Source organism: Brassica napus, chromosome A1 (genome assembly GCF_020379485.1).
Source record: "Brassica napus cultivar Da-Ae chromosome A1, Da-Ae, whole genome shotgun sequence".
In the NCBI taxonomy this organism is placed as follows: domain Eukaryota; kingdom Viridiplantae; phylum Streptophyta; class Magnoliopsida; order Brassicales; family Brassicaceae; genus Brassica; species Brassica napus.
In genome coordinates this window covers 19,446,565-19,518,653 of record NC_063434.1, presented here as the reverse complement: position 1 = coordinate 19,518,653, position 72,089 = coordinate 19,446,565, and the positions used below count along the sequence as shown (strand labels likewise).

The 72,089-nt window shown below is 32.6% G+C and overlaps 6 protein-coding genes, 1 non-coding gene and 1 pseudogene across 7 annotated transcripts; 5 read left to right on the top strand and 3 right to left on the bottom strand.

Annotated features, from left to right (window-relative positions):
- The first annotated feature begins 19,525 nt into the window (after nt 1–19,525).
- BNAA01G22110D lies at nt 19,526–20,937 on the top strand. The gene is made up of 3 exons (XM_013891821.3): nt 19,526–20,183; nt 20,275–20,405; nt 20,592–20,937. The coding sequence occupies exons 1-3, from the start codon at nt 19,709–19,711 to the stop codon at nt 20,694–20,696; spliced, it is 711 nt and encodes a 236-aa protein (XP_013747275.2). The 5' UTR covers nt 19,526–19,708; the 3' UTR covers nt 20,697–20,937.
- A 6,778-nt stretch (nt 20,938–27,715) lies between these two features.
- On the top strand, nt 27,716–30,404 carry LOC125576075 (annotated as a pseudogene).
- Nucleotides 30,405–31,154: 750 nt separating this feature from the next.
- Nucleotides 31,155–31,370, bottom strand: LOC125579406. Its single transcript, XR_007317431.1, has one exon. It is a non-coding gene; the product is annotated as a small nucleolar RNA U3 (small nucleolar RNA).
- A 2,823-nt stretch (nt 31,371–34,193) lies between these two features.
- LOC125575877 lies at nt 34,194–35,174 on the bottom strand. The gene is made up of 2 exons (XM_048735059.1): nt 34,662–35,174; nt 34,194–34,589 (listed from the first exon to the last, which is right to left on the bottom strand). Exons 1-2 carry the CDS (start codon nt 35,172–35,174, stop codon nt 34,194–34,196), a joined length of 909 nt encoding a protein of 302 aa, XP_048591016.1.
- A 3,466-nt stretch (nt 35,175–38,640) lies between these two features.
- On the top strand, nt 38,641–41,411 carry LOC106450173 (DEAD-box ATP-dependent RNA helicase 22). The gene is made up of 8 exons (XM_013891830.3): nt 38,641–39,083; nt 39,351–39,635; nt 39,714–39,827; nt 39,906–40,369; nt 40,468–40,765; nt 40,840–40,992; nt 41,105–41,156; nt 41,247–41,411. Exons 1-8 carry the CDS (start codon nt 38,772–38,774, stop codon nt 41,294–41,296), a joined length of 1,728 nt encoding a protein of 575 aa, XP_013747284.2. The 5' UTR covers nt 38,641–38,771; the 3' UTR covers nt 41,297–41,411.
- Nucleotides 41,412–47,099: 5,688 nt separating this feature from the next.
- On the top strand, nt 47,100–49,290 carry LOC106377521 (MATH domain and coiled-coil domain-containing protein At2g42470). The gene is made up of 5 exons (XM_013817774.3): nt 47,100–47,371; nt 47,579–47,686; nt 48,002–48,162; nt 48,264–48,469; nt 48,548–49,290. Exons 2-5 carry the CDS (start codon nt 47,583–47,585, stop codon nt 49,145–49,147), a joined length of 1,071 nt encoding a protein of 356 aa, XP_013673228.2. The 5' UTR covers nt 47,100–47,371; nt 47,579–47,582; the 3' UTR covers nt 49,148–49,290.
- A 12,717-nt stretch (nt 49,291–62,007) lies between these two features.
- On the top strand, nt 62,008–64,873 carry LOC106450185 (formin-like protein 7). The gene is made up of 2 exons (XM_013891840.3): nt 62,008–63,265; nt 63,352–64,873. The coding sequence occupies exons 1-2, from the start codon at nt 62,154–62,156 to the stop codon at nt 64,634–64,636; spliced, it is 2,397 nt and encodes a 798-aa protein (XP_013747294.2). The 5' UTR covers nt 62,008–62,153; the 3' UTR covers nt 64,637–64,873.
- A 28-nt stretch (nt 64,874–64,901) lies between these two features.
- On the bottom strand, nt 64,902–67,787 carry LOC106450194 (pyruvate dehydrogenase E1 component subunit alpha-1, mitochondrial). The gene is made up of 8 exons (XM_013891850.3): nt 66,928–67,787; nt 66,782–66,861; nt 66,176–66,253; nt 65,725–65,820; nt 65,561–65,632; nt 65,431–65,484; nt 65,296–65,361; nt 64,902–65,201 (listed from the first exon to the last, which is right to left on the bottom strand). The coding sequence occupies exons 1-8, from the start codon at nt 67,604–67,606 to the stop codon at nt 65,157–65,159; spliced, it is 1,170 nt and encodes a 389-aa protein (XP_013747304.1). The 5' UTR covers nt 67,607–67,787; the 3' UTR covers nt 64,902–65,156.
- Between the last annotated feature and the right edge of the window lie 4,302 nt (nt 67,788–72,089).

Here is a 72,089-nt window from a genome sequence, read left to right as displayed (position 1 = left end):
TTAAAATGAAGAAGATGAAAAAGTTCGAGAGAAAAAAAGAAGAAGATAAAAGATGAAACTCATAAAAGATATATGAAAGTAGATCAAGAAGATACGAGAGAGATGAAAGTGGGTTCTACTATTTACAATATAGTTCTGTTTTAACTTGAAAAATCCAACTATATGTGATGAAGTTAGAGAAAAGTGTGTCGGTAGCATAAACTGTCTTATTGTGTTATAAATAACTTAAAACTGCCTTCGAGTGTAATTCTGTTAGAATAAACTGCCTTGGTAGAAGAAAGTGTCTTATTTTGTTAAAAAAAACTCAAAACTGCCTTACACTGTAATTATTTCAAGATTTAATCATAACTCTTCGTAACAAACAAGAAAAATAAAGTGGGTCCCATATATCTTTCTTCTTCGTTTTTCTCTTATTGAGTTCTTTACTTCTTTTTTTTTTGTAAAATAAATCATGTTTTTCCAGAATCTTTTTAAAAGAGCATATGTATTTAATCAATATTTTTATGATTCAATCTATCTTTTGAGATATGTCAAGCTATATCTCTGATGGTAGTATAATTGTGATGTATGTTAACAACGTAATCAATTAAAGCTTCAACCATGGCATTTGCGTTTTCTCGCATATTTGTACTATGTTCTTGCTTCAAAACTGCAGACCGCCCTCAACCAAGCTCGATCTCCAGGCTGCCGTGTTCATCTTCCTCGTGGTGTCACACGACGATTGAATCCGGTCCGTCACATTCTCACTTTGCCTCAGCCATCTTTGTTGTGTCTCAGCTCTTTTTTTTCGTTGTGTCGTGACCTTCGTTCCTCTTTATTGCATCCTCCAACTGGCACAAAAAGCTTAAGAGCATCAATGGCTAAATTTGGTGTTTTTGCATGTCCAACCCTTCAACTTTTGTCCTATTTGAGTTTTGATCTAAATTTTATTTATACGTGCAAATTTCTCCTTACTTTTACTACCAAAATTGTAAATCTGCATTTCCTCCTATGATATGCAAATAAATACACAAATATAATATATTCACCTAAAATGTAATTTAAAATGACTAAAATGAACAAAAACAAAATATTTAAAATTACTAAAATCATAAAATATTGTAGGTCTTGAATTACTTACTTTTCACAGGAATCCCAAATAAATTGCTCATGTTTATAAAAAGTTACATAAACGATTTCAGTTTCTATTAGACAATATGACCGTTCTAATATTCAAACCACTAAATGTATGTTAAAACCTAGTTGGTGTACAAATGAACAGTGTACATGTAACTGTTTATAAAATAGTGTACATGTGAACAATGAATATATGTGTACACATTGATGATTCTGACATACATCTTTTTTGTAGTCATCTAATGAATCAAGCTTCTACGACTTTTGAAATTCACGATAATATTAACAAAATATTGATAATTTTAGCACAATGTATACATTGTTTGCACAATGTACATTTGGATTCTTTTCTTCGTCCCATGTACACATGTACACTGATATTATGTACACATCAACTTAGTCACCCAATGTATTCGTGTACACATCAACTTAACTACCCAATATACTCGTGTACACGACCATGATATAGACAATCTAATGTTATATAGCACTTAATTATTTATTAGTAAAATGCTAACAAGTTCAAATTCAACTATTTAAATAACTATACTGCTATCACCATGTTTTATATGTTCACAAAGCAAATCACATTTTCAATACAAAAAGTTTAACTTAGAAATAAAGAGTCATTTCTACTTTTTCACATTACATACTAAAAACATTCAATACCATCTTCAAATGTCATACACATTACACTACAACAAAATAAATATAGACACCAATTTTTTTTGTCTTTAAACCTCTAGTAAATGTCCAAGCCGGTTCCAATTAAAGGCACAGCCTATTTCATCTGCTCAAAGTGTGTATGTGTACATTTACATATGTTCTTTAACGACAAGACTTAACGTGTACAATATACATATTATATTTTTCTCATATTTACACGTACACATATGTTTGAGATGCATTTTAGATGTCTAACATATTGTAAAGTTATGTACATTTGTTAGTGTTATGTGTACATTAAAGATTGGTGACGTACATGTGTACAACAAATATGGTAGTGTACATGTGTACAACAAAAAGGTTATTTCTGCATTATTTTTGCAATTTGCAAAGTTAAAAGCCAAATAGAAACTTCCATAAGTTCAAGGACTCATTCGTGTAATCATGGTAGGTTTGGTCGGTACAATTAAAAAGTGAAAAGTCAATTTGAAAGGGATACATTTGCAAATCAGAAAGTTTTGGGGAAAAAATGTATATACTCAAAAATCAAGGGAACAAATGTGAAATAAAACCAAAAGTGGCCATTGTTGCTCATTGACTTTCGCGATGAACGAGAGCTGCGCCGGAGAAGCTCGTAGCGGAACGACTATTCTTGGAGCTCCGAGAAGGTGATCTGATGGTGATGATAAAAGAAGATCCACTGTATCCGATGTATCTATGCTTCATCACATATCTGGGAATCAAAAATAGAGAAATCAGATAAGTTTGCATTGATTTTTTAGATTTGTAGATCTACAATAAAAAAAGTGTGTTAGTGATAAAGAAAATAAAAGAGAAGATGAAATTATGATGATAAAAAGGAATGTTTTGCAGGAAGAACTCTGATTTACAAAGTAAAAAAAAAAGAAGAGGCCAAATAAATTTATTCAAAAAGAAAAAGAAAAAACGAGATGATAATCAGATAGAGAGAGGAGAGAGATAATGCAAGTTGTTAAGTGTGGAACCATTTTAGTCACATGATTTAACTTAGTTAACAACTTTTTGGTTTTAGTTACAAAAAACTACTTTTGTAGCTGAAACTGTCTTATGTTGTAATAAAAACATAGAAATTGCCTTTGAGTGTTAATAACTCTTAGAAAAATAAGATTAGTTAGCAATTGTTTGGATGAGTTATTAACACTTAAAGGCAGTTTTCAAGTTTTTATTACACCATAGAGCAGTTTGTGCTACTAAGGTAGTTTTTGGTGGCTAATTACATCATTAACCCTAACTATAAGGAAACCTAGTTGCTGATTTAGTTATCTTCTACCATTTTTTCTGTGTTTGAATTTCAAAAGATTAAATGAACCAGATCTATTTTTTTAAACCATAACAATTAAATTTATTTTGACTTATAGGCAAATATGTTATATGTAGGTAACAGAGCATCTGAAAAAACGCGACGGACCTCTAATCGCGAGTTCCATTCCGCCGTGGTCGTCGTGCTTGGGAGAAGAATTGTGGCGGCTAGAATCACCATGGTTTCAGTCGCGGAGCACCAGACACTCCGGAGAGAAACGTGATGGAGAAGCCGGAGAGCTCCATTGTCCGTAACCTCAAACCGTGAGCAAAATTTTGGCAGAGTTCTACCATAATACGCTTCAAGGTCAAGTTGTCTCCTTCTCGTCGTGGTCTCCATGCTCGGGATGTGGGCGCCAGAATCGTCATGACTTCAGTTGCAGATCAAAGAAAAAGCTTGATAGGAGCAACAATGGTTAACTTTTGATTATTTGCAACTATGGTCCTTCCATTCTTTCTTATTCTCCAATTTATCTCAAAATTTTAATCAGTTCAAGTTTCTTCATGAATTTGCCCAGAAACTTTAAAATGTGCAATATAGACCATGGTTATGCAATTATGTAGAAATAATTACACTGTAAGGCAGTTTTCAGTTTTTTATAACAAAATAAGACACTTTCTTCTACCAAGGCAGTTTATTCTAACAGCTTTCTTTTGTCTAGACTAACTAGTTCTATTTTCTAACTACTCGATGACTAACTACAAGATTTAATCATAACTCTTCGTAACAAACAAGAAAAATAAAGTGGGTCCCATATATCTTTCTTCTTCGTTTTTCTCTTATTGAGTTCTTTACTTCTTCTTTTTTTTGTAAAATAAATCATGTTTTTCCAGAATCTTTTTAAAAGAGAATATGTATTTAATCAATATCTTTATGATTCAATCTATCTTTTGAGATATGTCAAGCTATATCTCTGATGGTAGTATAATTGTGATGTATGTTAACAACGTAATCAATTAAAGCTTCAACCATGGCATTTGCGTTTTCTCGCATCTTTGTACTATGTTCTTGCTTCAAAACTGCAGACCGCCCTCAACCAAGCTCGATCTCCAGGCTGCCGTGTTCATCTTGCTCGTGGTGTCACACGACGATTGAATCCGGTCCGTCACATTCTCACTTTGCCTCAGCCATCTTTGTTGTGTCTCAGCTCTTTTTTTTTCGTTGTGCCGTGACCTTCGTTCCTCTTTATTGCATCCTAATATCTAAAAAGTGAGATATGAGAGAGGAAAGATGTAGAAGGTGGGTTTCATGGTGGAAGAGGGGGGAGGGTTTCACGGCGGAAGAGGATATATTTGAAGAAAAAAATCTATTTTTTAAGAAAATAAAGTCTGTTGAATCCGAACTATTGGATCACAAAAATAGATCAATGGTTGAAGTGACATCTCACCTAAAATCAAGTATTTAGTAAAAAACAAATGGTCAACTAAAAACAAACTAAGTTCGTATGCAAGTGGGCTTACTTAGCAAAATGTGTGTGGGTAGCAACAAGTGACCTACAATGTAAATACAAACTCAAAAACTGACCCACAATGTAAATCTTTCTTAATATATCTATAATAATAAGAATAAAAAAATACAAAAAAGTTGGAGTTGAGGATTGGTAATTGTAGAATACACATTGTATTGCGTCATCAAACTATGAACATGTAGTTCAGTCGACTTGCATCAATCGGTTGAAGAGTCCAAAATTTACTAAAAGTTGTATGTGTTGCTTAAAATAAAACTAAAAGTTGTATGTTAAGAATTTTCATTCTGACATTGTGTAGGAAAACTGTGTGAATACCAAATGAAATATTCATTATATTTCAAATTAATAAATCTTTCAGTTTTTAACACATCTTAACTTTGAGTATAAATATATTATTTTCTGATTAGTAATTCCAATAAATTTAAAACCATTAATGTTATAATAAAGTTGATAATTTTCTTAAAGTTTATAGTTTAGTATTATACTATTATGTCGTAAAATACATAAGGATTTCAAATTTATTTATTTCAAGAGAACGTTTAAAAAAAAAAAAGGAGACTGCATTATATACCCTAATTTTTTTTATGGTCGACTCTCTCTCCTTTCTCTCTTAAGAACCATTGAGAGAGAGAGAGAGAATCGCGGTGGTTCCCTTGTCATTTCTCCTTCCTGGCTAGCGGGCATCGAATCTGGTATACGGTGGTCTCTTTTACGTTGTGTAGCCGGCTTTTGAATCTGGTGGTTCGCGCTCTCCTAGGCGGAACCATCCGGCTTAGGTATCCGGCGGTGTAGTTTTGGCGACGGCGATGGCTTACCCCTGGGGTTTTCCCGGTTCATCTGATCTTCGTCGGTCGTCATCTTTAGCTACATCGTCGATTGATCTTCTCTCCAGACGGATAATCGGAACTCGTTTGGATGATTGATCTCGATTGGAGTTCGTTTTTATGAAGCGAAGATTATTGGGCATGGTTGTTGGATTTGACATGTTTAGTTTCTCAGATTATTCTTGGGTATGCGTTGTCGCTGCTGAATTCCCAAAACTTCCAATACAGTCGTTGGAAGTGGGTTTTTGGTGGTCGTGGTCGAAGTTCCCAGTAGACTCTGGTGGTCAAGTGCTTTGCTTGGTATGGTGGAGACTTTTTAAGTCAGAAAAGACGGTGAAGGCTCGTATTTCTGTTGTGGCTCCGGTGTGGTATAGTGGATCCGGTGAATCGTCGGTTAGTTTTCCGATGTTAATTCTCGAGGTGGTGAAAGCGGTGGAGGCATTTGTGATGTGTGGTTCCTCGTAGACTGAGGTTCAACACGTGTTTCATCCACGCTGATCTTTTGACGCATGGTATCGTTTTGACGTCTCTCTTTGGTTATCTCTTGTTGGACTTTTAAGTTTTGGGTTGCCATTTTGGTTTGGGCTTTTGTGTATGTTTTTTTTATGTTTGGTTTTTGTATGGTCTCTTCGGACTTCAGCCTCTTAATAAAAAATCAGATGGAAAAAATACCTAATTTTTTAAAAATCAACTTCATACCCATAACAACCAAAGAGATATGACATGTTATCACTTATCAATTAATAGGATTCAGACAAAAATACCCACTTGATATATGGAAGTAAAGTGTGCTGGAAAAAATACCCAGCTTGATCTGACTCTTCTTTCGTTTTTTTATTGGTTTTGTTTTATACTATGTTAATAAAATTATTCAACACATCCCAAATTATTTACCTTGTATCTTTTTTACACAATTTTTTAGAAAAAGCGATATTGCTGAAAAAATATTTACATGTTTTCATATACACCCAACTTGCTTTTTTAATCAGATATATATCACTAAAAATATATGATCTATTTTCTTAAAAAAAATTTATTTAGTTATATATCTTTTTATATAGAATAAATCATCTTCATACAATATAAATAGGTATTTCAAATTTATAATATATTACACATCCATATAGTATACTTCAGTTGTATTTTCAAAAAGGACAATATAGTTTTTTTCTTTGTCAACAACAATACATATTCAATTAAGACTATGCTAATCAAACTGGAGATTCAGTGTCCATGTTAACGATGAACAATGGTTGAATCCAAGCACTCCATGCCAGAATATCCGCTCTTGTGTTATGTGTTTTTGCTACATGTAGGAGATCTGAGTAATTTAAACTCTCTTTATATAATGCAAAATCAGGTAATTCTTCAGGTTCTGAATATCTTCACCACTTTAGAACAATCTGTTTCAAAATTTACATGGAACTTCCGTAAGTTCTTCATACATTACATAGCCCAAATAAGAGCCTCTAATTCCGAGTGAAGGGGTGATAAGCTAGCTCTCGTATTCTTTGCTCCATTAAACCATCAAAATTTTTCAAAGTACTATACCAACCTTGTCATAAATCTTGTCCTTCTCTTTCCACGATCCATCTGTGAAGCACCAGCGACCCGATATATGAGGTAACGTTTCTATATGCACCTCTCTATTTTGAATAGTGTGTTGGGTCGTTGGGTCGTTGTGTCTTGTGCCTCGAGCCATAGGATCGATTATGTTTCTGACAATTCAATTGTATCCCAAAGGTCGATGTCTATGTTATTGAAGACTTTGTTGTTTCGCCATTTCCAGATATACCATAAATCCATGGATACTGATGGTTATCCCATGGTTGCACTCTCCAAAACATGTAGTCCATATTAGCATAAACCGATTGTGCATGAAAACTTTTTGGGTTCGATGGGATCTTTGAGATAGCCCACGTTTGGACTGCTGGTGGACACTCAAAGAAAATATGAATATTTGATTCCTCCTCCGCTCCAGAGCGTGCACACTGGGTGTCGCCTTGTAAACCTCTGGCCTTAAGATTTTTTTTCTCTCCAGAGATGCATCCTGATACTGCCATAAGAAATGCTTAATTTTTGGTGAGCATCGTATTTTCCATGAGAAAGAATTCAATGGGGTAATGTGTGGACCATATAGCGGGATATCTAATAATCATTCATTGTGGCTAGTGATTTTGACTCCATGTAATCTACACCTTAGTATGTGCATGAATACAAAATACTTGTTTTTCACAATTTTGAATTATGGGCCAAATCACCTGCGAGCTAGTCTAGATATCTTCTCCAAACCTCTGAATACAGAGTTAAAAGAGTTGCTATCTACTGGATTTGAAGCATATGATGTCTCTTTGAATCAAAATTTTAATCTTAAAGTATATGGCATGCTATTAGGATGGACGACCCATGGTAAGTTTTCTTGTCCAATTTGCATGGAAGATACAAAGGCTTTTTATCTGCCTAATGGAAGGAAGACATTTTGGTTTGATTGTCATAAAATATTTCTTTCCCATGGCCATCCATTGAGGACGAAAAAGGACTTTTTGAATGAAAACACACACAATGAATGATTTTCCACCTGAATCTTTGACTGTTGAGTAAGTTTGTTCCTTGCGGTTAGATGGTGTCAATTGACAAAAAACATCTATGTGTGGTGAAAATGGTCATGACAAGAAGAAACATGGCTATCGGAAGTACCATAACTGGCACAAGGAAATCATATTTTGGGAGCTGTCGTAATGGAGGGACCTCATTCTTCGACACAATCTTGATGTGATGCATATTGAGAAGAAATATTTTGATAACATCATAAATACTCTTATGAGTGTGAAGAGTAAATCAAAAGATACAATCAAGTCAAGATTGGATATAGCACTTTTATGTGGTCAGGAACACTTACACGTTAATAGTGATGGTCAAGATCCTATTTCTCCCTACACATGGACGAGAATACAAGAACACGTTTATTGGAATCTGTGAAACATGTGGTATATTTCCCATATGGTTATACTTCAGACTTAGCTAGTTGTGATGAAATAGAGAAGGACACGTTTTCAGGCATGAAGAGTCATGACTACCATGTGTTTCTGGAGAGGCTACTTCCATTTATATATGCAGAACACCTAGACTAGAACGTCCATCTTGCGTTATAAGGTACTAATTAGTTATAGTTTTATGAAAGTTTACAACTCGTGTGTTTATAACTTGCATTAGTAACGATAAGCAGTTAAAATATATATTGTAGGGGTTGGTTTAGTTTTTCATGACCTTTGTTCGAGAACTTTGCAAAAAGTCGAGTCAAAATACTTAAACAGAACATAAATTTTATAATCTACATTTTGAAAAAGATTTTTCCACCATCATATTTTGACGTGATAAAGCATTTGCATATACATCTCCCCTACGAAGCTGAACTAGGAGGCTCTGTGCAATATAAGTGATGTATCTTTTTGAAAGAAAATTCAAAAAGTTGAAAGCAAATGCAAAGAACAAAGGATATGCGGCAGGATCGATAGTTGAATCATATATCAATGACGATATAGCTTATTACTCAGAACACTATTTTTCTGACCATATACAAACGAAATCAAGGTAAATGTTACAATTATTCATATGTTCACTTTTTCATGTGTAAACACATGTTTTCTTCTGAAAATTTGGATTTGTTTTCATCACTTGGACAATGTTAACAAGATTTGATGAAGGTGAAGTCTTTGTATATCATGTCGAAGGAATACATAATATATTTGCAGATAGTCCAAGTTGGAAAATGAAAGAAATTTGGCTATCTGAAAAAGATTATCAATACGCATATGCATATATTTTACGAAATTGTGATTATTTTCACAAGAAAGAGAAGGAGAATGAGAATTGAGAAACTCATAACTTCTTGCTTTACAACATAGCCCATCGACGTTGGATCTCAGTGAAGAAGGGTGGTGCGGAGATGCAGAGGAAGAAGATGCAATGACATGAAGAAGCGGAGGTGGTGGCGGATATGATAAAGGAAGAAGAATACGGTGGAGGTGGTGCCCGAAACGGTGGAGGTGGTGTCAGAGACGGCGATGTATGATATATATATATATATTTGTGTAATTTATTTTATAAATAATCAATACAAAATGTAATTTTTGTTTGTATTTTATGTACTTCATAAAAAATTGTTTGTATTTGTAAAGTAGCCACTAACAAAATTGTGGCTAAATCATATGTGGACACATATATAAAAGTGAAAGAACCGTGGTTAAATTATCTAACAGTAGCAAAATGGTAGCTAACTACGACTAGCCACGATTTTCTCGAGTTACGATGATACAGCTACAGATTTTAGCCATAGAATTTTGTAGCTATTTTTTCTATAGCCATGAATTTCTTCTATATAGCCATGAAAATTATTTGGTGATTATAACATATATTTTTGCTAGTGGAAACAGAAGAGATATATATATTCCAGTTCTACTTGATTAGACAGAAGTTAGAAAAGGTCTCAATTTTTTTCAGTGATCAGATCAGTTTTTTGCCCATTAGTAAATTTGATCAGTTATGGATTGGGATGTGCATTTAAATCGATGTAGTGAACAAACTTGAATATGAAGTTACAATACATTTAATAAGTCGAGAAACCAAAAAACTACCAACACGTTCACATGGCGCGCACATACACAGAGTCTGACCGTTGTATCAAGACCATGTGTTCACACATGTTAACAAACTAAAGTCTTAAGTGTAAATATTAGCTAAATTCTCGGAATTTCAATTTGTTAATTTGTTTGATTATATATATTACTTAATTTTTACAAACAAGTCCAAGATGCTCTGAAAAAAAATAGCAGGTTTGTTTGTGTTTAACGAAAGCAAAAGATTATTATAATCTGTCATGTTGGGTGGATGAAGAACCAAAAAACATAATTTGCGATCCAAAAATCTTGATTCCTTGCGTGTTGGTCGCCGTACAAACGTCAACGTGATTAGGCCTCCGTATATAGGCGAATCTGGATTTTAACTTTAGTTATTACTTTTTTTCTTTTTACAATTAAGTTTGTACAAAATCAATGGATGATGGATATATTAGGGTAGGGTCGCGGGGATGTATCCACGAAGTATCATCCTTTTAATTTAATTTTTGTATTTTAAATATGATTTAAAGGACACTGGATAGCTGATCATGAGTCAGGTTATTGTGGCCAGTAACAACATTTATTTATTTTAAAATATGATTATTAATCTTTGTCATAAGGATGTATCCTTAGGATATTCGAATCTTCAGTCCTACTTATGACAGGAATTGATTACCTCACGTGAGTATTTGCAACTGTAACTTCGAATGTACGTATAAGTATAATCTTAGGAATATCAAGATCTAAAAGTTTGAGATTGCAAATGAAGTTGCAAATAAAGAATCTTCCAGCTCACAAGTTGCTTTTGAATATTTCCGATATTGATTATCGACAAACCTCACAATGACTTGTGAATATTTTAGAAATGGATAATTGTATTTCTCACAGCATATTACCAGAAAGTTTTCTTTAAATGATATTTTTATAATCATCAGATAAATATTTTGACCTCTTACTTTTGTTCAGTGGTTACATGGTTTCATTTGGGTTTTTAATTCTCATTCTAGTGATTTTTCTGAAAGTTTCATTACTTATATCTTTTTAGTTTTAATTTAAAATTACAACAGTACTTTAAAAATAGTACCATAACATCTATACTATTAAAATAGAATTCATGACTTCTTTCATGTGTGATATTTTAAATGGATCATCCTAAAAAATTGCTTATATTTTTTTGTTGTATTTTCATAATAAAATCCTAAAAAAATATATTTAATTACCTTTTTATTCCATCAAAATATTATTGGATATGCCTAATTTCTAAAATTTAATATTCCATCAATATATAATTATATTTTCATATGACCATTTATAATCTCATTAATAATAATAACATTTAATTATTCTAGAGTTTATACCTGTATATGATCTAATTAATAATAATAATAATAATAATAAAATTTATAATGCAAATACAATTGTGTTAGGATTTTTAATATTTGATTCAATTTTATTATCTGCAAGGTAAAATTCTAAAATTCTTATCGTTATATATTTTCAATTTAAACAATTGATTAATTATAACATGTAAACTATAAAATTATTATTAATTATATTATACATGTATCGATTTTTATATAGGTATTGTGCTAACAAACATGTATTGATAAATATATAATATTTTAAAATACAATACTATAGATTCTGCCATATATTGTTTTTATAATAAATCGCTTAATATATGTATACTGCAGTGATGAACTTTTCATGCGTGATTTTTTAATTTGGACAATTCTTTTAAATTTTATCATTTTTTTTAAATAAATACATTATAATACTTTATCTTTTTACTTAAGTACAAATAAATATTTTTTAATATTTTCTAACTAAAGAAAAACCCAAAAGTAATAGATAAAAATAAATATTTAATTTCTCTTAATATGTGTGAATAACCTTAAACATCATATATTTGTATCAAGAGGGAGTATAAACTAAAATATTTAAGTATAAAAATAAATAAATAAAACCGCACAACCTAGTTTAATTTTAAAATATATATCACAGAATTTCGTGTCAATAGAGACGAATATTTTGTGTACTTTATAGATTTATCAATCTTTTCTACTAATTTTCATGCTTAATTAGACTATCTCCATCCCTACTCCACAATTTACTCTAAAAATAGAGTTGGAAATGGAGTATGAACAAAAAATAAAAGTTTACTCCATAAATAGAGTGATTTTTTTTTTGTTTGTTCATACTCTATTTTTCACACTATTTTTAGAGTAAATTATGTAGTATGGATGAAGATGCCCTTACTAGACGACATCTAATCTGGTATCTAATCAAATTTTGAAATCTTACTTAATTATAAAGCCTATCCCTAGTATATATCTTCCATCCGTAGTCATCATTTTTTTTAGCAAGTAGTCATCATTAAAGTGGTGTAATATATATAACCTCAAATCCCTTTATTATTAAAAAAAGAGCACTTTTAGAGACTAACCTTATGTTCATGTGTTATTAACAAGAATGTTATTACAGTATTTGTCATTATTCATTAATTATAGCTTAACATAATGTTTTAGTCATGTTAATTGGTTACATGTGTTGATATGGGAGGTAATATCAAATCTGGTAGTTTGGCGACCTTTTTGTTAACGTGTTTTATTCATAAAAATCATCAACACAGTTATTTATGGTTTCATCAATATATCAAACTGATGGGAAAATCATCATCGAGTAAAACCGGTTTATATAAAATGGTATAATCGAAATATATCAAAACGATCTTAAATAGTATTGTTTTATTTTCAAAACGATGTCTTTAAAAATAAATGGATATTTATATACCGGTTTATAAAATGGTATAATCGATATCACAATATATCAAAACGGTTTATTCAAAACCGTTTTATATCATTGTAAAATGTTATGCTTTATATCATCAAACGATCAATTCCTTTGCACATTAACTATGTTTTGTCAATGCCATAATTCTCAATACAATATACTATTGGATCGTTTTATGGCAGTGTATTGTTAATGAATCTGATTCAAATTAAGTGAAATAAATATATTCATACGTTAATTAGTTGCATTAATTCGCTTAATTTAAGTTTCTAAATATCAAATATGAATTGTCAATCACATATTACTTGCCTGACATATTGCATGAGCTGTCATAATATTCTAAATTAGGAATGTATAATATTTGAATATGACACTAATTTGGTTATATATGTATGTATTTATAACGGACGATTTTGGTAGTGCCATTGATAATTCAAACCGAATCACATATCATACAAAAACTAAATTTGGATCAGGTCCAATTTTAAATGCATATGTGATCATCACTGATTGATTTTTAAACTTAACTAGATCTTGACCCGTGCCTCCGCACGGGTATTTATTTTTAATTTTTGTAAATGTTTAAAAATTAAATACATACATTATTGTACTAATTAAATCAGAAGATGCTAATTAATTAAATATAACTGAGTTAGTTTTATTATTCTGAAAATTTTAAATCATATTGATCAATTTAATTTTTAATAAACCAATAAATTAATCTGACTATTTTATAGTTTTTTATGAATTGCAAAATTAACTTTTTGATTTTTTAATAAATGAATGATTGCATATCTTCTAAATTTATTAGGTAGCTAAATATTAGGCAATTTCTTAACAATTTTTATGGAAGTTGCTATTTATAAGGTAGTGGCACAGGTATGTAATATTTGTGGAAAACTAAGGATTAAGATTTATATGTACTTCAGTTTTAATAGTTTAGATTTGATTGACCAGATCCTCAATTTGTTTCCTATAATATTACAAATCATTGTATCAAATATTTATTTAGAAGCTATTAAAATTTCCTAGCGAGAAAATGGATTGCACAACAAATTTTATTCCTAACTTCATTCCCCTTTTTCTTCATCACAACACCGACATGGAATAAATTGGAAGTTTCAATTTTTACAATATGAAATAGTAATGTTTTTTAGTCCAACCCATCTTTTTCCTTAAATGGGTTTAAACTATTTTTAATGATTAACTAAATAGGCCACGAATATATAGTAGAATTTGTTTTTGTTTAAAAAATTAAGGCATACCCGAAATAAATATAAACCATCATCACTTTCGTTTAAAAATTTGTTACAATAAAAAATATAGGGTTGGGAAAAATCCGAATCCAAAAAGCCTAACCAAATCTAATCTGAAAAATTAGTACTGAATTTTAACCAAAATTGTAAATATCCGAACGGATTCAAAATTTTAGTATATAGAAAACCGGAACCAAATCGGATCCAACAAAAATATTTCAGGTATCCAAGTACATTTGAACCAGATTTATATACTTTAATAGATTAATTATTTTTAAATTTAATATCTAAAAGAATATACAAAAATATAAGATGTTTTTAAGTTGTCAAAAATACTTTGAAATATGTACAAATAGTTAATAGTACATATTTAAAATAGCTAAACAATACTTAAAATACCAAAAATTTTAAAAATATTTATTGATTTTCTATCCAAATATTTAATCTAAACCAATTTTTATGTTAAGTTAAAGTACTTTGGCATACATTATAAAATTTATATGTGAAATAGTATTTTTATTTTTAGATTTTCAAAATTTAACGTAAATATTAACTTTAATCTAAAAAAAGTTTAAATGGATTATCTGAATCCAAAGATCCGAATTGAACAGAATCAAGCCAAACCAAATGGTACCCAAATGTCAATCCCTAATCAAATGTAAAAAATAGTTATTGATAACAAAATATGTATTTTTATAATATTTAAATACAACATATTTTTTAAAAAAAACTCATTCCGCGCACGGCGCGGGTTATCATCTAGGATTGATGTTATAATGGCAATTATGGCATCATCTGGTTTTCTGATTAAGTATGTAAAACACCATGCTTCAGTAATAAGGATATTTTATATAATATCCCCTTCTTATTATTTGAGGAGCATTTTTATAAATAAACATTTATCGCATGTGTTATTCACAACTTTGACATTTCCTAAGTGTCAACACCACATTCTACCTCACAACTTTTTTTAACCTTCTTTGACCTAGACTAATTACATGTCATGCCATTGCCAAAAACATATAATATATGTTTCATTTTATGCATCTTGATTCTAAGCATTTATTCTAAACATCTTGCCAAAAACATATAGTCTCATTCATGAACGTGTTAAGTAAATTTAAAATATTGAAACTTCTTACACATTCATGTCACGACACTATTGTATAAAATGTGAACTCTATGGATAATATAATTTATATGCCCTTTTAAGTATATCGATACTTTTTAACATCCCTATCAACTCGAGATAATATTATGTCAGTGGCCATCATATTATATAATTTTTCTAATTTATATTAAATAATATACTATGCTTAATAAACCAGAAACAAGATGATATACTATGTTGTGCGATTCGTCTCTGTGTTGTTGTATATTAGTTAGTTATTATTAGTAATATATTATTAATAATATGTTAGCATAATAGTTGTGTATACTCGATCACATCAACAACATAATCGTATTTTTATTCTGATTATAAACACTTAGATACAATACGAAGATATTACTCAAAAATGAAACATATAGTCCATGATATATTTGAATGAATCGAAAAAAACGCTATCATTGGATCTTGATTAAGCTATATTTTCTTAATGGAGTAAATCTCGGTGTCAAATATTGAATGCTCCAATTCAAAAGATTAATGAAAGTTGGTCATGAAATTTGAGTCAATCAAATATTTTCGGAATGATTGACTTTCGTGTTTGTGGTATTTCAATTATGGGAAGTCTATTGTATTCTTTCCAATTTTAGAGGATAATATTCACACTGATTGATCAATCGTGACATATGTGATAGTAACATAAGATGTTGAATCTCTATGGTCTAAATTTTGAATAAATATGCGATCAATTATGGATTTTGGGCGTGATTTTAGGGTTATATGCAATTATGGATTTCTTAGTCAATATAATTTTTTTATGTCCATTCATTTATCTACAATACTAAACAAAATCACTAAGAATTATTAACCTTGATGGTATGTGGTATAATGCGCAATGTACAATCAAAATTTATGTTAATGAACTACACAACAAGGTCCATTGTCTACTCTGTTCTAACTGAATCATATCATAAGAATTTCAAGCTTTGTTGTGTAGATTTTACACACACTCTGTTAAAGACACTTGTGAATAACACTAAAACATTCTAGATATATTTTTAAGTTATTTGAAAAAGAGTATACATTCATTATATTTGTGACTATTGTTCTTGATGTATGACTATGATCACTATGATTCATGTATTGAAAATATAACTGATCTTCATTATTGTTCATTGTTCGTGTTATATAACTTTGAATCCTTAACCAAGTTCGTAGCAATGAGTGTTTTAACTTCCTATGTATCTATTCCATTAACATATAAACTTTAACTATATATTTTTTCTTAATGGACAAAAATAAATCAAAATATATGCAAAAAGAAACGTATAAAGAAAGATTGCTTTTTGGTTGACAAAAAAAATTGCTTTTTAATGAGTTTTTATTATGTCTTTCGTTATGATAGAAATTTCACGAATTTCAGGGTAATCTTTAAAACATCAATAGTATTTTTATTTTTTAAATATTTGGAATATATGAAATATGGTGGTCTATTTAATTTAAATGTTAAATTTTGTGTGCACGTTAATTTCGAACTTTACGTATTTAGAAAAGTGTAATTTGGTAAGATTTGATTATGTGCATAAAGTAATAATATACTCTATCCCATTACCGAACTATAAGGCTTAAATTTGGACATACAATATTTCAAATAATGTTATTATCTAATTAGCCCGTAGTTTCTTTTAAAATATAAAATTTCCATATAAAATACCACTATTTTTATTTTAGATAAGATCCAATAATATGTTATATAACTTAAATAATACAAACCTAATATAAGAATGTAACCAACATATAAAGTTGAAATAATGAAGTAAAATATAAATGCAAATTTGTTTATATTCTCATCATGCACAAGGTCCGGATTACCACCTACTATATATTTTTTTTTACTTTACTAAGGAACAGTGGCGGAACTAGGTGGAGGATGGGTGGGGCAGCTACCCCCATGAATTTTTTTTTGGTGTAATTTTGTTTATAATTTTAATAATGTCCTGGATTAAAATTTAAATTTATAAATACATTACTAGTGTTTTGTCGTTTTGCCCCGGATAGAAATCCATTCTAGATCCGCTACTGGTTAGGAACTTCCTTTATTAATGTTATGAATTATGTTATTTATTATTAAATTTGTCACGTTTGGAATTGCCCTTTTGTCTATATAAATTGATGTATACTTTAAAACACAACACTTCTTTAACTCTAATTAATCATTTTGTCAGTTGACCACTCCAGATGGTGCATTTCCATAAGGTTCATGTGATGAACGAATGACTACACTTCAATATCTCAGAAACATGCCACATATCCGAGCGTATAATCAGTAGAATTGGATCATTCAGACTAAGGTTCCGAATGGTGACTGCGGGTTGAGCGGTGCGGAACAAGTAGTTTAATTTTGGTGCGGTTCTAACAGTTATAAAAATGTATAAATATAAGGTATATATAGGCTCCGAATGGTAACAACAGATTGAGCGGTGCGAGACAAGCGGTTTGACTGTGGTGCGATTCTGACAGTTATAAAAAACGTATAGATATATAGTATATGCAGAAATTTTTGTTACTGTTAACTGCGTGCAGTACATGACGGATGTTACCATTCGGAGTCACAGAAATTTCTATTAGTGTTAATTATGCGGAAGCTCAGTACCAACCGAATGAATCATAGATGAGTAAATAAAAACAAAAATAAAATGTCAAGCGAAAGCATTTAAGTCTGTGAAAGTGAGAAAAAGCAGATAAGAAGTTGCAGTGTCCCTTGTCCACCCAATCAATATCTTGATTTCATTTCTCCTATTTCTAAAGAATATTAATAATTTTGTATTTTTACTTGTCATGAATGGTACCAAAGTTGATTTGGATATATTAGTTAGCTATATATGATTTTCTTGTTTTCGTATAAATCTATATACCATAACTTTTTGTCCATGGTCCAAGTTCAACGTGCATTTAATGCTATAGTCGGCCGGTTTTGAAAAAAGACTAATTTTTGGATATGATGTTTATAGTTGGATAATATAAAAGTAACATTACATATTAATTTTTTAAACATATCATCAATACTATTAAAAAAAGACTAATATAAAAGTAATATTTAGTTTACATGACATATTATATATGATGCCATTAAAATGTATAGAATCTTTAAAATTGATTTATCTAATGAAAATAAAATATTTTACGCATATTTATTTCATAAACATAATTAAATTATTACAAAATAATAAATATGGTTAAATAATTATAGATGTTTATAAATTAAAAATTATATTTTTGTAAATATACGTACATACAAAATAACATAATATAAATATTTTACAAGTATATATATATAAACATAATATAAAGAGTAAATAGTTTTAAATAGTAATTTGTATTTATTGTAAAGCAAATATTTTAAAATTTTGATTTTTAAAATGTAGTTTAATATATTTTTACTTGACAAAAGTAAATTACTAATATTAACTAATATTAAATTATTGATTATATGGTGAATCACATTAAAGTTGATATTTACTATTTCAGTTTTTTCGGATTATTCAAACAATATGCAAAAATTATCAAATACGAAACAAGTTGAATGAATATATTAATGTATTTCTAATATAAAATATTTAAAAACCCTTTAATCATTGTGAGACAAGTTAAAATATAATTATTTATTTTAACTATAAATCATTAGAAATAAAAATGTTACCAAAGTGAAACAAGTTACAATGAATAATTTTTTTGTCAACAAAAGAATAATCTTGAATTTTAAAAGTGTAAATCAAAACCTAGTAACAGTTTAAATGGACAAATGTTCTATAGTGTTGATTCAAATTAAACCAACTTTTGCTCAATTCCTCAAAGTTACAAAAAAATTAAAATTTAATAACAAATGTTGTTTGAAATTTATCTTTTGCTTTATTTATCATATACAAACTTTAAGTTTTAGTTGAAATAAATAAATTTAACACATCTGTATATATTTTCTTTTTTTGCAAAGTCCAATTTATGTAATTGATTTTGTTTAACAACACAAATAAAACTTTTAGGATTATCTATGGAAAGGTTTGTTATTCTTTGTGTTAGTATAATTCAAGTCCTTAGAAAAAGTCAAACACTATACTAACATTGGCTTATTATTATAGAGCTCTTTAATACACCAATATATAAGAAAAGTAAGAATTTAATAGAAAATAAATTTATTTTAAATCAGTAAGAACAAAAACAAAAATATCAAAATCATCGGTCCCTGATCTCCGGTGCCGGCACCCACCCGTTTCTAATCATTTATTTAATTTCCGACCATGCTATACATTACTATATTCCATTCAATTTTAAACTCCAAAACTAACAAAAAGAAATAAGTAAACGTCAGAGATGGCCCCGGCAGCAACAGTCAAATCTGCAACAATATGGTTACAAATCTTTATTATTATTCTTTAACCCGAAATGACAGTCCAATAAAATAATCACGACATCATATTATATCCATATTAATAATAATAGTAACAAAAGTGATGTTAATGACATAATGTTTGGGTTTCACATGCTTTATAAGCAAAGATCTGTGTGTGTGGTGGACCTAACCCTTTACGCTGTCCCGAGAAAGACACTCTCTCTTCTCTTCCTCTTTTCTTTTACAAGCTCTCTCATTCTCTACTCTGTCTTTTTTTGTTTTCTCTCAATCATAACAAATTTTTTTTTTGAGGAAGAGATGGGAAACTGTCAGGCGGTTGATGCGGCGGCGTTAGTTCTACAACATCCCGACGGCAAAATCGATAGATATTACGGTCCTGTCTCAGTCGCCGAAATCATGCGTATGCATCCTGGTCACTACGTTTCTCTTATTATTCCTTTGCCTGAGGCAGACATTCCGGCAAAGACGAGGGCGGAGGAAGAAGATGGTAAGAGTCAGAAAAGGGTCGTGAAGTTCACGCGCGTGAAACTTCTCCGACCAACAGAGAATCTCGTACTTGGTCATGCTTACCGTCTCATCACTTCACAAGGTTTGATTTTTTTTCTTTTTATATTTAAATATCTTTCTATTGTTTTTTTTGTGTGTCTTCTAATGGTCTTATTTATATCAAATTAACTCAGAGGTTATGAAAGTTATAAGAGCGAAGAAGTATGCGAAGACAAAGAAGCATCATAATGAAACGACTAGAGAGAAGAAAAAGCCATCGCTGGAGAAGAAGGTTGATGAAGTATCTGACAAGCATCAGAATCTGGTACGGAATCTCTCCTACGTCGAGTATAAGAAATGGGTTTAGCTAAAAAGAATTAAGCTTTACTTGAAAGTAATTAAACATCGGTTTAGTTAACAAATCAAGCTTCATCAATCTATTTTCTGGACTTGAGCACAGTATATTAGCGTGTTTTCTGTTAATGAGTGTTTCTTTTTTCCTTTTTGATAGGAAACAAATGATGAGAAGCAACGTGCAGTGTTAACGAGTTCAGGTTCGTCGAAATCAAAAACATGGAGGCCATCATTGCAGAGCATCTCTGAAACTACAAGCTGATTATGTTTATTTTAGTTTTTCCTTAAGGAACAAGAAACAAAATCTCAGTGTGAGAAAAACAAAATAATGTGTGAAATCATCAGAAGATGGACTCTTCAAGAGAAAGAGATATAAATTCTTCTCTTTTACGTTCTTTTCTGGTTTTCACATAGATCAAGAGAAAACCTCTATAGAGATTAAAATCTGAGTCCCTTTTTTTTGTCTCGCCAGTGTATATAAGTTCTCAAGATCAAGAAATCGATTGAAAAAGGAAATGTAAAACAGATGATGTGTTGGTATTTAGGAAAAAAAAAAGAGATTTATTTTACAATTGTTATTATTATTCTCTTGTATGTATATACAAGTTCCTGGAATGAAACTGTAGCAAGAGTATAATATTCAAAACCATTAATGTAAAATGTGTCCAAAAACTTTTGCTTTGGATGTCTGTGAACTGTGAAGCATAAATGGCCGTAAGAATTGCATTGAGTTGGAATGATCTTAGTAGGTAAAACATCTTTTCAATCATTTATGGGATACCTGTTAAAGAAAATTTAATACCAAAAATTCATTTTGGATTATTGTCTTATTTCCTTATACCAAGAAAATGAAGCTTAAAAAATCGTAAATGTTTTAAATGACTTATTGTCTTATGAGGTTTATTTGAATAGAAATCAAACTAATTAACTTGTTTTATTTTATGTTTGTTATTCGTTTTCAGAACAAGAAAAGGATAACCATTTGGGCCAACCCAAACCAAACCAAACCAAACCGATCTTTATAATAACCGATCCATTTTAGATTGCGTTGGAATATTCAAGCTGAAAGAAGTATAATCCCATTCCAAATCCAGCTAATGCATTTTAGACTTAATAATAAGATAACTTTTGGTCATTTTTATTTTGATAAAGTTTTTAGAGAATTTGCAATGCAAGAATAGGGTAGCCTATGATTTGCCTACAATATTCTACCGTACATTTTTAATACCCCTATCGTTGAGATTACTAAAGTTTCTAATGTTTTAATCCGCCCCGCACCGAATCGCAATTAACACTAACAAAAATCTTTACATATACAATACATTTATATATTTTTATAAATGTTAATACTGCACCGCAGTTGTACCGCTTGTTCCGCAGCACTCAATCTACTTTTACCATTTGGAGCCTAAATTTTTTCTATCATATCTTTTTCTCTATATCATATTTTAGTTTATGTCTCTCTCTTCTGTAACTGTTCTTTCTTTTTTTCAGTCTCTTTCTTTTTCTCTGTCTATGATTCTTCTTTTTCGATTAATGCAGCAGCAATAGAGAAAATTACATTGGCATAGGCAGCAATGATAACGGACCAAATTGTGGCACATCTTTTACGCTTGAGGCAATTGTGAAGATTGGGCGGAGAATCCGCAGACATATTTGCTTTTGTTACTTTGGAAATCCATCAATGACGGTCACAACCCATAAGATTTTGTGGTGGTTAAGGCGAACGTATTCTTTCTCCCTTGATTTATACATGTTTTTAAAGAAGAAAAATGGAACTGATTTTTTTCTGTTTCTTTCCTCGTTTTTTTGTATAAAATGCTTTGTAACTTTTGTTGGGTCAATACTTTGTAATTTCTTAACTTTTTCTTTGCTTAAGATTCTTATTTTTTTTATTAGTGCAATATCAACGAAGACGGTTACATCAGCATAAACATCGCTGATAACGGATCCGAGGGGGTCCTTGCTGAATACATGATGAAGGATTTAAGAAATTTGATACATTGAGCCAATAAAGTCGTAGCTGCTGAGAATCTCCTTGAGGGCAGTGACACTATATGCACTTGATTTGCAAAAGCATAATATTGTCAACAAAAAACAAGTGGTTGACATGTGGGATATGTCAAAAATCCATGATGCTTTGGAGAGACACCCCTTTGCGCCATCTCACACATAGATGATAAAATCTCAGTACACAAGATAAATAAAAATAAGGATAAATGATCCCCGTATTCCATGAAATGATTTCACCGATCCTAGGGGTGAACCGTTTATAAGAAACGGGTACAAGACAAATTCGACCCAAACCGTAACCCAAATTATCGAAGTTAGATCGAAACCCATCCGGTTCACAACATCCCTGGTAAAGCTCCACTCAACTCGACGGTAAGCTTTGATCTTTTTCGTTGTTACTACCATTAGCAATATTATTTTTCCTCCGACATCCGTAGATAGTGGAGAGTTTTGTGGGTGATGAGTACATTGTCGGTGACAGTATGGCCTGACACGAAGGCAGATTGTTAATTTGTAATCAAACATGGGAGAAGAGGGTTAAGCCGGCAAGTGAGAATCTTTGTGACAATCTTGTAATGTATGTTGCATAAAGCTATGTGATGATAATCAAACACCTTACGGGACCCTGATAGTTTTGGGATTGACCGAATATGTGTTTCATTATTATGAGGGTCTAGGGTAATATGAGTGAAAAAGCGCCTGATATCATTGATAACATCATAACCGGCTATATGCCAATACGACTGATAAAATTTTGCCGAGAACCTGCCTGGTCTGGGAGCCTTTCCCACATTGCTAGCAAAAATAGCTTCTCTAATATCCGAGTGTGTCCGTATTCAGATAAGGAACTCATTCATCTCGCCCGTGAGGTTCCCCTGAAGACATTCCTGCACCACTGAAAAATCTCAACTGCTCTTCGTAGTGAATATGTCCTGAAAGGATCATGCTATTACTGATGCTATTTTTTGTTCCTCAACCACCTCCTGACCATTTGCATCTTCTGTTACTGTGAGTGTGTTTAGAGCTCTCTTCTTCCTTGTTTCAGCGTAAAGAAACACATATTTCGATCTCCGCATTTCAACCATTGAATTGGGCTTCGTTGGAGGCCGAACTGCTCATCCTTCTTGTAAGCAGCTAGCAGGGTCGTTGTAAGGGACTCAAAGAGGGATATCAGGTACAGCTTTGGAGAGAGCATATTCCATAGATTGTTAAGTCGCTAAGATGATGAAGTTAATCATAGCATTCTCCTCTTTCATCTACTAAATGATGTTTTCCTACAATCATTGAGTTTAGCAATGACAAAGTCAATGAGATTATGATTCCAAGTCGAATCCACTTAAGCCGCCACTACTAGTTTTTCAGTAAGAGTTCAGTTGAAGAAAAAATACCTCTTGTTTTAGGTAGAGTTTAAATAAGCAATTATTGGCCGGAGGTCAGATCTTTCGAACCATAGATAGCAGATTGTTTCCATTGGAAAGAGTTCGAACTACGAGCAATCTGATAGAGAATGATCAAGTATGGATCATATAAAGTGGGAATAGTGTTAACCTCTCCATGAAAGATGGTTTCCATAATTGTTTAGGTCCCATAATCCATTTTACGATACAAACGGCCAGAATGAAGGGAAAGAACCCTCCCAATGAGGGCACCTCCTTCCTTTCCCAAGTTATCAAGGATATCGTTAAAATTCCTGGTAAGAAGCCATGGGGATTCTCCTACCGTACCCAACAAGGAGAATTTGGTCTAAAGATCTGCCCTATTCCCCGATAAAGTTTTTCCATTGATGAAGGACACAAAAGAGGAGGCACCTATAGATTAACTTCCACATCAATCAAGTTCGGCTTTGCCTCTAAATTTCTAGTGTCGATGCCATCCTTCCAGAGAAGTAGCAGAGCCCCGCTTTGTCATGCAAGTGGAACTAGGAAGAAGTTTGGATACCATAGACTTTCCAGTTTGTTCCTGATGAAATCATCACTATTTTTTATCTCCATGAGAAACATAATATCCGAAGAGATACTTTGATGTATTTCTTTAAGAAGCTGAATTGTCAAGATGTTTCCCAGACCTTGAAAATTCCAGCTCAAAATCACTAAGGAGGAGGAGGAGGAGGAGACTGAAAATCAACTCTCTCCCTTCTTGAAGATAGTATTGACACCATATTAGAGATACCCGAATTTGATCTTTGGTTACTCTGTCAAACATCTGTATTGGTATGGAAGATTTGCGACTAGAGCACAAAAGATTTTGAGGTGGATTCTTTGGTCTAGCCACACTGGCTTTCTTGAGAATCAGTCCTTGTAAGAGTCTCTCTCAATGCGTTATTTGCTGGCGGCTTTGTAACCTTACGTTTCCCAGCTTGTTTACTTGCTAGGAGTCACAACAACATTTTGTAAGCTCCTGCACTGGATCCAGTGTCTATACTTCCACCAAAGCGAAGAGCATCAGGCGTATGAACGTCTGAAGAAACTAGAGGGAAGACTGGACTGGTGAGCAAGATCTCCGGAGCCACTCCATCATACTGGATCTGCACATCTTGTAATTTACCTGAATCAGCGTTGGAAGAAGCCCGCATTGGGAGGAGATCACAAAGATCAGGCCCCAAGAGGCATTCTAGAGCAGACATTCGCTCTCTAGAATTTGAGTTTCCCCTTCCAGAATTATGTATACCAAGAGTACGGACTAAAGAGGCAGAAGCAACACCCATGTCTTGAGATCTGTCGAGCCCTCTGGATTTTGAGGAAATGAGATTACGCCGGACCTCCGTTGCTGGATGGAGAAATGAAAGAGGTATCTTGGTGACAGTTAACAACCGAAACATGTCTTCCCGATGAGTGGTGAGATTCTCAATTTTCATATTAGTGGGTGTGCCCAGAATTGGAATCATTTTGAATGAGTCAAGGAGGGTGACGTTGCTCCTCAGGGTGACGATACCTACGAAGATCATTATGACGATGTTTCTCAGCTTCAATCCTCTGAATAACAATGCTTCGTGTGATCCCCAACATTCTATCTTTTGGAATAGTTTAGTTCATTGGCCTTGAAAGGCAATATCTCTCTTCGTGGAGGAGTAACAAGTAAACGAATTTTTGATTTTGAGATATTCAAATTACACCACAGTAGTTTCATCTGTATGGAGGATACTCTCCATCGTCACTTCTAGGGGTTAGAGCATCCTTAATGTTTCAAGCCGAGTCATGACCAAGCTCCTTTTCGATAACAAAGATAGCTTCATTCGTCCAGAAATGAAGGGAATGTTGTGGATCTTGCCAAAAGGAGATGTTAGATGGGAGTTGCTCGGACACAACTTCCCATCGTTGAAAAAATAACATCCATCTCTTTTAGTGATATGGAGCTTTGGCTAAAACATTGAGTAGATCCTTTTCCGATTAAAAGCGAAATGGAAACTTATCTAGACCTGGTCTCTTCCTACCACTCTACTCTCGAGATTCCAAACCTATGGAAGGAAGTCAACTACAGCTCATGGTTGTTGAAAATGAGTGTTTTTGATCCGACCTATAATGATCAAATTGTTCGGCTCTTATCAAGTCAGAAGTATTGCTTCTAGAATACAGACATGAAACAAATTTTGGAAGGAGGTGGAGCCACTGTCCATTTCTCTTTCTCAGAGTGAAAGTAACGTCAAGCCATTGTTGTAAAGGAACAAAAAGAATTTAAACTGAACTATAAGGTACATCCAAGTGTTATAAATGACTTATGTTGTCGGTAGTAGCTAAATAATGAAATTATAACAACTCAAGGCTTCAAACCGCTTCTGAAAGAGTCAAACTTCCTGAACCTATCCATAAAAAGATTGTTATTGAAATCTGAAATCAGGTAGTGTTCACCAAAAGAGACAAATAAACGGCAATGATGCTCTTGCCTAACTCACCAATGGCATCGGGGACGGATCCCGGCAAAAAAAAAGACAAAGGCGGTTTGAAATTTAAAAACTTTTCCAAAATAGTTAAAATCAGTTAAGAATTGTAAAATAGGGGGCTGAAACCAGTTGGTTGATAATTGACTAGAAAAATATGTTTACGAAGATTCTAGAAAAAATAGAATCTAAAAATAATCCACTTACTTTTTTTATCTTAGTCATTCATTTTTTCGTACTAATGTTACGTTTGCCGGAAATCATTTTATAATAGAAATTCGTCGAAACAGATAAATTACAAACACATAAATATATACTACAAAATATCTTTTTTAATTCGTTGATTTTAGTTAAAATTTGGATCAGAAATATATAAATGACAAAATAATATAAAATTTAAAAAAATAAATCTGAAGAAAAAAAATTGACATCAAACAATCATTCAATTGAAAACAATATTTACGACTGAAAAAATATTTCTTAACATATAAAAATATGATAAAAACATATGAAACCAAAATTAAATTGGAATCCTTAACTTGAAACAATACAACAATGGTCTAAATTTAAAAAAAACTACTTAATACAATAAATACTCTATAAATTAATAATCTTGGCACTATAAAATTTTATTAATTTATAGAATTATTAATTTATGTTTTTATATTTTTATATTTTTATATTTTTAGAATATATTTTATAAAATAAGAAATATTCTATTTTTTGTTTTTATATAAATATATATTAATTAAATTTTAAATTTTGGCTTTTATATCATTTTTGTTATATTATTTGGTATATACAAAATATGTTTCATAGAATTTAAATATATTTTTAGATATATTGTATTCAAATATTATCAAAATATATTGAAATATTAAGAAACAATATAGATGAACTTTATTATGAATATAAAAAATAATATAGTGTTTTATTTGTACTTATATAAATTATTAATTTATAATTTTAGTAGGACTTTATTTTTGCATAGAATTTTATTTAAAAAATATTATCTTATTATTTTATTTATTTATATCATATTTTGAATCAGTGAAACTCATAACCAATTTTTTTTAAATAATTTAGTGTGTCATTAATTTATCGAATATTAATTTATAGAGTTTTTACTGTTAATGAAATTTTAATATTTTATTTTTGATTTATATTTTCTCCAAAATAAAATCAAAATAGTAACCGAGTAAGGGAAAAATTTCAATGTTAACCAAAAACCGACCAATCCAAATTAAACCGAGATAAACCCCAATAGCCAAGTGGTTGAATATGTATCGATAGCCAATAACTCATTTGGCCTTAGCCAATATCTTTTGTGGTATAATCGTATGCCTGGAGCCAATCTCTATTATGTCTCTCTTTGTCTCTATGTTCAGAGAGAAATGGCCGCTTGAACAGTAACAATTCCATGCTTCAAACAATCAAGCTCGATCATCAACCAAACCTTGTACTTAGCTGCAATAAATTATCTAACCACACACTCCTAAGATCCCACCTTTCGTACCTCCAAAAAGTATATTTTTCTCCTCAGGCGACAGCTCTCTCGACCATTCAAAGTCCTGCCAGAGGCCATCATCGTCAAATTGGAAAAGAAGGATGATACAATTGCTAATCTTAATCCTCCTGCGACCATTTACACTAAGTTCTACTTTGGGAACCTGCCTTACAAGTTACAATGCAACTCTCGCTCAGATCATCCAAGATTTTGCCAACCCTGAGAGCTTGTCGAGGTTCCTTACAACAGAGACATATGACAAAGTCGTGGATTCGCTTATGTAACAATGAGCAATGTCGAAGGTTGCAGTATCACTTATCTAAAACCTCGATGGAATAAGTGAAAGTTAAAAGGTTCGAAGTTTTAAAAAAGAAAGAAAATGTCATGTTTCTGTTTGAATTGTTGTATGTATCCTTTTCAGGAGTATCTTGGTCGGACTTTGAAGGTGAACTATGCAGACAAGGTCCTGTTCATTTGTACATCTCGAAGATGCATCCAGATGGTCCATCTAGATGTCCTACCCAGATGCTCCATCTGGGTGTTGTTTATTTCTTCATTTCGTTCATGCATCCAGATGAATCATCTGAATGCAACTATGTTCGTTTGATTTTCATTTTTTAACTTCCATTTGCATCCAGGTGAACTTGTTAATAAAATGACTAAAATATAATTTTTAATGTTTCGGCGGAAAAATAGCATTTTAACGGTTTTGGCTGAAAATATATTTGCGGTTTTTGAGGAAATATGTGTTTTTCGCGAAAAATGCATTTTTATGGTTTTGACGGAAAATACGTTTTATGGGTTTGGCGGAAAATACGTTTTTGCGGTTTGGATGGAAAAAGTGTGTTTTGAAGTTTTGGCGGGAAAAGTATTTTTTCACGATTTTGGAGGGAAAAGTTATTTTTTGCGACTTTGGCTTGGAAAATTATTTTGGCGGTTTTGGCGGAAAAGTATTTTTTTTTGGTTTTGGCGGGAAAATACATTTTTCCGGTTTTGGTGGGAAAATTCAGTTTTCCGGTTTTGGCGGGAAAAATGCTCTTTTCCGGTTTTCGCGGGAAAATGCGTTTTTCCGGTTTTGGCGGGAAGATACTTTTTCCGGTTTTGGCGGGAAAATTCGTTTTCCGGTTTTGGCGGGAAAATTCGTTTTTCGGTTTTGGCGGGAAAATGCGTTTTTCCGGTTTTGGCGGGAAAATGCGTTTTTCCGGTTTTAGCGGGAAAATACGTTTTCCGGTTTTGGCGGGAAAATACGTTTTTCCGGTTTTGGCGGGAAAATTTCATTTTCCGGTTTTGGCGGTAAAATTGTGTTTTTCAGTTTTGGCGGGAAAATGCGTTTTCCGGTTTTGGCGGGAAAATTCACTTTTCCGGTTTTGGCGGGAAAATGCGTTTTTCCGGTTTTAGCGGGAAAATGCATTTTTCCGGTTTTAGCAGGAAATGCATTTTTCCGGTTTTAGCGGGAAAATGCGTTTTTCCGGTTTTGGCGGGGAAAATTTTGTTTACCGGTTTTGGCGGGAAATTGTGTTTTTCGGTTTTGGTGAGAAAATGCGTTTTTTTCTTGTTTTGGCGGGAAAATGCTTTTTGCGGTTTTGGCCGGAAAATGCTTTTTGGAGTTTTGGCGGGAATATGCGTTTTTTGGTTTTGGCGGGAAAATGCGTTTTTTCGGTTTTGGTCGAAAAGTGTGGTTTTACTGGTTTAGCCGAAACATGTGTTTTTATGAAAATGTGTGTTTTATGTTTTTTGCGGAAAACCGCATCTTGCGGTTTTGGCGGGAAAGTGTGTTTTTCAGTTTTTGCGAGAAAATGCATTTTTTGGTTATAGCGGAAAAATGTATATGCAAAAAATAGAATTTACGATTTGAAAATAATATTTTAATTTTAAAAGGTCATTTTTGTCATTTATCATTTTGGACTGAACTAGATGCATCTGCATCCACATGCACCATCAAGACTCACCTTCATTTGGGTGAGAATTTGAGATGAGTTTTGAAAAATTCAGCTGGGTGATCCATCTGGATGTAGCATTATAATGCACAAAACGAACATCAATATGCATCTTCACCCAGATGGATCACCTGGGTGAGCAAACGAACAGGGCCCAAACCAAAACCTGACAAAGAACCTCCGTATCCAGAAACAGAGTACAAGCTGTTTGTTCGAGGACAGCCACTTCCGAGTCATAAGGTGATGCGTTTATAGAGTGTGGAGATGTGGTTAGTGCTAGAGTTTTATATGACGGAGATACAGAGAAATCACAGGGTTATGGCTTTGTATGTTACTCTTCCAAAGCATAAATGGAAACCACGATTGAATCACTTGATGGATTTGAGCTTGCGAGTAAACCTGGCTTAAGAGAAGATACAACAACACTGTGGAACCATTTTGAGCTTTTTACATTAGATAAACCTGGCTCAGTAGTTTTATGATCCCATCAATAATACTACCTCTACTGAACCAAACAGATCTTTACTTCTCAAGGTTCCAACCAAACAGTTCATTACACTCTAAGCTAGAAAACAGTCTCGTAATTTTTTTGTAAGAACTCAAAAGCACCAAACCAATGGTCAATTGCGCAATTTAGAACTCAAAATTCCCTATATCTACAACTCTTTCTGATTGGAGGAAACATGAACCCTCAGAAGAAATACTCTGATATGATAAGTTGATAAAACAAAAAAAAAGATTGTGGAATCATTTTGAGCCTAGCGAGCCAAATAAACTAAAAGATCAACCAAAATTGATGCTTTAAGGTTCGGTAATATCAGTACCAGTCCACATAATCATGTTCCCATTTCATTTCGACTTGTGGTTAAAACGGTATTTGACTGCAATGACGTTAAAATATATGATCAAGAGTGTACAAGGACCTGCAAGAAACTCCCAAAGTATGTTTAACATATCACAATGACAGAAAAAAAAACAAAAAGGTTACTTTAGCGAATCAAAAGAATTGACTCGGCTGAATTCTGTTTAGTCATATACTCATGTCTTGGAACAATAATGAGTTGTGAGAGTAGATAACTAATCACCAAACTATCCCAAAACTCAATACTCGAGACTTAAGCGGTTCGATGAGTCTTTAAACTACAAAGTTCACCGAAATTAAACAATCTACATCACTCTAATCCCATATAGTTTGAGCTTCGAAGGATACAGAGTCACGATAAAAACAAGCAAATATTGTAAAATGATTATGATCTTCATTTTAGTCTGTTCGATCCGATGGTAAATGGATTCTGGGTTGGTGAAGATAGGCACAAACTGTTAAAGAAAGTTATAGGTAGAGATGAATTTTTTTTAAAAACTGAGAGAGGCTTAAAAAAAAAAAAAAGAGGCCTGTCAGACAACCGTGCGACCACTCCGGAGAGGTCAGACCAAGCCGGATAGCGATCCTCTACAGTGCGGAGAGTCCAAGGACTGTCGTAGCCGTTAATCACACTCAGGTCGCACGGCCATGATTCATCAACCAGGTTTAGGGGCCTGTCTCCTTAGAAATCAAGGATACAGAGGTACGAGCCTATAGAACAGATCCTGTTCAAGTAAGGTCGTGACCGCTACCTTCTTCTCTTCGCTATATAAACAACACAGTTTCTTTCCGTATGTTCCGATGTGGGAGGAATAAACAACTTCAAATGCCCAATACGCCACCGTTTCAAATCTAACACACTAATGCCTCTGATACGCCATCGTTTAGTTATCTCAATGTCTGATGAAAGAAGCTGGTGAAACCAAGGTTTATTTTCTTAAAGATCAGAATCTCATTTTGCTTAAACCCTTTTCTATTGGCGTTTCTTGGAAGTCTCTTCCGTTTTGGGTGTCTCAGTGGCTCTACGAGATTCTGGGTTCGGAAGATCATTGTTTGATGGGTTTCTATTAGACTTTGATGTCGAAGTTTTGAACCGAAGCAAAATAATGAGACTACCAGATTTATCTGAAGACTCCTAACAGGGAGTAATTGATGATTCTCTCCCACGAACCACGCTTGTTCTTTATGACTTCGTTTGTGTCGGGATCATTACAGTAAATCATATTTAGGAGACAACTATGAATCTAGATCATGAAAAGAAACATAATTTGTAGAAAAAAGCGACAAAACTTGATGGTGCCTGATATATCATTCACGACTTAAAAGCAAAGACTCTTTTATCTATTGTCTGTTTTGCATGTGTCTTGGGTTATGAACTACATTTCCCTTACCCATCTAATTGTCTTGTGTATCCGAATAGTACCAGCACATTTATAAAGCAAAACAGAAAAAGAAAGCAATTCATATGTTATGGGTTTGGCTTTTAAGATATTATGATCGTCTCTCTGACTTGGCGGAAAAGGCGGGGAACTGTCCTTTGTGTAACTTTCCCTTGGAGCTTGCGCCTACGGTAGGACTCTCGGATGTGGCAAGGCCTGATGTGTTCTGTCTCGTTCCTTTTCACCATAATCAGTCGAGCTGTTTCCACAAGTTTACAGATAAATGTTAATCAATGTAATTTATAGGATGACAATTTTCACATATACCAGGAAGCGTTTCATGTTATAGATAGAAGAAGCATCAACAACACTAGGCCAAGCTCTCCACCAAGGAGAATCAAAACAGAGTAATCTACAGCTGATTCATATATCAAGATGTTACCTTTTGGTTGATAAAATTTAGTGTTAGAGAAAATCTTGTTCACATATCAGAGATCATTCCTAAACCATCGTCCAAAGTTGCATTTTCATCTTAACAACAACCATAATTCCAAGAACATATGTCGCCTTGTCATAGCAATAAATCTCTCATACAAACTTTAAACATTGAGTATAATTACTTTTTGGTTTTTTTTTTCTCTACTCTTTGGCCAATGGAACATTACACCACTAATACAAAAACAACAATCCAACGAGATCAGCCATGAGGCCATATCGCATTTGTTTTACAGAGTGGAAATGGTGATGATTTATTTAAGATTATGTTAAAAAAAAATGGCGCTGATATGTAGAGAGATAAGAGAAACGCTTGGTTTCAAGAAACTAATTTTGGTTACGAACATAAGCCTAATCTTGCAAATCACATTTTTCTTGCATATCTCATGTATTTTGAGGAAACTGTGGTGCTTTCTGAAGATCAAGCAAGATAGTTAAACACGGTTACTTGACAAGGACGTTACTGGTGTGTCTTAAATCTGATAGTTTGCGTGAAACTTTTGTTGCCAGAGAATAAACCTTACAAGACATATCTCTGTGATGATGCAGGTTGAGTAACTCTGCTGATCTTGAATGGAACAAAACTGTGGAGCCTATTATGAGAATGTACACCGTGATTGTTCTGATGGATACACTACAGAACTAAAAGGAAGTTCTGACATCAAGATGCTGACAGACTTTGCTTCTTGTCAAGCCAAGGAACCTACTGGAACAACTAGAATAAGCTAACTTGATTTGACAATATCAAGTTACTGCTGCTGCTGCTAATATCGTTGTCTATATGCGATCTGCGTTCTTGGTGCTAAAAAACCTATATCATAATTGTTGGGATTGTGAAATCCCGTGTCCAACTCTATATTATCCGATTAGTACGATATTGTCCACTTTGGGCCTAATTGGCAAGCCCGCATGGATTTACTTTTGGTTTCCATCCCAAAAGGCCTTGTACTATTAGAGTTGGACATCTCTTTATATATTAGACACTCCTTGTCTAATTCTCCAATGTGGGACTTAGTTTGTTATATCACATTCTCCCCTTCAAACTAAGGATCACATTCATCTCGTGTTCCACAACTGACTTCCAGAATCTTCTGACTTGATTTCTGCCACACACCTCTCATTCCTAACTCATAGGATACCCATTCATCACTCATTCATCACTCAAAGGGTATTTCGGTCTTTCTTGCAGATTTCTCGTCAACCGGCTCTGATACCAATTGTTGGGATTGTAAAATCCCGTGTCCAACTCTATATTATCCGATTAGTACGATATTGTCCACTTTGGGCCTAATTGGCAAGCCCGCATGGATTTACTTTTGGTTTCCATCCCAAAAGGCCTCGTACTATTAGAGTTGGACATCTCTTTATATATTAGACACTCCTTATCTAATTATCCAATGTGAGACTTAGTTTGTTATATCACAATAATTAGAATACAGAGGGAGAAATAAAACTCACAGGCTCTTATGAATCATTATCAATTAAGAAACTATATCATAGCTAGAATACAGAGGGAGGAAAAAAAAAAGAGTCAGAGACTTTATGAATCATGATCAAAACGTGACACTGAATAGAAATGGAATCTGGAATATATACAACCTTCTCGTGAATCATGATAAAAATGTGACAGTGAATAGAAATGAAATATGTACAATGAGCTCTGGTGAATCATGATGATCATCAATGCTATAATTACCTCCGACCTCGCTTGATAACGCACAACACTTTATCCTTCATTGCGTCTTCGACAAGCCTATACTCTTCCATAATCCAGGTTCTCAACACTTGTTCTCCGTCCACAATATCAAAATATCTTCCTTTGTCCTCTTCGTAAAACTTGAAGACCCTCTTGTAACCCATCACCTCATGGCTCATCGAGAAGTTCGCATTATCCTCTTCCACGATCCTCCAGCGACCGCTTTCACACCCGTCGGTGTAACCACAAGCCTCTGTTCGGTTAGCGAAGACGCAGAGTCCAGATGCTGTAGACCTCTTATCTTCATGATCCACAAGCGTCGATGGATGCACGCGGTAGATGTCGTTGGTAACGTAGCAAGGCCACTCGTTTCCACCAGAATCAAATATCACCTGCAGATAATATGCACCATCGTCTTGTTGATTGGCTAAACGGATTCCATAAGCTGTCAGCGACTACGTTGCAGGAAGCGGATCTGCTGAGTACGAGAAGTGCTTGGCTAGCAAGAAACTGATCTCGGTTTGGAACAAAAGCTGAATCTTGCAAACAACGTGGTCTTGCTTAGGGTTCCATTTACTCGGAACCCTGTACTGCTCCATCACCCAAGTTCTCTTGTAACCTCTCGCTTGCGTTTCTCCGCAGAACTTGAGGATCTTCTTGAACCCTAGAATCTTCCCAGTATCCTCGTCTTTGATCAGTTTATCATGACCTATGATCCTCCAGCCACCACAGCCGCATCCATCGGTTCTACCACAGGCTTCTGTTCTTGGGTAAACGAATACGACGAAAGGGTTCTCGGATTCGAAAACCTCGCTTGGATTCTTGGTGAACACGTCTCTGTCTTCCATGAACTCTTCAGGCCATGATTCTCCGTTGTCGTTGATACTTTGCAGATAAATTGACATCATTTTCTCGTCAGTTGCTTTGCTGTGATCGTCTTTGACGTCCGGATACTTTGCTGCCCGGATCTCCTCCATAGTGAAACTCAGTCTCGATCAATAGTTAAGAAAAAACTATGGAGATGAAGGTGTCTAGAGTGAAAGAAATGCAAGAAGCAAGCAGAAGAATAGTTGTTTCTTGGAGATGAAGGGAATAAGAACGAGTGTCGATGGAGTTGCTTATATAGTTTTCCAAGTTGATTATCAGCAAAAGTTTTAATACATACCTGTAACTGTTTTGTACGTATATTTATCCTATGCGATGCCATACATTAAAATAAGATGCATTTTAAAAAAATACTTACCACTATTTCGTTCTTCTTCATATTTAACATATTAGTCTTAAAACGTATTTTGATCCAGGTTTTTAAAACGTGAAATTAACATTTGGTTGGCAAGGAAATTATTTAATGAAAATTATAAATTTTACATTTTTAATTTTGTTTTACATAATTTACCATTTAATTTGTGTACCTGATTATTAAAATAGATTTATAGGTGTGACAAGTTTTGTTTTTTGAAAAAATCGTGACATGTATTATATAAAAATTTATTTAATAGTTATGTTAAATTTTAACATGTATTATAACACGTGATCATAATCTATAAGGAATTAAAAAAAATTAACAAAATAACAAAATAACTCTAAAATTTTATATATATACAAGATATGAGTCTGTTGCGTTGCAACGGGTTTTGTTTGATACTTTAATTTTATAAAAACTATAATATAATAAATCATTTTATTATAGTTTTATAATTGTTTTAAAATATATTGTTTGAGATTTATTTTATAATAAAACCGTTTTCACACATAAGTTCAAGTTAATATTTGTATTTTATAACAATTTATGCATAGATTAATTGTTATAAATTTTGTACATAGGATTAGAAAAAATAATATACCTAAACGTTTAAACTGAACACAACCCAAAATAAAAAAAATTGAATGAAAAGTAAAAAAAAATGAAAGTCAAATCGACCAATCAAGTCAATGACAACATTATACATGTTCTTATGTACTAAAAATTAATATTTTATTAAATAAGTATTTAAAATTTTATTTTGCTGGGATTTAAAAAAAAAACGGAAAACATAATATTTTATAAATCTCATTTTTATTACAATTAAAAAATAAAATAAAAAAATATTAAATACTCTTTTACAATTTTGTTAAATATTTTAGAAAACAATTATTGTCATATAACATATTACAATTATCTTCTCTTTAGAATTTCAGAAAAAAGAATTGCTATGAAATAGTTATTTTAGTTATTAATAAATCATTTTAAAATTATTGTTTGTATCAATAATAATTTTATACTTATTTTTTTAATTAATAATTTTTAGTATCATGTTCATCATTAAATACTCTCTTAAAAATATTATCAAATAAAGTTTTACAATTTTCTTTTGGTTAAGACTTAAAAATTTGATACAAATTTTTTTTTAAGGGTTTTTTTTATAAAACAAAAAGAAAAAAACTATCAAATATTATTTTATAGTTTTTAAGGATTTTTAAAGAGGAAGTTATATTACATAATCTTTTACAATTTTATTTTGTCTAGGACTTAGAAAAATAAAATTTCTATCAAATAATTACTTCCAGTTAATATTAACTACTTTTAAAAGTTGCATTTTCAAAATTTGTTGTTTTCAATATCACTAATATTTTTATAATTTTTATTGTTAATTAAATCATTGTTACTATCATGATTATCATTAATTTTTTAAGTAAAAAAATACTATTAAATAAAATTTTACATTCTCTCTAGTTAGGATTAAAAAAAAAATCTTAATTGGTTAAGATTAGAAAAGAAATTTGTTTTTAGAAATCTTTTTTTTTTAAAGATTTTAGGAAAAGAAGAATTTTTAATTTACACATTCACAATCTATTTTTTTTAATTGACACATGTCACAATCATATCAGGTGAAATATTTGATGTTTATTTTGGTTTTTATTTTTTTTTTAACACAAAATTATTAAATGTAAAGTTATTTAATTATAAATAAAGTAAGATTACTTACTTTTCTACTTTTTATTTTAATTAGACTTTTAAAAAGAAATTAATTATTTTCTAGTTAGTTTTTCTTTTAGTTTTTTATACAACTATTTTATTTCTAATAGAAAAAAATTATGTTTAATTATTTATTTATTTTGTCTTATATATAAAACACATATCCATCATATTCACACATACTCATGTACGACAACAACATCAAAATTAAAAATTATGTTGTATCAAGAAATTAAAAGATGTAATAAGGATAATAAAATGTTGAGTTGCATCAAAAAATTAAATGAAAATCCCAGGTAATACTTTTCATGTAAATAATATTGTGTTTTGTAGAAATAATACGTGGAAGTTTAAATCTAAATATAGATGTGAAATATAGATGTAGTTTTTTTCAAAATTTGTTTTTATTATCTTATAATATATATTTTAATCATTATATATTTAAACACATGTCACAATATTAGAAAGAAAACTTATATCAAATAATATTTTGTAATTATCTTTTTATTAGGATTTTAAAAATGGAAAATTACTATTAAATAATATTTATAATTACTTTTTAATAAAATTTGTTTTTGTTAATATCTTATTATATATATTTTTAATTATGAGATAGATTAACACATGTCACAATCTTAAATATATAATTGACATATGTCACGATCATGTTAATTAGCAATTTTGAAGAACCAAACTTTATATAATAAGATTACATCGATTTATAATATTTATATTTTAGGAAATAAAAATGTTTATATAAATTTAATACAAAAATCAAAGTATGATAACATGTTTGTATTTTATTATAGTTAATATGTTTAATAGAATTTGATTGGTATCCACTCCTTGGCAAGCTATTTCTAAAACTCTATCGGATTTGATCAATGAGAGTCTTATCTGCAAACAAATCAACACGTCAAGGTCTGAACCAAACAGGTTTTAATATTCGAAATGTTCTTGTCTCCGTTTTAGAGCTTTAGCTCAATTGTTTGCGAGAGAACATAAGCACCAAACGCTCAAACTAGTACGCAAAGTAGCCTTAATAGTACTATCTCTTAGACAAGAATTTTTACATCACGACGTAAATCATCGTAGAGAGGTTCTATAAGGAAAGATCAACTCAAAATTGTAGTAACAATTCTCTCCCTGCTTCCATGATTCATAAGCGGTCCTTAAATTTCCACATCTACTTAACAATGGATTGAGATTATGGTATGCGAGTGAAGATAAATATGAAACAACACAGCTTGAAAAGGAAGAAGACAAATGTAGAATTTGGAACGGTGAAAACTGGGTTATGAAACAATTAGAAAAAATTATGGGTTGAATGTAAAAGAAAACTAAAAATTGTGTGGAAAAACAAAAGCTCAAACGACATTTAAAAATTGGAAGGCGAAAAACGAAAAATAAAGAACTTCTCTAAACATTACCGATGTGGGACAAATAAAGAACTAAACATCCCAAAATGCTGCGGCTCAGCACACAAGTGTCCCCTGATACGCCATCGTTTAGTGGGTTATCTGAAGATAGATAGAAAAGGAGGTTTATCCTGTCATTTGCTTAAACCCTAAACCCTTTTAGATTGGGTATTCATCTCTTATCCGCCGTTTACTTTCCGATGATTCTCTCACGCTCTGTCTCTGTTCTTCATTCCTGTCGAATTTCCTCGGCGCCGAAACTCATATCCCACAAGCTTAAGGTCTCGTTCCCTCTCGCTTATGGTTCTTCCGCGTTGATCTCTCTCAATCGATCCGAATCGAGATGGGTTCGTGTGTTCGCGTCTGCTACTGAGACTGAGACTGAAGTAGAGAGAAAAGGAAACGACACGTTTTTTGCGGACCAAGCCGTTTCTTGGAAGTCTCTTGGGTTGTCGGATAAGGTCTCAGTGGCTCTTCGAGATTCTGGGTTCGGAAGACCCTCTCTTACTCAGGTAAACGTTTTCAATTTTTGTGACTTTTAACTTAGAGAAGCACTTGTTGATTGTGAAATGATGAGTTTAGTTTTAAAGTTTTAAGTTTTGAAAGTAAATTGAGAATCTTTCTTACTACTAAATTGAGTTTGTGGGTTTAGTTACTTATAATTGTTACTTTGGTCGGACTACAATCAAGATTTAAGACAGATAAGTTGTGAAAGCAAAGTAAGAATCTTTCTACTACTAAATTCAAAGGATGATTCTATACTATTTTTTACCTGTTAGGCGGTTTGCATTCCATCGATATTGTCCGGGAAAGATGTGGTTGTTGCAGCAGAAACAGGGAGTGGCAAAACACATGGATATCTTGCTCCAATTATCCATCAGTTAACCAACACCAACACCGCTCTTGATTCCGAGGGAGAAGAAAAGCGGGTGCCACTTAAGACCATCTCTCTTGTTCTCTGCCCTAACGTCATGCTATGTGAACAAGTTGTTCGGATGGTTAATGGTCTTCTTGGAGAGGACGGTCATCCTCTTCTCAGAGTTGAAGCTGTTTGTGGCTCACAGGTATAAACCATTTCATGTATCTGTCTTTCTGTTTCTTGGTATCTGTACCTGAATATGGGAAGTTGCGTTTTGCTTCAGGGTTGGCCTGATAAACAGCCTGATATTATTGTTTCGACCCCTGCTGCTCTCTTGAATAACATTGAGCCTAAAAGAAACAGGCGTGTGGAGTTTCTTCGATCTGTCAAATATGTGGTATGCTTTCTTTTGCTTAGAAGCTCTCTTGTATTCTGTGCTCTTATCTCTTGATGAGTATTTTGTTTCGCCTTGCAGGTGTTTGATGAAGCTGATATGCTTCTCTGCGGAAGCTTCCAGAATCAGATTATCCGTCTCATAAACATGCTGCGTTTTGATGAGAAACAAGTGTCTCGTTTGGCTACTTCCAAATTTGGAAAACCGTTGGAGATTGATGCAGAATCTTCAGCACAATTTGATTTAGAGAATGAGGATGATGCAGATTTTGAAGAAGACGGGTCTATCTCTGATGAAGAGGAGGAAGAGGAACTCGAGTATCTTGATGATACCACACAAATCCCTACCGTTGAAAATGGAGCTGGTCCTGATATTAGAAAGGGGTGGAGAAGAGTGAGAAAGATCTATACCCGTAGCAAGCAGTATATTTTCATTGCAGCCACACTTCCGGTTAACGGGAAGAAAACTGCAGGAGGACTTTTGAAACATATGTTCCAAGATGCTGTCTGGGTTAGCGGAAACTTTCTTCACCGAAACAGTCCTAGGTGAGATCTTCTCTCTCTTTCATATGCTTTGCTTATCTTGATGTATTAGTTCGTAAGACTCCGACTCAAGAGTTGTGATTGTCTTTGCTATGTTGCAGACTAAAGCAGAAATGGGTTGAAGTCACAGTCGACACACAAGTTGATGCTCTCATAGAGGCTGTAAACAACAGTAGCACAGACAGGACGATGGTGTTTGCAAATACAGTTGAGGCGGTTGAAGCAGTAGCCGACATATTGGAGAAAGCTAGTATCCAGTGCTATCGTTATCATAAGAACCATACACTTGAAGAGCGTGCTAATATATTAGCTGATTTCAGAGAAAACGGTGGTGTCTTTGTCTGTACTGACGCAGCTGCACGTGGAGTTGATGTTCCTAACGTCTCACACGTTATTCAGGTTGCTTTTTCTAATTTTCAACTCCCACACACTTTGAAGTACTCAACTCTCTAAAACTACTGTGTGATTTGCAGGCGGATTTTTCTAGTTCTGCGGTGGATTTTCTTCACAGGATAGGTCGAACAGCTAGAGCTGGGCAATACGGAACGGTGACGAGTCTATACACTGAGGCTAACCGTGATTTAGTGGAAGCAATCCGTGAAGCAGTGAAGACGGGTCAGCCAGTGGTATAAGTTCTATCAAAACTCACATGAATCTACCTTCTGGTCACCTAGCAATAACAATAGCATATTATTTCTGGTGTTTCACTCTCGTTTTATGTATATATGAAATATGCAGGAAACTGCATTTAGCAGGAAAAGAGGTTTCAGGAACAAGCTAAAGAAGAGAGGTGAGAAACTAGAATCCATGGTTGCAAAACATTGTGAAAGATAAAGAAGTTGAGATAAAACTAAAAGCATTGTGTTTTATTATGTTTCAGCTTTCTTGAAAGCCGGAGAAGCAAAGGAGTCTCAAGCTGTGCGAGCTTAAGTAGTATTATGTTGTTGTGTTTTTCTTTGTTGTATATAAAACTACCGCAAAATCAGTTTAGAACCTCTGTCACTTTGTTGTTTCAATAAAAAGAGAGAATATGATCCTTTTTTAAGTTTCAGCTTAATTGTTTTCATACCTTTCCGACTATTTAAGTGGAAAGTTAAAAATGTCAGAAATTTAGATAAATTTAAATAGATAATATGAGACAAATAGTTTAATTTTCATTTCATATTTAGCAAGAGAAATACCTTATGATAGCTTTCAAAAGATTTTTTTTAATCACAAATATAGTATCCAAGGTTTAAAATGACCAAAATATGTTCTATTATAGAGATAAAAAAACACTTATACTCTTATAGTTAATTAATCTAGACATTTTTTATCACAAAAAGAAACAAAGATAAATCTTAATACGAATTCGCAAAGGGAGAGTTGATAATATCAAACCAGTAAGGAAGCGCCGTGCTGACATATAAGAAAACATGTTTCCTTTTCGAGCTTGTCCTAGAAAGAAATCCGCTTGAGTTTTACTGGATCTGACCTCGTATATCACTTTGACATCATGGTAGGTCTCCCACAGAGATTTGAGCTCGCTAAGCTCATATGCGAAGGCTGGCCAATCTTTGGGCGTTTCTATCATTTTGACTAAATCTTGGGAATCAGTGACAAAATGATTGCAGTACCGTCAATGGCGATATAAACATTTTAAAGCCCATGTCAAACTTTTGAGTTGAACATGTAGTGGCAAAATTTTCTTGTAACAACCTTGTAAGCCAAGTAGATCAATTGATCCATCTTGTAGGTGTAGAATCCAGCCCACTCCACTTGTGGGGTCATCATGTTTCCATGAACCATCCACACGGCAAGTGAAAATAGGGGTCTCTATGTGGTTTTCTGGTAAAATTTCTGAGATGAATTCCCTTGGATCATCTTCTTGGTTGGCAATGAACCAAGTGTTGCATTCTCATAATGCCAAGTCTGTAGTATCCATAGGAGAGGAATCTCGTCCATTAAATAATTTCTCATTTCGCACTTTCTAGATATACCATATAAGCCAAAGAAAAACTCGGGTTTCTTCCTCCATAATTCCTCCACTATGGGTCCTTGAAAGTAAGAAGTCCATATTAGTAAAGAGGTTTTGTAACAGAAAAATTCTCGGGTCAAAGGGATTGTCGATAGTGCCCAGCATTGTATAGCGGGAGGGCAGGTAAAGATCATGTGGTTCATTGATTCCTCAGCAACATCGGGGGCAGCTCGGATCATTCCCGACATGTCTCTTAAAGAGTATTTCATTGACAGCTATTGCTCTAGATACACATTTCCATTGGATGTGGCAAAATTTATTTCCTATTTTGAGTTTCCAGATTTTTCCCTTCAAAGGGTTAAGAGAGGGTAGCTGATTTTGAAACTTTCTCTTTTAGCTCTTGCAAGAATATATCCTGATTTAACTGAATATTTTCCAGATTTTGTGAGATTCCAACAGAATCCGTCTGCGCACTAATGGAATGTCGTGCGGATCTAGGAGATTCCTGAGTTTAGTAGTATCCCACTCCTTCTTCACTGGATCAATAAGGTCAGAGACTTTTAAATCAGGCTCATAGACTTGTGGTCTGATAGGTGGCCTTGCACTTTTATCCGGATCCACGGGTCATCCCACACGAGTGTGTGTTCCCCTGTTCCGATAGTCCATCTAAGTCCTTTGGTGACCAGTTCTTTTGCTGCCATAATACTTCTCTATATAAGGTGGTCTGGAAGCTTTAGGCGCTTGGAAGGGGTGTGAATTTCGAAAGCATCTTCCTTTGAGGACTCTTGTGAGTAGGAAATTTGGGTTTGTTCCAATCTCCAAAGTTGCTTAGCCAAAAGGGCAATGTTAAATTCTTCGAGTGATCGGAACCCAATACCTCCATTTTTTTTTGGAAAGGCAGAATTTATCCCATGCTAACCAGTGCATTCCTTTTGAATTAGAGCCTGAGCTCTACCAAAATTTTGAAGTTGCACTAGTTATCTTCTTGCAAAGTCCTTTTGGGAAGAGGTAACACGACATTGGGTATGTTGGTATAGCAAATGCTACAGATTTTAGCATAATCTCTTTACTGGCTTTAGAGAGGTATTTTGCGGTCTATCCATTGACTTTCTTATGGAAATTGTCTTGGACATATGTGAAAGTCTGAGTTTTCGAGCCTTGGAGTTGTTCTGAAATGCTGAGGTATTTTCCATTTAGACGTATGTTTTAGATTTGTGAGGTGAGGTTTGGGGGAGAAGTGGAGTTTATGATTTTCTTAAAAAACATATAACTAAGATTTAAAATAACAAATTAAAAAAATATTATCAAAAAAGAATTTTCAGATTTCAAAATAAAATTTTCAAAACACAAAAAAAAAATTGAAGAAGATTTCGGATTGAATATCTTTCAGAAATTAATAAAAATAATATTTTATTACTATTTATTAAAATATTTATTTATATTTATATATCTATAGATTAATGATATAGTTGTTATTTACCTCTTTAATACAATATCATTTGGTTATTTTCCTTTTTATGTGTATTTTTCTCTAAAAATTTTTTTGGATCTTTTTGAGAGATTTGCCCTTCTAACCTATTAGTTTTTGATGATTTTATAGACTCAGTTTTTACCTAGTTTGAAGGTTTTCTCTGTCTTCGCTCACATCTATCTCTGAAAACATCATTAATGGTTAAAATGTTAGGAATCTCCTGTTTTTTATTCCAACGACGTAATCTAAATCTGATCTTACACAAACCATAACATACATCAAACTACTCACTGTAGAAGCATATGAAACCCATGTTGTATCTTATTTTTCAGTATATGTTTCAGACTTTGTTAACAGCTCAGTATAAAATGTCTAGTAAGAGGAGTACTCAACAATTTAATTTTTCCATGTGAAACTCTTTAACTACTTTTTCAAATACATCTCCTAGATAAGTGAATCAGCTTATATCATATATCTCGAACAATTCTCATAATGAAAATATTTTTCGATGTACCCAAATATTTTTTGGCAAAGGATTTACCAAACTGTTTCTTCAGCTCCTCAGTTCTGTCCAAGTTCCTTCCCTTACCCAATACATATCAACATACAAAAACAAGATGATAAAATCGTTATCACCAAACATATGCACAAATACACATTGCTCTAAAGAAGTCTCTGCATACACATGCTCTCCTATAACCGACTTACATTTTATGTAGCATTGCCTCGGGACTTCCTTTAATCCATAAATCTTTTATAAACGGTAAACCAGATCCTCTTTGCCCTTTTTCCCAAAGATTTCGGTTGTACCATGTAGATTTTTTTTTTTGAAATCACCATGAATGAAAACAATTTTTACATTCATTCCTCAACTTCAAGATCAAAGATCACTGTCAATCCAAGTACAACCCGGATAGATGATATCTTCATAAGAGGAGAAATTATTTCATCATAACCAATTTCCTTCTTTTGGCTGAACCCTTTCAAAACCAATATAGCCTTGTATCGAGGTGATAAACGGGTATCTTCATGCTTAATTCTGAACACTGACTTATTAAGCAATGCCTTCCTACCTTTCGGCAATTCCACTAACTCAAATGTATGATTCTTATTAAAATAATTCATCTCCTCTTCAATAGCGCCAAATCATGTATCCTTATGTTCATCCTCAAAAGTTTCATCAAAGATTTCAGGATCTCCTTTATCAGTAAGTAAAGCATACTCACTATGATCATACCTTGTTTAAAGTTTAGACCTCTTTCAGATTTTCCAACAACAATAGGTTGGTTTTTGGTAGTTGGTGTCTCAATATGATCGTCACCATAATCACAAATACCATCTTCAAGATAATAGATGGGCGAGTTTGGGAAGGCTTTCAAGATAAGGAAAAACAAAGACCTAGATGGAGAGTTGGATCCAAGCTTTCACCCAAGCAGGGGCGGACGCATAGCCAACGTAATGGGGTCACATGCCCCATCTAAATTTTAATTTTCCTATAGTAATATGTATGTTAAAAGTGCCCCCAATTAGAGAGTTAGATGTAGTGTAAAAATTTTATGTGCCCCGATCTGAGTTTAGTCCTAGATCTGCCCCTGCACCCAAAATCGCCAAACATAGCCGAAGAGTACTCCGTCAATTGGTTTGTTCTTTTTCTTTTCTTTCCTAGATTGATTCAACAATTTTAAGTGGATTAACTATCGATGATTTGGTCTAGCCGATGATTCACTAGAATGAATTAATAAGGCTAAATAATCTTTGATAACTTTTTTCTTGTTAAGGTCAATGAAGCAAAGATGATTGAAAAGATTGCCACAAATGTTTCATACAAACTAAATGATTCACCATCCAGGAACTTTGAGGGGATGGTAGGACTTGAAAGTCATTTGGGGAAAATTCAATCTTAGTTACATTTAGAAAATTAATAATAATAATAAGAATTATCAAGAATCTAAAAAAAATATTTTAAAATAAAAAGAAAACAGAAAACATATAAATAAATATTAATCAAGTAACAATCTTAATTTTATATAGATGAAAATAATATTGAATGATTTTATGATTTATTTCTATATAATGAATATAGTGTACAAAGAATTTTATTTTAAAATTATAATACATAAAAAAATAAAATGAAAGCATAAATAATAATTTTTCATTAGTCTTTTAATTAGTAATTCATTTATTGGTAAGTAACTTTATGTTTATGCCCATATGTGTGGGCAAAACAAAACACCTAGTTCATACACTAAACTGAACTACTTCTTGCGTCCACAACTTATTGTATCTTTCATAGTTGACCCATAAATAAAAATAAAAATAATATTTAATATATACATATATATATATATGTGTATATATATATAACACAAGGCAAAATATAAACAAATAATACATATTTAAGTTCAAATTGAAATACACGTTTTATTTATAAAATACAATTAAATGGGGAATTTCTATTTTCTACATTTTATTTAATAACTTTTTATAACAAATTAGTAATCATGATAAAAATTAAGATAAAAAATAATTTAATAATTATTTTAAGGTTAATTTTGAAATTATATCAACTAATTTTAGTTCTCTATATCACAATTCTCTTTTGGTGGCATCGTAATATTTTTTTTAAAAACCTAAAAATTAAAAATAAAATACTTTATTCAATATTTTGTACGATAAAAAATAAATCAAAATTTCAGTTCAATATTTTCAGAATATTATAGGAGTTTTTTAATTTTTTGCAGGTTAATCATTATCAGACCACGCGTCGATATCAATTTTTTGAGATCTTAATAGAATTTTAATTGTCAGTTTTTCATTATATCTAAACATGCTTATGTACAAGTCACCGAGTTCGTTCGTGAAACCGCGGGTCCAAAATGGATATGAATTGATTTCATCTAATTTAAATAATCTAGTTAAAAATAATGGACACGTTAATTGCTAGTTGAAAAACAAAATAATTTTACAATAGAGATCAAAACAGTTAGAATATAATTACATAAATATAAGTTTTCTATGTGTTGGCAGAAGTATAAATTATGCATATTGAAAGATAGAGATATATAAACATGTATAAAATTTTTATATGAAGTTAACATATTTTTGACAAACAAAAAAAATCTCACACTTTGAAAACACGCCCGGTGAAAATCTAGAGAAATCTAGTATTACTTGAAGCTCTAGATTTCATTTGGAGATATGTGAAGGTATCTCTCTATACGCAATACAAAACAACGAAAAGATAGTTAGAATAGATCGTATGAGTAGAGGGATCGTAACAAATCTAAATACGTAATTATCTCAAATATATATAAATATCTTCTAACATACGAGTTCCCAAATTTTATGTAGTTCCCTATACAAAGAAGACGTTTAATTAACCGGTGTAGAAGACAATAAAACGCTGGGGTTTATTGTTTTCAAGATTTGTCTCTTCATTTCTTAAGACTCCGAACCCTTTTCCTTTTGTATCTCCACTTCCTATATAAGCTGCTATTCTTGCTATTCTCTCAGTAACCTAACCCTAAATCTTGTACTCCTCTACTCTCCTTGCCGTGGATCAAACATTCAAGATTAGGTACGTGGATTTTTCATCTCTTGTCAGATTCATTGAAGAATCCTAGGATCTACGTGGTGATTCGTGTGTGTTTGGGTTCTCACGTTTTTTTTTAATTGTTTTCTGTTCCGATTTTGTTTTCACCCGCGTTCTTATTTACTGTAGTTTGCTTTACAGTCAGGCTAGATCCTCTTTTATTTTGTTATTCAAGTGTTTTTGTTTTTGTAGACAAATGGATGATAAAAAGCCGACAAGTTTTACTTTTGAGATAGATAACTTATCAGAGAAGAAAGGTCTTATATCATCACCAACATTTTTAAGCGGCAACTACGAATGGTAAAGGAAACTATTATTATATGTTTTGTTTCTTAATTGATCTACTATTATTTATACGTCGGTGTCTCTGTCTCGACTCTTGATTGTACTTCATCTTTTAGTCCCTCAAATATTATCTTGTAGATCGTATGTTTTGTTGTTCCTATTTCTCTTGGGTTCAACTGATTAAGTTCTTATTGTGATTAGTTTCTGGTTAGGTATTAGTTTCTCTTGTATTTCATCTAGTCTCCCTTCTCTTAAGTTAAGCTCGATGTTATTAATAAGTTGTACAACTAAAAAAAAGTTAATTGAAATATATTTGTTTTTTTTTTCCAGGTTTGTTAACGTTTACCCCAACGGATATCATATTGATGAACGATTGTCTCTGCACCTCCAGGTTGCAAACCCTGAATCATTGCCACTTGGATGGAAAAAGCAAGCTAGCTATTCCTTTGCTCTACTGAATCAATCAGGCAAAGAGCTATACAGAACACCTGGTAATTAACTTATCAGACCTAATCTGTATATCTCTACATGCATATATACTTGATTGTCATGGAAGAAAATTTAATTAAATCTATCTGTTTCTATTTTACAGAATCATGTAAATTGTTCCGCGCTCAGTTCACAGGATGGGGTAGCCCAAAGGCCTTCACTCTTCAAAAGCTTCAAGATATGGGTTATTTGGAGAACAACAAGCTGATTTTAAAGGTCGACGTAAAAGTGATTGAAGCTGTTGATGAAGGAGCTGTAACTGGAAAGGACATGTTAGATGTCCGTGGTTTCAAAGTCCTTTATTCTCAGGTATGGTTACTTTTTTTTATTTTTTATATTCTCTTTTGTAAGATTCGATCCTCTAAACATGATTAAATCTTTCCCCAGTTGCCTTTGGTGAATAAGCTTTTCAGAAAACACCCGGACATTGCAGTGAATTTCAAACTAAAGAATCAATCGGTGAAGACAACATACATGAATCTCCTTCTAGGTCTCATCGAGAAACTGGACAAGCCTTCACCTAGCTTCACAGAAATTGAGCTAAGCAACGCTCAAAGCGAGTTGATCGATCTAACAGAAGCGGGCTTCGAGCTAGACTGGTTGAAGAAAAAGCTTGATGAGATTTCTTTGGAGAAGAAAAGAGGACTTACTGATGGTTCCCGAGTCCAAGAAATCGATGAACTCATCAAGAATCTCAACCTTGAACTGGAAAAGGAGAAGGAAAAATCAGCTACTTGTGCTGCTGAAGTTTTGTTGTTGGAGCAGACGGTGTCGGATCTCAGGGTTGAGCTGAGGAAGGAGAAGAAAAAATCGGCTACTTCTGCGACTGAAGTTTTGTTGTTGGAGCAGATGGTATTAGATCTTAGAGTTGAGCTGAGCAAGGAGAAGGACAAATCTGCTACTCCTAACGATTTGCTTGAGGGTGTTGCCTCTTGGGAAGTATTGGATTACGCGGATCTCTATACTAATGAAAAAGGAGAAGAATAACAAACAATAATTTACTATCTTTTTTCGTACTTTAATTAAGTAGAAGTTCCAGGTTTTATAGTCGTCTCAGTCTTAAACTGAAGTTTTTAGCATCCTTTGTTATTTTCAGAGGTAATTTTCTCATCATCTACGTAAATTTATTGTCGTCTCAATCTGAGTAGTCGCTGTCGGCTTAGGAGTGTCATAAGTAATGATATGGTACAGATAAGTTTCGTGGACAATATCGAACCCACTATAAAGAACTTTCTTCCATACAAACGAGTATGTGATTGTCGTAGAAGACAAGATGAAGTGTTGTGGGTATAATCATGCGGATTGTATATTCATATCTAACCTAAGGTTATATAAACAACATAATTAAGTAAGCATTATGACTCCTAAAAGCATCTCCAATAGCACTCTGTTTTTTTCTCTATAATTTACTCTAAAAAAGATTAACTTTATTATAGAGTAAATTTTGCTATAATGGTTGTTACTCCATAATAGAGTATGATGAGTCCTTATGATGAGATTACTTTATCTCTGATACTTTGAAGGATGATCTGATGGTTTGGAAGAGATTGGATCTATTCTGAACTTGATGATTGATGGAATATGTTTGAATGGTCTTTAATAAGGATCTATGAACAAACAGTTGTGTAGACATGTCCTTGATCGCGAGAATGAATTAACAGGTAAGATCAAGGACGAGTTTTATTTGCAGGGAATGAACTTCTAGCAATCAGTGTTTAAAGATGAACAAATGATTCACAAATTTTAGAAAGTTTTTTAAGAAAAAGATGAATGTTTTATTAATAAGACTCAAATGAGTTTATATAGAAATACATACACTAAACACACTTCGACGTTGTAGAAAACTAGATAAAGACTTAGATAAAAACTAGGAAAGTCTTTGATAAAAACTAAGACATGAGATATGACTCATGAGATATGACTTTTGACTAGAAATAAGTAACACGTTGAATGACTCTTGGATGATGATCACAACCAGAACTTCTTGATTACCCCCCCCCCCCCGTTCGATATTTCTTGATGAGAATGGGCTTGAAATGGACTGATAAAAGGTCTGGTCAAATTTGGCATGAAACAAACCCATAGTGAATTTGTTATGAACTTCTCTTTGGACTGAAAAGGTCCATTTCACACAGCATCTGAACCAGCTCCTTCTTGAGCGTCACTTAGCTCATTCAGCTCCAGGTTAGTGTCACTTCGCTCACTCAGCTCATCTTTAATAACCTCAGCTGGTTTCAGCTCAGCTTCAGTCTCCTTAGCTGGTTTTAGCTTAGTATGCTTGCCTTTCATTCATCCTGGTTTGTTCTTTGTGATAATCAGCTGACTCAGCCATGGTTACATCATAGTTACTCAATTATAAAGTAAAATATAGAGGAATATTATATTTTTACTCTACTTTTAGAGTGAAATTTTGACATTCATCTATATTCCACTCTATTATAGAGTAACACAATTGAAGCAAAAGTTACTACATTTTAGAGTAAATAATAGAGGGGAAAATGAGTGTCACTGGAAATGATCTAATCACACTTAGTTATTTCATGATTGGCACAAGAGCCAGAATATCGACATATGGAGAGAAAGTATATTAATATACTTCGGAAATATTTACAGAATGAAGGATCAGATCGGATACTACAAATGCATGATTCGTTAATTCATTAATGAGACCCTGCTTGGGAAGAAGCATTAATATTCAAAACTAAATAGGTGATTTTCCCGTGCTCATGCACGGGTATAAAATATTTCTAAAGTAAATGTATTATAATAATTGATTGCTATTTACTTTTAATTTTAAATTAATTTATAATTTGTATGCATCATTTGTATAAATAATATTATATTACTTTAATTATACATATAATTTTATATATGCTATATCTAATCGGTTTTGTTGTTTTTATATTCGATTAGTTATCATTTGGGTCAATTAGATTGCATAACTGAATTCAAGTATAATATTTTTATTCTATATATCAAAATTTTGATTAATTTTTTATTTGCATTTAGGTGGTTGTTGTCTTCGATATGTAAATATACTTTATGAAGATTATGTATAACTTAAGATATATTGTACTTAGAATGAAATAAAAAATAAACTAAAGTCTCCGATTCCAAATTACATAAACTAATATAACGATAATATTATGAATATTTTACAAAAGAACTAAATTGTAATAGTTGCTTAATATTTTATTTTTATTTTTAATATGTTTTTAGTAGTCACTCATGTTATGAATATATTGAGTTACATATATCCTTTCAAATTCAAAATGAAGTATAATTATTTTTATTATAATTAAGTCAAATCAAATCAATTGTATTTATCGTGCATTTATTTTCATAACATTTATCAATTATATGTTGATGTTTTTTTAAAAAAAAATTAGAAAACAAAGCGATGATCAATCGAAAGTTAAATGAATAAGTAACTAATACATTTTTGGAAGCTCATGAACACATCAATTATCAATATTTACAATAATTAAAATATTTTATAAATTCTAAATAACTTTATGCCTTTGATTTATTGAATCGAGACTGAACTTTATTTTTAAATAATCTTAGAAATGAGAATTCAGATTTGCTTTGGTATTTTGATTATGGTTCTCTTAAGTTCCACAAACATAAAAACATAAAATTTAAAATCAAATTTAATATTAAGATAATATATAACGTTAATAATGATAAAATATAATATATCTACCTTATTAAACTATTTTGTAACTAATTGATCAAACGATGTTTTTTTAAAAAATTAGTTTTTTAATATCTCATAAAATAAGCAATAAACCAAAATTGTGATTGTATTTGAAAATAATATTATATAAATAAAATATAATTTACTGATATTTTTTCTGTAATTAGAAGATATTATAATCAACTAAATATATGAAAAATAAATAGCTCATTTTTAGTCAATTAAACATATATCAGTATATGTTACTTACTTATCTTATGTAATCATCTAAGAAAATAGATAGATATATAAAAATATTTTTTTAAATTTTTTTGAATTGTTTAAAATTAGGTTTTAAAAGAAATACCATTTTTTCTAATATCAAAATTATCTGTGTAAATTGTTTTTAATGAAATCACATTATATACACATTTATATTTTTCATCTAAGAAAATATAAATATAAAGAAAGTATTTTATTACATCAAAATTATATTTTACTAGGTGTCTTCCTGCACCATGTGCAGTAAAAAAATTTAAATTATTTTTTTAACATATAAATATATATTATATTTTAAAATAAAATTTTATTAATATTGTAAATTTTCTTTTTCGTATCAATATTTTAAAAATAAATTTGATTTAATAACATAAAAATTATATTTAATATGCATGTATATATTTGAAATTATAATCTTAGATAGATTTTTCTATCTATTTATTTTAACTAAATATATTAAATAAATTTGTAAAAGTTGCATAATTACCAAAAATTAAAATTAAACAATATTTATAAACTTTGTAGATATATAAGAAAATAATGAGTTTACGATTAAATGTTTATAATTTTCTAAAAAAAATTGTATACATTTTTGAAAATTTTAGTAATTAAATTGTATAATTAAATTATATTTCGAAATTTATAATGCCATATTTGAATATATTTATTTTAATGACGATTTATGACTTATTTCCATATTATAAAAAAATTGCAAAAATATAAATTGACATTAAATGTAATATATGAGTTATTACCATATTTTAAAAAGTTTGCCAAAAATATAAATTAACATTAAATACAATTATCTTTGTCATATTAAGCTATAAGACATGTCATCAATTTGAGTAGCCATGTCATATTTGTTTTGTGAAATTGATTGTAAAAAAAAACATGTGGCAAAATCACTTCGCAAATATAGTCTAGGGGATGTTATTGAAAAATATTTTTAAAAGTAATATTACTATTTTATTAACTTTCCCTTTTTATGAAATCATATTATATATACATATATTTTCGTTTTTGAATTCTCTTTTAAAAAAATTCCTTTTTATTATATGTATATGTTTTTTGGAAAATTTAAAAAGTAAACTTAATAAAAAAATAAATAATAGCATTTTAAATGTAAATTAATTCATTAAGGGTATTAGTGTAATCAACCATCGTGAGAGTTAATGTGAGAGTGACACATAGGAAACTGACTTCTCAAATAATATTATAGAGATATGTAAATGTTATGAATATTGTAATGTGCAATATGGAAAGTCCATGATTTACTTGTCTACCATGGTTTACTTGTTCTCCAAATTTTGTTGGGGTCAAAATCGGTCACGACAAAATCAGTGCATAAAATCTTAAGAGAAAATATGTCTTAAGCAGATACAAGCCAAAAATATCGAAGAAACTACACCGCATAAGCTAAGACGATTTGAATAAGGATATAAAACAAAACTTCGTGTATTTCATCTCGTACAAGGAATGAAAGAGTTTATATTTAAACATAATTGAAGATTGAAAAAAGTTCTTGCGGAAGGTTTTTGCGAGAAACAATTTTCCAAAAAACAAAATCAGAATTTTTTCAGGGAAGAACCCATAAGAAAATATGTAAAATAATCTTCCGCAAAAAAAACTTTGGGGAAATCTTTACAGAAAACTTATGTAAAACAAACGAAATAGTTCCAAAATCGTAAGAAGCATAAACGGAGGGATGATAACGGAAGAAATGAATCACCACCTTTCATGCACTCAATTTCTCCCAACACTCTCTCTCCTTGGTCAATGTCGCCCAACTCCCTCTATCTTTCACTACAAGAAAACACTAGAGATTGACCCGCTCACCCGCGCAGATATTGGTTCTTATATTTTTATACATTGATATATGTTTTTCACAATTAGCATAATATAACTAATTGTATTCAAAAGACCTGGACCGAATCGAGTAATATGATTATTTTTGGTACAAATATCTAAACCAGTTTCAAAAACATTTGTTATTTAGATATTTTTAGGTTCCTATACATCAAAACCGAACTCATTCAGACCCAAAATGACCAACTCAAAACCATACATAAATTTATAATATTCCAGCTGGGCCTAATTTCAAAAAAAAACCATACCCGAAAAGAACAATCCGTACCTAAATGTATAGCCAAATGTTCATGCCTAACTGATTTTATAAACTAATAAAGACTATTTTTATGTGTTTGGCTAAATTAAGTAAAATACAAAAAAAAAATATTTAGTAAAATAATTATATGGAGTGAAAAATTAAGTGACAACAAATGTAATATTTTTTTATTAATTTGTTTTAAGTTAATATTTTATTCACAAAAACATTTCTTTAAATTATGTTTTTGGCTACGTAATTTTCTACTGATTGAAACTAAAATTAAAAAAATTTAATAAAACAAACTATACGAACGTTTAACCATATGAAAAATCCAGTGATTTTTCATTTTTAATTTTATAATTGGCAAAAAGTTAATATTGATTAACTAATAAATACAAATCTACAACATTATTATTATGGTAATATAATTCATGATATGATGTATAGTTAAGATAATCTAATTAATGAATATTGAACTGAGTTAAATATCAAAAGATAATTAATGTAATTATATTAATAAAATTACTAAAAAGAAACTATACTTTGTTTTTATATTGCTATCTATGTTTCCAAACATTTCTCGTTATACTGCTATCTATGTTTCCAAACAGTAACAAAAGATATTTCAGTACCAAAAGGTACTTCATGCCTAACTGATTTTATAAACTAATAAAAAAAATTGTTTCTATTTGTTTGCCTAAATTAAGAAGGCTTTTTATCTGCCTAATGGAAGGAAGACGTGTCGGTTGATTGTCACCAAAAGATTTATTCCTTATGATCATCTGTTGAGGAAAGGACTTTTGAAGGAATTTCCACCTGATTCTTTGACTGGTGAGCAAGTTTATTCTGAGTGTTTAGACGGTGTTAATCCACGTAAATCGTCTATTTCTGATGGAAACAATCATGAAAAGAAGAAGTTTGGATATGGAAAGTACCATAACTGGCACAAGGAAATCATATTTTGGGAGTTGTCATACTGGAGAGACCTAATTTTTCGACATAATCTTGATGTGATGTGTATAGAGAATAATTGTTTTGTGATAACATCATAAATACTCTGATGAATGTGAAGGGTAAATCGAAAGACACAATCAAGTCAAGATTGGATAATTTGTGATCGGTCACACTTACATGTTGATGGTGATGGTCAAGCTCCTTTTCTCCCTACACATTGAACAAAGACGAAAGAAAAAGTTTATTGGAATGTGTGACACACGCGGTTAAATTCCTTAACGGTTATGCTTCAGATTTAGATAGTTGTGTTGATACAGAGAACAACAAGCTTTCTGGCACGAAGAGTCATGACTGCTATATTTTTATGGAGCACCTACTTCCATTCATCTTTTTAGAACTCCTAGACCAAAACGTAAATCTTGCGTGATCAGGTGCTAATTTTTTGTTATAGTTTTTTTTATGTGAAATAATCAACTTCATCTATGATTATCAACAACATTTTAAATTTTGTAGGTGTTGGATTATTTTTCCGAGATCTTTGTTCGATAAATTTGCAGAAAGATCACGTTCAAATTCTAAATCAAAACATTGTTTTGATCATCTGTAATTTAGAGAAGATCATTCCACTATCATGTTTGACGTAATGGAGCACCTCCCTATACACCTCCCCGACGTAGCTGAACTATGAGGACATGTCCAATATATAGGTGGATGTATATTTTTGAAAGGAATTTCAAAAAGTTGAAACAAAAGCAAAGAACAAGATATTCGCTGTCGGATCGATTGTTGAATCATATATCAATGACGAGATAGATTACTTCTCTGAACACTACTTTGCTGATCATAGACAAACAAAATCAAGGTAAACGCTTTCATGATTCCGCAGGTTAACAAAATTATATGTAGTCGCATTTTTTTATTGTGTAGTCGCATTTTTTATGCTATATATGTATAGTTATGTGGATCATTAATTTGTGCAGGTTAACAAGATTTGATGAAGGTGAAGTTCATGTATATCATGTTCCTGGAGTACCTATATTTACAACATGTAGGTCGTCCAATTGGGGAAATGCAAGAAATATGGCTTTCCAAGAAAGACTATGCACATGTTCATATGTATTGCAAAATTGTGATTATTTTTAGCCATTTGAGAGGTATAATTTGGTAACTATCATCTTTCGTTTCGATGTATCGCACTATAATTTGCCATACTAATTTGTGGTGGTGGTGTAATATAGGATGCTTGAAGCAACACACATGAGTTTTTTGTGTGGGTTAAAGATATTGCGAATGGACCTATGAATAAGGCCAAAACCTGGCCCATCAATTTCACCAAAGATTTTTTATTTCATACGCAGAAACATGGCGAGGGACGAACGACTTGTAACTACAGCGCATGTATCAAAGGAGATAGTTACACAAATCCATCAGATGAAGTTGATTACTACGGGATCTTAACTGATACATTTCCATTGATTATGAGGGGCAGTCAATTTGAAAATCACTCTTTTCAATTGTAAGTGGTATGATTATGTGATTGGTAGAGTCATATCACTAAACTTAAAATGTTGTTATGATGATATTATGTTGTAATGATAATGTTACGTTGTTTAATTTCTTATATTGTTAATTCCTATACCCTAAAATGTTACCCTGAAATGTTTACCCTAAATGTAATGTCTCGATCAAAATCAATTAGACGACGAACGGCAAACCCAAAATTCACTCCCGTCTAACACATATTTCACTTCTGCTAAGCCCAATAACAAGCACACCCAAAACCTTAAATGAAAAGATAATAACTAAGCCTAATTCCCTGTCTCTCGATTCAACTCTCAGTTTGTCTTGATGTCTTGATGTTTCTCACTCTCTCGAAACAGAAACCGAAGAACCCTAATCCTAATTTACTCAATCCCTCTAAAAATCTCTATGTTTCTCTCAATCGCTCTCACACAGTCAGAATCTATTTGTCTCTCTAGACATCTCTTTGTCATAGCATCTATAACATGCCCTCAAATTCTCAAATTTTGAGGTTTTGACGCTCCAACAGCACCTCAAACCCTCAAAATTTGAGGGTTTGAATAGTAAAACCACAAATTTGAGGTTCGACTATTCAGACTGTCAAAACACTAATTACTTTTCATTTTGGTCCTTCTAGTTTTTTAACTTGCATATAACTATACTATTACCTTAATCTGTATAAATATATTTTGACCAAATATTCAAATATATTTTTACATACATGTTATTAATGATAATCTGTGACTAGAAGATGACGAAATAAAGAAAACGTATCAATTTGAGATGTTAATATATTCATATTTAAGATTACTAAAGAATATTTTTTAATAAAAATTGCAAAAAGAAATATGTATAGTTATTCTATTAACTAACCCGCACTATAATGCAATCTCATATTTAAAAAAAAAACTTTATACTCTTATAAAGTAATGACCATAAGTTTAATATGTAACATCTTGATTTGTCATATTTTTGTTTTATGGAATAATATATGTTCATATAATATTTTATGGGAAATTTTCATGTTTACCACATTGTTAGTACCATTAATCATGTTTACCACCTCTAAGGAGATATTTTCAAAAATACCTTCTTCATTATACTCTTGCTCTCTATATATATATAATAAATAATTTTGAAATAAATAAATAAGTAAAAAGATAAAATGATAAATAATAAAATATTCTTTTATGTTTTCAAATTATACTTTTCAAATTTGAACTTTAATATAAAAACAAAATTCAATTTTTTTTCTTCCAAATTTTCTTTTTGAAATTCAAAAAAATATTTTTGAAACTATTTATTTATTTTCTTTTTGTATTTATTTATATATTTATTCGAATCCTAAACTCCACATTCTAAAACCCAACCTTCATCCTTTAACTCTAAACCCTAAGTCTAGATTAATTAACCATAGAGTTACAAATGTTCTTTTCCCTCTTTAAAAGTAAGGTTAAAAATTATTAAGGTAAACATGAAAAATGGTATTACGAATGTGGTATTTTTGGCAATTTCCCATATTTTATTTGTGTTTTAATATTTTACTACGTTAAGATCCTAGCCTTGCGCAGAATGAACATTATATATACAATTATTCATATAGTATTACTTATTTGCGTTATTTTACCTATTATGAAATAATAAAATAATAAGTAATATAATTAATAATTTAGAAGTCAGTAATTATACAAATACTAGTGACGGGTCCCGTACTACGTACGGGGAAAAATCTTAATTTTTTGGAAACTTAACATCAATTTTTAACATGAACTAATATTACTTTTTTTTTGAACAAGAATTAATATTACATTTTGGGTTAAAGTTATACTTAATACCATGAATATTGTTTGTCTCTACTATTCTTGGTTGTCAAGAGATACCAAGGAGTGTTAATTTGTATTTGCATAAAAACATAAATTGTGGATAATATATATAAAACACCATAGTTATAAAAAAAATAAGTAAATAGTCTAAGTATTAGATATGGTTTATAATAAACTTGCAAACTGAACAAATTAGTAACAAACAAAAATAACAAAAAAAATATTTTTTGTGTATTGGAAATTTATATATTTTGAAAGTTTTAAATGAGAAAAGTAAATTTTACAAATGTATTTCTTTTTATATTTAAGTTTTAAAAGTAAATTATTTGTATACTACTCATGTTTGGGATTTGGTTAAATATAAGAAATATATTTATTTTAATCGATAGTATTTTAATTCATAGTTAAATCATTACATGCATTTAGTAGATCAATGTTATACCTTCTGATTCTTCACTGCTTGGCCTTTAGCAACATCTCTCGTTCTTATCTTCTTCTTTTTTAACACTTTGTTTTATTGAAATGATTTGAAACATATTACATCATAGAAGAATACGACAAAACGATAATGAGAAACTAATAATTCTTCTGCAACAGAAGCTCGTGAGGATAATCATCATTGATGACACATTAGCCATGAAGAAGTATAACATTGTTATTAGTCACTCTTTTTGGTTTCAATAAATTCAAACCTACTTCGAAATCCAGCTAATACTCTTGTTTATGATAATGAGCTAAGTTAAACAATAAAAAGACTATCTACCGTTTCTAGAAACCATACAGAAACTCTGCCATGATGGGAATAGAAAGTGACAAAAGTAGAGATAGTTAAGAATTTAAGATAAATCTTACTGTTCTTGAGAACGAAGCTCCTATTCTTTTTCAAGCTCTTCCTTAGAAGCATTTATTGTCATCATCTCCTTCATCACCACTCTCACTCTCTTCCTCATTATCATATCATCATCTTCCTCATTGTCTCCTTCGTCACTCCCTACATCATCATCTTCTTCCATGCTATGATCATCTTCGCCATCTTCTACCCATCAGATAAATCATCATCTTCACTCTCCCTTTCCACCTATAATAGCATCCTCCAACCAAATAAATTCACTTACACACACATCCATCTAAATAACTTAAACCAGACAAAAGCAACAACAAAATATATACCTCATGGTCGCTTATCTGTTCTGAATCACTTTCATAAAGTCTTGCTCTTTTGGAACTCTTTGATCTTCCAGCCATTGTAAACTCTCTGAATGCTAGAAAATGTAAAAGTGAAAAGGTAGAGATCGTGGGTGTATTAGAAGAACGGTTTAGAGACAAATGTTAGTGCTGCTTTAATTTTGTTTTTCCAATTAATTTAAAGCACAATCCATGTGTCAAAATTTGATTGGCAAGACGACTTGCGCTTTAGTATATAAGGGATAACTTATGTAGCATGAGAACATAAATCAAAACAATCACTATTGTTTATTACAATCATTTATGGTAAATAAAGTTCGACAATCACTTTTATCAAAAAAATTATTATTAAAATCATTAATTTTTATATATATTTTAATCACTTTAAATAATTTTTCAGCTTTTATTTTAAGGAAAGAAAGAAGAATAGTATTGGTAGATTAATAATTAATTTTATGGTTAGTTTAATGAAAAATATAATATATGCTTAGATAAACCAACCTATTTTCTAACAGCTTTTAGAATCATTCTAGTGATTACACATGATATAGTTCAAACGTTGTAATGCTTCTCAAACAATATATAAAAAGTAATCAAATTAAAATTTTATATAAATAACTAGATAGTAATCAAAGTTTCAAAATAGAAAAATTCATTTATTTGTTCTGTCTCGTAATTTTAATTTAGTTTTAACAAACTAAAATTGAAACGGAGTAATACATCTTTTAATATGTCTTGCACTTCTAACTTTTGTTTTTATATAATCTATACTATTATTTGTGAAATAATTTTTAGCAACAGAGCTCTCACGTTGAAAGTTAGAGCGATTAATATATATACTACCTTTAATGAATTTTATATATAATTAATTATATAATCAAAAACGAATTTTTATTAATAATATTAACTTTAAAAAAAAAGATAATTCTTATATATTGGGTTGTTATCTTAAAACATATTTTTCAATTATAAGATTTAAAAATAAAATATAAAACAATTATAATAAATTAAGTGGTTAAAGTCAGTGTTATCCTTAATAAATTTTAATTAAACATATATATTTAGTTAATTTTTTGTCATATATATATATATATATATTTGATTTAATTTTTTGAAAACATAAATAATAAGTTATTATGCTGGTTTTTGAATTAATAAAAAAATAAACTAATAAATATTTGTAAAGCGATTAAATCCGTATATGCGGACAAGACACCTAGTTTTAAAGTGTTTATCAATCATTTTCGTATTTGATTAATATATTGTATGTTTGATGCTTAAAAGTCTATAACCGTAAAGATATCAACTATAACACGTTCCACTATACTATAAAATAATAGAAATATTAGTTATAATTTTAAATATTTTCAGTCAATTTTTTAATATCTAAAAACTTTTAGAAACTATTTCATAAATTATAACTAATTATCATTGATTTAATATTTATTTTTATAAAAAAAATTATAAATTAAATTTATTGACATATAACACTAACATTCACTATACGAATTAACTAAATGTATTTACATGAGCCCTTTTGGTAATCTTTGACGGTTTTATTCAGCCTTAGCTATATGATACATTGGATTTTGTCATTTTGCAAATATAATGCCAACACATCTTAAAATAAAATATAAAAACCTATGTCTTATTCAATCTTCAAATTAAAGATCGTCACTTTATAGTAAGTTAAGTGTCGACTATATTGTTAAATTGTTATAAGAGTTAAAAGATGTTTTTTAGATTTGCATATTGGATGAGAACATAAGGATTAAATTATATCTCTAACTCCCTAACAGATATCGATAAAGCAAAAATGAAACATCGGTATCATAAAGTCAAACATTCCAATATCACATTTACATCTCAACCTCTCTCTGGTCCAGATTATTTTGGGCGTCTTCGAGAACATCCACACATTACCAAAACCGTATCAAATCAAATTTATTATCAAACAACAAAGTCACAGGTTGGTTATAGAACATTATCAAGAATTATTTGGGTAGGTTTCTAAAAAGCAGTATGAATGGATATAAACATATTTTATGATTAGATTATGCATTAATAAGAACGCGTAGCCGAAGTTATAGATGAAAGAAGTCAAAACATGGTAAAACATATTTTTACTAATCACACAAAATTTAAGACCTGGTCAGACACACGTCCGCGTTACGTAAATGAGAAATAAACCTCGTCTAGGCCCGCCCCCGCGTCAAAGGCGACCCAAAGCAGCCACGCTTTTGACATTGGACCTCATCTCACGAAAAAAAGTTTTATTTTTATTTTTTTCTTTTATTTTTGGAAAAAGAGAAATCATAAATGTGTAAAAAATCATGAAAATGGTTGTCATGTTCATCGAACCATTCAACACGTTCCTTCGTTGTCAAAATCGTCAAGAACCTTGTGACTTGCTATAAGCTGCGGTCCGGTAAAGAAGCGCCGGGGATGTCTTTCCTTTTCCGGAAGAACGGGAGTAGTTCACGGAGGCGAATCAAAGACAAACTAAGAGGTCGGAACTCAGATCGCGGGAAGAGAGGAGGAGAAGAAGAAGAAGAGAGAGTCAGATACGACTCGGTACCTGCACCGCCTTCTCCTTGGGGGTTTCTGTTCCCGGAGGATTTCGAGCGAATAGATGGTAATCTAAAGGCAGTTATCGTAGATGAAGAAGGATTAGATGTGATTTACTGGAAGAAGCTTCTCGAGCTTGAAAGTAGCGGGAAAACTCCTAAACCTAGGAGACGAGGTAAACCAGATGGTGGATCTAGAAGAACTGGGGCAGATGAAGAAGAAGAAGGAGGAGGATCGGGCACTAATCGGAAGGGAGATGAATCGATTGAAGAGGCGTTTTCGTTTCATGTGAAGAAGAACAAGTGTGAAATTGAAGATCAGAGTAAGAGTGTTGAAGGAGGAGGAGGGAGATACTCCTACACTCCTTCTTCTTCTTCTTCTACAGGCGGATTTAGTGATTATGGAAAGCAATCTCAGTCCAAATTTCAAGCTCCTGGCGGCGCCGGCGGTGGTGGTAGCGGTCGTTATCCGCCACTCCCGCTTCCTCCGGGTCAATTAGGGCTGGCTACTGCCTCGTCTTCGACTATGCCACCGCCCCTTACAGTCAATCACGGCTCATTTCCCTCTTCTCCGTCGCAGATTCCCCTTCCTCCGGGTCAATTCCCGGCACCAATTGGGTCTTCCTCTACATCGCCGCTGCCTCTTACAGTCAACCCAACCGTACCACATGTTCAAGCTAACCAACCTCCACCATCTTCTGGGGCACCACCTCCGCCTCCACCACCTATACCGGCTAAGAAAGCACCTCCACCTCCTCCTCCTCCCGCTAAGAAGGCACCTGGGCCCCCGCCACCGCCTCCAATGTCCAAAACTGGGCCACCTAAACCACCAGGTAATGGGAAAGGACCGACGAAGGCAGCTGAGAGTTCTTCTGCCTTGACCAAAGATGATCCAGCGCAGCCGAAGCTCAAGCCTTTACATTGGGATAAGGTTAATCCTGATGCAAGTCACTCAATGGTTTGGCATAGGATCGATGGTGGCTCTTTCAAGTAAGCAAATCTTTGCAGTCAGTCTATATACAATCTTATAGGATGTCTGAGTTCTTATGAATATATGTATTTGTTTTTTGGGTTAGCTTTGATGGTGACCTCATGGAGGCTCTCTTTGGATACGTTGGCGCTCGAAAGCCTGGTGAAGCTAACACTGTACCCCAGAAACTGACTGTGTCAACCACCCAGACTTACATTCTTGATCCTAGGAAATCTCAGAACAAAGCAATTGTGCTTAAATCTTTGGGAATGACCAAGGAAGAGATCATTGACTTGTTAACTGAAGGCCATGATGCTGATACTGATACCCTGGAGAAGCTTTCTGGAATAGCTCCAACGCCAGAAGAACAGACAGAGATCATAGAGTTCAGTGGCGACCCTACGAAACTTGCTGATGCAGAATCTCTACTCTTTCACATCTTACGAGCAGTTCCTTCAGCGTTTAACAGGTTCAACGTCATGCTCTTCAAGATCAACTACGGCTCAGAGGTTTCTCAACAGAAGGGCTCTTTACAGACACTTGAATCTGCATGCAACGAGTTACGTGCTCGTGGGCTTTTCATGAAACTTCTAGAGGCAATCTTGAAAGCAGGTAACAGAATGAACGCTGGAACCGCTCGAGGAAATGCTCAGGCTTTCAATTTGACAGCTCTAAGAAAACTGTCAGATGTGAAGAGTGTTGATGGAAAAACTACTTTGCTTCACTTTGTTGTTGAAGAAGTTGTAAGATCCGAGGGAAAACGAGCTGCGATGAGTAAGATCTCCGGTGGTGATATTGCAGATGCATCTAGAGAAGAACAAGAGATTGAATTCATAAAGCTAGGTTTACCAATTATTGGTGGCCTTAGTTCAGAGTTCACCAATGTGAAGAAAGCAGCAGGAATCGACTATGACTCTTTTCTAGCCACGACCTTGGCTTTAGGGACCCGGTTGAAAGAAACAAAAAGGCTATTAGACCAAAGCAAAGGGAAAGAAGATGGGTGTTTGACAAAGCTGAGATCTTTCTTTGAATCTGCAGAGGAAGAACTGAGAGTTATTACAGAGGAGCAGCTCAGGATCATGGACTTGGTGAAGAAAACAACGAATTATTACCAAGCTGGTGGTGCGTTGAAAGAGAGGAACCTGTTTCAGCTGTTTGTTATAATCCGTGATTTCTTAGGGATGGTTGATACCGCATGTAGTGAGATAGCAAGGAATCAACGGAAGCAGAGACCAGCAGCAACGGTAGCAGGAGCATCAAGTTCAACAGCAGCAACAACACCGAGCGCTGCGGCACCACAAAGAAACGCTGTTAGATTTCCGATTCTGCCTCCAAATTTCATGTCAGAGCATTCAAGGTACAGTTCAAGCGACTCAGACTCAGATTCTTGATAACAAAAAGAAAGATTCTTTGCTTTTGCTATATGTATATACATGTTAGGGAAGCTTGTTGGTTTCAAAAATGAAAAAGATTCTTTGGGTTATTTGAAAATGGTTCTTATGATTTTACTTGTTGTTTTGTTGTTGATTCTTTTTTGGAAGACGAAGATTAGTGACAATTGGTCTTTGTATGTATTTCACTTTTAAAAACTCTATTTTTGGAGTGCAGCAAACAGCAATGATGACATCCTCCAAGTGTGTTTGGAAATGAAACATCTGATAGAACAAGGGACTCTATTAAAACTTATTTCAAATTTTTCGTTTGTATCGAGAACACTCGGAAGCAAACTTAAATACACACACACAAAGGTTCACAAGAATCACATGATGCTCTTTATGTATGTAAGAGATACTTGGAAATTAAAACTCGCAAAGGGGGCCTTGAACAGAGCACAAAACACTCTGCCCAAGAAAAACATTTTTATTTTATGGCTTCCTATCAAACCACGTGGCGGTTTAACGAACAAGAGCTTCATGGAAGTGCAGCTTTGACTTCTTTTCTGTCAGCTCCAAATGACTACCAACAGAAAGATTAAAAAAAAAAGTCAACAAGGAAGTTCACTGAATATAATGGAGAACTGAAATGGCAGAATGTGTAACTTAGTAAGTACCTCGGTGCCAAATCCCTTCACATACACATTGGTAAAAAGCTCAGAAGGCTCTGGCATTGGGCAATCCTGAAAGTCATTTGACCGTAAGTTTCTCATCCTTAGCTTTGAAGATCAAATGTGACGGTTATTATTTACCTTAGCTTTGGCAATAGCGTCATCTACTTCTTTCCTAATTTCCTTCTCCATGTCCTGCAAGAAACAACATTTTTCATAAACCAGGTATGTCTGTGGCTGGTGAAGAACGAAGATCCTAAAGATAAAATACCTTAAGCTCCTTCTCGGTTGCTAGGTCATGAGATAGTACCAGCTTTTTAATTCTCTCAATTGGATCTCTTTCCTGAGGTCATATAAATAAGCACACAGACGTTGAGATTCACAGTGACCCAAGTCCTCGGCCAAATAAACTGTAACTAAAAGAGACTAACGAACCTGTCTCACACCAGATATCTCATCTCGTGTACGGTATGTGCTCCCAGGGTCGGACATAGAGTGACCGTGGTACCTGTACGTGTCCATCTCAAGAATCTGTATACAAGAAACGATGAATCAAGGAAGCACTAGAACATTTGGCAAGGCAAAAGCTACTACTATTTCATATCCGTAAGTGCAGGTTCTAAGATGTTCACTGATACAAAAATCAGTTAGTCATTTCTCCCCCATCAATATTCAGATAATGGAATTTAGTACCCAAAGAGGAACTGAGTGACTGTAACTTTCAACTAGAAAATCCAAAAAGAAAGGAAAGGAAAGAAAAGAAACTTCCTCCTATGATGTAACGTCCCAAAAGGAAAAGCTAGATTAGATACTGCTCAAAGCGAATCCACAAAACGTGACAGACGACAAAGGGAAAAAAAAAACAGAAAATGCGAGTCAAGCTTACTATCGGTCCATTCTTCAAGGCATGTTCCTTAGCAAATTTGCAAGCTTGTTTGACAGCAAACGCATCCATACCATCTACCTGCTCGTCCAAAAATAATCCAATCCAGAACCCAATCAAACTCAAAAACAAATTTGATAGCAGAAGCAGATTACAAGACACCAAATGCATTTCAGGTTTAAACTAATAGGACAATGAATGAAAACTGTATAGTAGGAAGCTGCTCATACTTGCAACATCCTATTTTCTACATGGAAACTAAGCAATTCATGTGAAATCAGGAGACGACACTAATCCATCCGCCAATTCACACAGAGGCCAAGCAAAATTAAAGAAGCTACATAAGACTCACAGTAAATCCTTCCAAAAAAACTCTGTAGTATATATAATGCAAATGAAAATCAATTACTTATCAGTAAACCAGAAGTAGTAGAAAAGAGGAGCTTGTAAGAACCTATATTGTCTTACTTGGAAGTTCAAAGATTGTAAGACTTAAACACACGAAAGTTACAGACTTTATATGTAAAAATGCTTCATTATAACACTACTTCTAAGGTAATGATTTGATCTTAACAAGCTACACAAGGTAGTTGTTTACAAAGAGCTAACCTTCAAACCAGGAACATAATCACCACGCTTATAGTAAGAAGGGCTCTTGGCAGCTCTCCACTCAGCAGTTCCCATCCCATCTACACAAAACACATGAATAAGAAACCTAACAGAAGATCATACAAAGAAAGAAGAGAGCGTTTTACAGTGATTGTTCTCGCAGACGAGAATGGAAGGCAAATCCCAAAGAGCAGAGATATTCAAAGCTTCAAAAAGCTGCCCTTGATTGGCAGCACCATCGCCATACATAGCGAACGTCACCGCCTCCTCCTTGGAATACTTCTGCGCGAAAGCAATCCCACAGCCTAACGGAACCTGAGCACCGACGATCCCATGCCCACCGTAGAACGACGAATCCTTCTTATAGAAATGCATCGACCCACCTTTCCCTCTCGAGCAGCCGTCTTGCCTCCCCATAAGCTCCGCGAAGACCTCGTACAGCGACCCCCCGCGGCCCAGGAAGATGCAGTGGTCGCGGTACGCCGTGATGATGGCGTCCTTCTTCGTGATCGCGGCCTCCATCCCGATGGCCACGGCTTCCTGGCCGTCGTAGAGGTGGCAGAACCCTCGGATTAGCTTCGCTTTGTAAAGCGAGTCGGCGGCGATCTCCATGCGGCGCATCAGAGCCATGGTGCGGAAGAAGGAGAGGAGCTCTTGGGTGGAGGATTCCACGGAGCGAGAGGGTGGGTCGCATAGGTGAGCGGTGAAAGGAAGCGAGGTCTCGATTGTGATCGGTGTGGTGTCGGTGGAGATGGAACGGCGGAAGGCGGCGGAGAGGGGGCGTGAGATGATGTTAGATCGCGATGAGAGGCGTGATAGAGCCATTATCCACACCGCTGATTTTTCAGACTGCGAATCTGTTGTGAGACAATTCCAATTCCAGTGAGGAAGATACTAATGCGAATTTGGTAATTGCCATCAGTCATAGAGATTCTATATGGGTCAGAACGAGTCATTTGATACCTCCAAATGATTAGAGAACAAGCCCAAGTCTATAAACTCAGGCCTGCTATGCTTTCCACCAAAGATTTTTTTTTTTTTGGTCAACAACATTGACCCTCTAAACCAATCTGGGAGACGTTGATCCATGTGAACGACGAAAGACAGTTGTATCCTGACACTGCATGCTAGTTTATCCGCCTTTGTATTTTGCGTTCTTGGCACATGAATAATCTCTGATCGTATGAAACTCTCTTTCAAATTCTTAATATCTTCCAAATAACTTGCAAAAGCTGGACATTCTTCTGATTCTGAAACCATTTTCACCAATTGAGAACAATCCGTTGCAAACGTAACCTGAAATTGTCGTAAGTTTCTCATACATTCCATAGCCCATAGTAGCGCCTCCATCTCTGCATGCAAGGGAATTAGAGTAGCCCGTACATTCCTTGCTCCCAACAGTTCCTCAAATCCTTCTAAAGTACTGAACCAACCCTGACAAGAGAAAATATCACCCTCTTTCCATGATCCATCTGTAAAACACCATCGACCGGGAATTGACGGAAGAGACGTAACCTGTACCTATGTTCCCGTTTTCTGTTCATTCAAAAGTTGTGTCTCTGCCCAGAGTGTAGATTCCGTTTCTGCCAACTTAAGAATATCCTTAGGATCCATATCCAAATTACTAAAAACTTTATTATTTCTTCCTTTCCAAATATACCATAGTATCCAAGCAAACTGATAATTTGTGTTCCTAGTGTCAATTTAATTGATAACTTTAGTTGTCATGTAAATTCTCTCGAATAGTCATTTTTAAGTTTTTTTACAAAATAGCACTCAAAAAAGAAAATAACCAAAATATTTTTTTTTTTTGAAATTTGTAATATTTTGTTTTTCTTTAAATTTGAATATTTAAAATTTAAAAATTTAAAATTTTAAAATTTGTAAAGGAAAATCTGGATATCCGGAGAGGCCGGATCCGGATAATAAAATATTTGATCTTTCAAAACCGGATCTTGATCCAGATATTTTGAATTTTTAGTCCGGATATATGGATCCGTAATTTATTGATAATTATTTCAAAAATAATAATATCTGTATATTAAAATTAATTTTATTTATTATATTTTCATTTTATAATAGTATATATAGAAATAATTAAAGACGTTATGTAACATTTTTATTATAAAATTATTGTTTATATTTTCATATATTTTAATATTATTTTTTATTTATTTTAAAGATCCAAATCCGGTCATTTACACTAGAAGGCATTTTCCAAGTTTTATTTACACGGTAAGGCAGTTCCCGCTTATGGGGTAGTTTTTTGTGACTAGAAACCAAACCATTATAACTAAAGTCATTTATATAACTAAAGTGGTCCTACCATGTTCTTAAGTTGATTATTTTCTTTTTTTTCTTATGGAACAGACAAACACAAATTTTAAACTAAAAAACTTCTTATTCACATTTCGCTCCTTGGTATCTCTATCGCTGTCAAATGGGTTGGCTGTCCATTGGTTGTCCATGTCCAAATATAAATGGGTCTATTTGGTGACACTCATTTATCCTTGTGAATTATAAATGGACAAGAATCACAAGACCAATGGCTAATGGGCATTAGTGGATTTGGACTACATGGACGTGGTCAGTCCAATGATCACAAAAAGCTAGGGTTTCTAAAATTTGAGTTTTCCCGTCAAAAGCGCAAAATCGGATTTTTCTACTAAAATCTTAATTTCAAGTTTTCCCGCTAAAACCGCAAACTCGAGTTTTTCCACCAAAACCGAAAATTGAGTTTTTCGCCAAAACCGAAAATTGAGTTTTTCGCCAAAACCGGAATTGTTGCACTTATGAACTTATGTATTGTTGTACTTATGAATTTATAGATAAATTTTAGTCTTATGAACTTGTATTTATATTTGTAGGCTTATAAATTGAAATTTCATTTTTCTTATATAGTTCATTATGGACCCAATGACAGTCCATGTAAACATGGGTGTTAGTGGGTCTGTTCCTTAATGAACTAATTTCTAATGGGCATTGTCACTCTCTATCCACAAACAATAAATGGACAAATGAATATGGGCTAATGGACGCGAGAGAGCCCAGTTTACAGCTCTAGATATCTCAATTTGTGGTGCATCATGTCATCTATGCTTCCTCTTCACCATTCTTCCTGATCCTCCTCCGTCACCGCCGACGAACTTCAGCCAAGCTCAAGCACACGCCGTCGCCTCTCCTTCACCGCAAAATCATCAGAACAGCTTTTCTCTGCAAGTTATCTTGGTTTCACTCTGACAATAGCCGTGGTGGTTGAATCGACTGCAGTGGTCGTCGCTTCAGTTGCATGATGAAGCTCGAGCAACAATGGCCAAATCTCACAAAATTTCATAATCTAAAGTTGGAAATCAGTTTAGATGTGATAAATCAGCAATCTTGAAGTGTAATTTACACTTAAAACGCAAAAGAATAAAAAATACATGAAAGAAATCAATGGCAGACGCAATAATTATTGCAGGAAACCTAAAAATTTTGGGGAATACGAAGATATATTTACTAAAATGCCACTCATTAAATAAAATTGCCAAAAAGGTACATCATGATTTTATATGTACATGTGTACATGATTTTATATGTACATCTACTTTATTAAAACAGAAGTACACTTATAAAATAACCTTTAGTTTTTCAATTTATTTACAGTCATATACCACTGAGAATTTAATTAGTTTCACCTTAAAATAGCTTGTATTTTCCACATTTCCTAAAATAACTCCACGACCTATAAATAAGGAAACCACATCGATTTTTTTTAACGACCATTATATTAAAAACGAAGAAAAGCCTTAGACATCAATTTTGTTTTTTTTTTAAGGACCACATCGATTTTGTTTTTTTTTTAAGGACCACATCGATTTTGTTAAGGGCTTATTGGTGAGATAGCCATATTTCAATGTGAAATTAAGTAACTATCATTGATTTTGACATAATTTAATGTCAGACTTTTTGTACACATTCTATCCGGTTCTGTCCATTCCTGTAATAGGTTGCCAGTTACAATTTATAACGTAAGTAACGTTGTGGTTTTTTGAAAGAAGAAAAAGCCATCCACGTATAACTTTATTGATCACATACATAAGCACTGAAAATTATATTCCATATCATCTAAGTTCTATTCCATATCATCTAAAACCTAAACCCTAAATTCTAATCACTAAACCCTAACCCAAATATAAACCCTAAACTCATATATCAAAATCTAAGAAATACATAATGATATGTAATATTAAATTATATTATGTTATATTAAATTATAACATGCCGAAATGTTCTATTCCATATCCAAACATAATAGAAACAAGTAATGCTTTCTCAACGGTGAACCCAATATTCCAGAAACTAAACCCTATCCAATCATCACTAAACCCTACACGAAAACATAAACCCCAACACATATATCAAAATACGTAAGTATTAAATTTGTATGAATTCAGAAGCAAAATAAGGTGATATTAAACGTTCCAATTTATAGCAGGAACGCAAATAAGATGACTTTTCATTTTACATGATCAAAATATAATAGAAACAGATAATAGGTGCTCTAACAGAATAATTGTGTTATGTAGAAGCGCACGTGCGCGGATGGGCGTGACGATGACAGAAGTTGAAATAGTTGTTAACACTTTTTTTCCAGTGGGTTCAAAGCATGTCTCAAACAATCTACTCGCAAGGTTTAAATCGTCAATGTCAGATCTGAAGGATGAAGGTAGGAGGTAAACATTGTTAGGACATAGTACTCAACTCTATTTATATAGATATGAATTTTTATAGTGCAAATAAATTGAATGGAATACAAAATAATGAAATAGCAACCTCTCAATTCTATTTCAAATAAAATATGTTTACATACAGTTATACTAGACTATGTCGAATAGAATAGTAATGGATAATCTCGTACTCTGTTCACACACATGCTAACCTATGCCTTTTGAAATAGAATAGGAATGAAAGATATTATAATATGTCAACACAGACAAACCTATCTATCGCAGATGCTATTCCATACAATAAACTATATAACTACACCATATGCTATGTATATCCGCTAAAAAAACAAAATTCAAATTTAACAAAGACTAAGAATAACTGGGGAAACCCCAACCCCTAAATCAATTGGGGAACTTCGTTCCAGAAAAGCAGATACGACATCCAACGTCAACGAGACTGTAAATTTACTAAAAGAGTACCCTATAGCGCAAATATGTAATAAAATAACAGGAGATGAAGAAAATCGAAGGTTAAAACCTGAGAATGTACCAGAATTGAAGAGATCTAAGAAGAATCGATGGTTAGAATTGGAATGGGT

Coding starts and splice junctions, on each gene's coding strand:
- BNAA01G22110D (XM_013891821.3), top strand. CDS start 19,709: ATGTTTGGGTTTCACATGCTTTATAAGCAAAGATCTGTGTGTGTGGTG. Junction 20,184..20,274: donor CCGTCTCATCACTTCACAAG/GTTTGATTTTTT, acceptor AAATTAACTCAG/AGGTTATGAAAGTTATAAGA. Junction 20,406..20,591: donor CTGACAAGCATCAGAATCTG/GTACGGAATCTC, acceptor CCTTTTTGATAG/GAAACAAATGATGAGAAGCA.
- LOC125575877 (XM_048735059.1), bottom strand. CDS start 35,174: ATGGAGGAGATCCGGGCAGCAAAGTATCCGGACGTCAAAGACGATCAC. Junction 34,590..34,661: donor ACTCAGCAGATCCGCTTCCT/GCAACGTAGTCG, acceptor TATTATCTGCAG/GTGATATTTGATTCTGGTGG.
- LOC106450173 (XM_013891830.3), top strand. CDS start 38,772: ATGATTCTCTCACGCTCTGTCTCTGTTCTTCATTCCTGTCGAATTTCC. Junction 39,084..39,350: donor GAAGACCCTCTCTTACTCAG/GTAAACGTTTTC, acceptor TTTACCTGTTAG/GCGGTTTGCATTCCATCGAT. Junction 40,370..40,467: donor CTTCACCGAAACAGTCCTAG/GTGAGATCTTCT, acceptor GCTATGTTGCAG/ACTAAAGCAGAAATGGGTTG.
- LOC106377521 (XM_013817774.3), top strand. CDS start 47,583: ATGGATGATAAAAAGCCGACAAGTTTTACTTTTGAGATAGATAACTTA. Junction 47,687..48,001: donor TTAAGCGGCAACTACGAATG/GTAAAGGAAACT, acceptor TTTTTTTTCCAG/GTTTGTTAACGTTTACCCCA. Junction 48,470..48,547: donor TCAAAGTCCTTTATTCTCAG/GTATGGTTACTT, acceptor ATCTTTCCCCAG/TTGCCTTTGGTGAATAAGCT.
- LOC106450185 (XM_013891840.3), top strand. CDS start 62,154: ATGTCTTTCCTTTTCCGGAAGAACGGGAGTAGTTCACGGAGGCGAATC. Junction 63,266..63,351: donor ATCGATGGTGGCTCTTTCAA/GTAAGCAAATCT, acceptor TTTTTGGGTTAG/CTTTGATGGTGACCTCATGG.
- LOC106450194 (XM_013891850.3), bottom strand. CDS start 67,606: ATGGCTCTATCACGCCTCTCATCGCGATCTAACATCATCTCACGCCCC. Junction 66,862..66,927: donor CGTCTGCGAGAACAATCACT/GTAAAACGCTCT, acceptor TGTTTTGTGTAG/ATGGGATGGGAACTGCTGAG. Junction 66,254..66,781: donor ATTATGTTCCTGGTTTGAAG/GTTAGCTCTTTG, acceptor TTGGACGAGCAG/GTAGATGGTATGGATGCGTT.